Source organism: Vicia villosa, unplaced genomic scaffold, assembly GCF_029867415.1.
Source record: "Vicia villosa cultivar HV-30 ecotype Madison, WI unplaced genomic scaffold, Vvil1.0 ctg.000212F_1_1, whole genome shotgun sequence".
Taxonomy (NCBI): domain Eukaryota; kingdom Viridiplantae; phylum Streptophyta; class Magnoliopsida; order Fabales; family Fabaceae; genus Vicia; species Vicia villosa.
The window spans coordinates 1197946-1270034 of record NW_026705078.1 but is presented as its reverse complement, the minus strand read 5'-3'; the positions used below and the strand labels follow the sequence as shown (position 1 = coordinate 1270034).

The 72089-nt window shown below is 36.9% G+C and overlaps 2 protein-coding genes across 2 annotated transcripts; both read right to left on the bottom strand.

The window, feature by feature from the left end:
* Positions 1 to 34368: 34368 nt before the first annotated feature.
* LOC131625422 (uncharacterized) lies at positions 34369 to 42021 on the bottom strand. The gene is made up of 2 exons (XM_058896284.1): positions 41283 to 42021; positions 34369 to 40781 (listed from the first exon to the last, which is right to left on the bottom strand). The coding sequence occupies exon 2, from the start codon at positions 38149 to 38151 to the stop codon at positions 34393 to 34395; it is 3759 nt and encodes a 1252-aa protein (XP_058752267.1). The 5' UTR covers positions 38152 to 40781; positions 41283 to 42021; the 3' UTR covers positions 34369 to 34392.
* Positions 42022 to 51336: 9315 nt separating this feature from the next.
* On the bottom strand, positions 51337 to 61010 carry LOC131625421 (uncharacterized). The gene is made up of 16 exons (XM_058896282.1): positions 60821 to 61010; positions 60510 to 60587; positions 59647 to 59696; positions 59480 to 59533; positions 59277 to 59329; positions 57553 to 57625; positions 57154 to 57215; positions 56435 to 56503; positions 55394 to 55499; positions 54528 to 54592; positions 54255 to 54355; positions 53358 to 53453; positions 52744 to 52811; positions 52572 to 52617; positions 51901 to 51982; positions 51337 to 51779 (listed from the first exon to the last, which is right to left on the bottom strand). The coding sequence occupies exons 1-15, from the start codon at positions 60935 to 60937 to the stop codon at positions 51905 to 51907; spliced, it is 1116 nt and encodes a 371-aa protein (XP_058752265.1). The 5' UTR covers positions 60938 to 61010; the 3' UTR covers positions 51337 to 51779; positions 51901 to 51904.
* Between the last annotated feature and the right edge of the window lie 11079 nt (positions 61011 to 72089).

Genomic DNA, 72089 nt, shown 5'->3' with positions numbered 1-72089 from the left:
AGAAATCTTTCTCAAACTAGCATGACCTAATCTTCTGTGCCAGACCCATTGCTCCTCAGAAACAGACATAAGACAAGTCACCTTCTGCTTCTCAAGATCAGAAAGATCAATCTTATAAATGTTGTTCTTCCTCTTGCCTGTAAATAGGATTGAGCCATCCTTCTGACTTACAGCCTTGCAAGACTTTTGATTGAAGATTATATCATAAGCATTGTCACTTAATTGACTTATGGACAACAAGTTATGCGTTAATCCTTCAACAAGAAGTACATTAGTTATGGAAGGAGAGTTACCAAGACTTATGGTTCCAGAGCCAATGATTTTGCCCTTCTGATCTCCTCCAAACTTGACTTCTCCACCTGGTTTAAGCACCAGGTCTTGGAATGTAGACCTTCTTCCCGTCATGTGTCGCGAGCATCCAGAGTCCAGGTACCATGACATTTTGCTTTCTGTCCTCTTTGCCCCCAAGGATATCTGCAACAGAAATTATCTTCTCCTTAGGTACCCACAATTTCTTGGGTACTTTCTTGTTAGTTCTCCTCAAGTTCTGATTGAACTTGGGTTTAGCAAAATATTTAACAGGAGGAACAACATGATATTCTTTAGGTTTGTCAGCATGATATTTCTTAGGATGTGTCACAAGCTTCTTGGTGTGAACAGTGTTAAACTTCTGTGCATGTGAAGTGAGCCTAATATCATGTGCATGGCCATATTTGAACTGATCATACAAAGGCTTGTATGTGATCTTCAGATCATCAATAGGTTCAAATTTATGTGAGGTATCACCCTCATAGCCAAAACCAAACCTTCTGTTTCCAGAAACACCATATATCATAGAAGCAAGATGACTTATGCCAATACTTCTAGATAAGAACTTTCTGAAGCTCGAGTCATATTCTTTCAGAATATGATTCATGCTAGGAATGGATTTTTCTGTTTCAGAAGGAGATCCACTATCTTTGGATAGATTTAAAACTTTTTCCTTCAGTTCAGAATTTTCCAATTCCAGCATCTTAGTTTCAAATTCAAACTGCTTTTTCAGCTTTTTGTATTTGATACTAAGATGAGCCTTAAGTTCCAGAAGTTCTGTTAAACTGGAAACTAACTCTTCTCTAGATAGTTCAGAAAATACCTCTTCAGAATCTGATTCTGATGTAGATTCTGATCCATCATCTTCTGTAGCCATCAGCGCGAAGTTGGCCTGCTCTCCTTCAGAGTCTGATTCTGATTCTGATTCAGAATCATCCCATGTTGCCATAAGACCTTTCTTCTTATGAAACTTCTTCTTGGGATTTTCCTTCTGAAGTTTTGGACACTGGTTCTTGTAATGTCCAGGCTCATTGCACTCATAGCAGACAGCCTTCTTCTTGTCAGATCTTCTGTCACCAGAAGATTCTCCACCTTCAAATTTCTTTGAACTTCTGAAGCCTCTGAACATCCTTTGCTTGCTCTTCCAGAGTTGGTTTACCCTTCTGGAGATCATGGACAGTTCATCTTCTTCTTCAGATTCTGATTCTTCAGGATCTTCTTCTCTAGCCTGAAAAGCGTTAGTGCATTTTTTAACATTAGATTTTAATGCAATAGACTTACCTTTCTTCTGAGGCTCGTTTGCATCCAGCTCTATTTCATGGCTTCTCAAGGCACTGATAAGCTCTTCCAAAGAAACTTCATTCAGATTCTTGGCAATCTTGAATGCAGTCACCATTGGACCCCATCTTCTGGGTAAGCTTCTGATGATCTTCTTTACATGATCAGCCTTGGTGTAGCCTTTGTCCAGAACTCTTAATCCAGCATTTAGAGTTTGAAATCTTGAAAACATCTTCTCAATGTCTTCATCATCCTCCATCTTGAAGGCTTCATATTTCTGGATTAGAGCAAGAGCTTTAGTCTCCTTTACTTGAGCATTTCCCTCATGGGTCATTTTCAATGACTCATATATGTCATGGGCCGTTTCCCTGTTAGATATCTTCTCATACTCAGCATGAGAGATAGCATTCAGCAAAACAGTCCTGCATTTGTGATGATTTTTGAAATCTTTCTTTTGATCATCAGTCATTTCGCTTCTCGTGAGCCTTACACCAGTAGCTTTAACAGGATGTTTGTAACCATCCAACAGAAGATCCCATAGATCAGCATCTAGACCAAGAAAGTAACTTTCCAGTTTATTTTTCCAATATTCAAAGTTTTCACCATCGAATATTGGTGGTCTAGTATAACCATTGTTACCATTGTATTGCTCAGCAGAGCCAGATGTAGATGCAGTTGGATTTGATTGAGATTCACCAGCCATCTTTTACTTAAGCGTTTTTCTCTTCCTGAATCTTTTCTAAACACGGTTGAGTGCTTGCACCTTAGAACCGGCGCTCTGATGCCAATTGAAGGATAGAAAAACACTTAGAAAGGGGGGGTTTGAATAAGTGTAGTCTTAAAAACTTGAAAGATAAAAACAATTTGCACAGTTATTTTTATCCTGGTTCGTTGTTAACTAAACTACTCCAGTCCACCCCCACGGAGTGATTTACCTCACCTGAGGATTTAATCCACTAATCGCAACAGATTACAATGGTTTTCCACTTAGCCCACGACTAAGTCTTCTAGAGTATCCTGATCACAACCTGATCACCCTAGGAACAAATGCTTAGACACAAGCTAAGACTTTCTTAGAGTATCCTGACCACCACGTGATCACTCTAATTACAACTGCTTAGACACAAGCTAAGACTTCCTAGAGTATCCTGATCAACACTTGATCACTCTAGTTACTTACAAATTAATGTAATCAATTCTAAGAGTATTACAATGCTTCTGAAAAGCTATAATCACAACAGTGATATTTCTCTTAACGTTTAAGCTTAATCTCACTAATATATTACAGCAGCAATGTAGTGAGCTTTGATGAAGATGAAGTTTCTGAGCTTTTAGTTTGAACAGCGTTTCAGCAAGTTAATTGTTAGCGAAATCGTCAACCTTGCTTCTCATCAGAACTTCATATTTATAGGCGTTTGAGAAGATGACCGTTGGGCGCATTTAATGCTTTGCGTATTCCGTACATCTTTGCATTTAATGTTTCACGCTTTTGTCAACTACCTCGAGCCTTGTTCACGCTGTGTCTACTGACGTTGCCTTTAATAGCTTCCAACGTTCCTTTTGTCAGTCAGCGTAGCCTGCCACCTGTACTTTCTTCTGATCTGATGTTTGTGAATAAGACGTTTGAATATCATCAGAGTCAAACAGCTTGGTGCATAGCATCTTCTTGTCTTCTGACTTTGAAGTGCTTCTGAGCGTGATACCATGAGAGCTTCAGTGCTTCTGCTTCTGATCTCAAGTTCTTCTGATGCTTCCATAGACCCATGTTCTGATTCTGCCTTGACCATCTTCTGATGTCTTGCCAGACCATGTTCTGATGTTGCATGCTGAACCTTCTGAGACAAAGCTTCTGAGCGCTGATTTGTGCATACTCTTTTTATATATTTCCTGAAAGGGAAATTGCAATGTATTAGAGTACCACATTATCTCACACAAAATTCATATCCTTGTTATCATCAAAACTAAGAATATTGATCAGAACAAATCTTGTTCTAACAATATCTCCTTATCATCCCAATCTTCTTCAGCCTTAAGTACATCAGTAACAGTGCCATCTGTACTTACAACTCTAGGAGGATCCCATCTTTCGACAACATTCCTCCAAACCTCGTGACCCAAGGCTTTGAGGTAGGCCTCCATGTGAACCATCCAACACTCGTAGTTGGTTCTATTCAGAATAGATATCATTGTCACTGCACTCCCAACCTTGTCCATTGTACTAGAAAGTAACTCCCTGAATCTCACCCAGAGTTAGAGTAGGATGTTGGCACTGATACCAATTGAAATTCTGGTATCAGATATGAGATGTCAAAGGAGATTTCACGACACAAATATCTATGGACTAAACACTATGGAGCAAAACGATAAACAGTAAGGGACAGTAACAGAAAGTAACAGACACAAGAAAATGTTTACCCAGTTCAGAACAACCTTCCTACTCCGGGGGCTACCAATCCAGGGATAAAATCAATATACGATACTATCAATTTGAAGCTAAACAACCTCCAATTTACAACTTCTCACTTAATCACTACCCTTCCTATGACTTCTACCTAAGACTCACCTAACCAAATAAGGATTCCTAGAACCCTAATAAGGATTCCTAGAACCGTAACAAAAACAAATATAAGTTCCATCCAAAACTAGGTTTAGGCCAGTCTATTTATAGGATTAGTATAGACTGGGTTGGGCTTTAAAAACGCAGCAAAGAGGCTGCACCAAGTCTGCTACTTGTTCTCCAAGAAAATAGGTCTTCAATCCAAACTTTCCTAAATTGTCTCCAATTATAGAGAGCGTAAAAAGCAACATATATCTCTGAATGAATCGATCTTGGATGACACATAAGCTAACTGAATATTTCAAAATATTTTGTAGCTAATAAAACGGCTGATACACATGACACATCAGCTCCTGCAGACACGATGTCCTACCCGCCTTGTTGGAACATCTTTGTTTGACATGTTGAAACCTGTATGTTAGGACATTTTATTCAACATGTTTCTGCTAGGTTGGTTTTACCAAAATGCATGCCAATCTTAGAGAAACTACAAGTGAAATCTCCCGGGGTGTGACTGGACTGGAGTACTCTTGTTTTGAAAGAGGAACCAAGATATATCATTGTGTTCTTTACTTTCTGAACTATAATTTTATGTTATTCATCATTCAAAACAGCCCCTACATCATATTCTAGCAAGTCTAACTATCCTCTCCCCCTCTTAGATTACGCACTATATACCTACAATACTAACCTTCAATTTCCCTAAAGCATCTGTATTGCATCTCTCTTTTAGAGAAAATTTGCAAAAAAATTACTTTGGGTTGTTGAAATTAACAACACTTGTTGTATTGTAGGTTGGATAAATAGAAAGAAGAGTTGGAGTGCACCATTTAGATGATCGTCAATAGGCTAAAAACTTCTCTTTCAAGTGCCTATAAAAATCTAAAAACGCTCGTAAATTGTTTGACGAAATGCTTGAATGAACAACAACTTCTTACAATGCTATGGTCTTTGCTTACATTCGCAATGGTTGTAGTCACCAACATAACTTATGAAAGCAATGGATCACCCGTTACAACTCACAACCCTTAGTTTGTAATTTATGACAACATTGCACTTGTCCATAGTGAAGGATAGAAAAACACTTAGAAAGGGGGGGTTTGAATAAGTGTGACTTTAAAAACTCTTAAGATAAAAACAATTGCACAATGATTTTTATCCTGGTTCGTTGTTAACAAAACTACTCCAGTCCACCCCTTAGAGTGATTTACCTCACCTGAGGATTTAATCCACTAATCAACCTTGATTACAATGGTTTTCCACTTAGATACCTTCTAAGTCTTCTAGAGTATTCTGATCACACCTTGATCACTCTAGGAACCTTTTACAAATTAATGTAAACAAATTCTTACAAGAGTATTACAATGCTTCTTAATAAGCTATAATCACAACTGTGATATTTCTCTTAAGTTTAAGCTTAATCTCACTAAGATATTACAACAGTAATGAAGTGAGGTTGAAGATGAAGTTTTGAGAGCTTTTCACTTTGACAACATTTCTGTATGTTTGCGTAGAGTATTGTATTCAGCTTCTCATCAGAACTTCTATTTATAGGCGTTTTGAGAAGATGACCGTTGGGAGCATTTAATGCGTTGCGTGATCCATACAGCATTGCATTTAATGTTTCACTCTTATGTCAACTACCTCGAGCCTTGCTTTTCCTGCTTTAACTGACTTTGCCTTTAATAGCTTCTAACGTTCCATTTGTCAGTCAGCGTAGCCTGCCATCTTGTACTTGCTTCTGATCTGATCTTTGTAGATACATTGTTTGAATATATCAGAGTCAAACAGCTTGGTGCAGAGCATCTTCTTGTCTTCTGACTTTGAAGTACTTCAAGCGTGATACCATGAGAACTTCAGTGCTTCTGCTTCTGATCTCAAGTTCTTCTGATGCTTCAATAGACCATGTTCTGATTTTGCTTGACCATCTTCTGATGTCTTGCGAGAGCATGTTCTGATGTTGCATGCTGAACCTTCTGAGTCAGTGCTTCTTGCGCTGATTTTGTGCATACTCTTTATATATTTCCTGAAATGGAAATTGCATAGGATTAGAGTACCACATTGTCTTAAGCAAAATTCATATACATTGTTATCATCAAAACTAAGAATATTGATCAGAACAATTCTTGTTCTAACAATCTCCCCATTTTTGATGATGACAAAAACATATATAATTGATATGAATTTGCAATCAGAATCACAGATGACCAAAGACAATTACACAGTTATAGCATAAGCATATAAACATAGTGCGTGAATATGTCTCCCCCTGAGATCAACAATCTCCCCCTGAGATAAATACTGGAAGAATTTAAAAATAAAAGACTTCCCTGAGTATTTTCCATTTCAGTTGAGACGTTCACATTTGCTTAAACTTCAGAACATTTAGAGCTTCTGCTTCTTGCTTCCCTAGGACAGCTTAAGAGCTTTGAATTTCTTTTTGAATCATTGCATGCTTTGATTGTATCAGAACATTCTTGAATGTACCAGAGCATCATCAGAGCATCTTTACATCCTGAAATGTTTCAGAACAAACTATACGACAAAAGTCAGAGCATGAATGAGTCAGAATCATTCTTTTAAGAAGGAACATGTATCAGAGCAACAACTCTGGTACGTTCTTAAAAGAAATATATATCAGAACATATAAGGGATAAGAATGTGTTAGATCAAATTCTGCCACGAGAATATCAGAACATTCTTCCTTCTTGCTTCTGATCTTGAAGCTTCACAGCACCAAGCTTGCTTCAAATTCCATGCTTCTTTACAAAATTGCATTTCCCCATGTATTTGCTTCTCATGTTGAGCTTTTTCAGAATATCTTCAATCCTGCAAAAATCTCAAAGACATAGAACTTGCAAATATTGTTAGGAATGTTGAGACTTACTCCCAGCAACTGATATAATAAATCAAATCAATTATCACGTTTTCTCCCCCTTTTTGTCATAACATCAAAAAGCATAAAAGATTCAGATGAAAAACAAACAATATGAGAGAAGAAGATAATATTTCATTGATTCAACAAAATATCAGAAGATACAGAAGGAGATGCAAGAAACAGATGCAAGAAACAAGAGACAGCTAAGACCAAAGGACTACGACTAACCTAGCTTAGAAACTATCTTGGCCAGAAGGTCTTGAATCTTAGAGGTGCTTTCAGTCTGCTTCTTCATGAAGGTTCTGAGTTCCTCATGCGTTTCCTCATGCTTATCCAACCGAGAAGCTAGAGCATCTTGGTTCTGTTGAAGAGAGATTCTCTAGGATCTGAATGGAATCTTGCACACAGACAAACACTAAATAAAATATCAGGTCTAGAACAGTGAGATATAGAAGAGATCCAATCATACCTCTGTACAACTTCTGATCTACATTCTTACTTACCTCATCCTTACCTAAGATACACGTTGGATGCATAGGAGTCTTTGCTTCTTTGCTTTCAGAAAGATTAAACTTCTTCAGAAGTTCTTTCACATACTTGGTTTGGTGAACGTATGTTCCTTCTGATGTTTGATTGATCTGGATCCCAAGGAAATACTTGAGTTCTCCCATCATGCTCATTTCAAACTCAGCCTGCATAGACTTAGAAAACTCCTTTCCAAGTGTAGAATTAGATGTTCCAAATATAATATCATCAACATAAATTTGGCAAATAAGAAGATCCTTTTTAAAGGTTTTACAAAAGAGAGTAGTATCCACTTTTCCTCTAGTGAAACCATTATCCAGAAGGAAAGAACTTAATCTTTCGTACCAAGCTCTAGGAGCTTGCTTCAATCCGTATAATGATTTCTTTAGTTTAAAAACATGATTTGGAGACTTAGAGTCTTCAAAACCAGGAGGTTGGTGGACATAGACTTCCTCATCTATATAACCATTTAAGAAGGCACTCTTAACATCCATCTGATATAGAGTGATGTTATGTTGAGTGGCAAAAGAAATCAATAAGCGAGTAGATTCTAACCTGGCCACTGGTGCAAAGGTTTCTGTATAGTCTATACTTTCTTGCTGACTATAACCCTGAGTAACCAGTCTGGCTTTGTTTCTTACAACTACTCCCTTTTCGCTTAGCTTGTTTCTGAAGACCCACTTTGTACCAATGATGTTAAATCCTTTTGGTCTAGGAACAAGATCCCATACATCATTCCTTGTAAACTGATTTAGTTCTTCTTACATGGTAATTATCCAGTCTGCATCTTCTAGAGCTTGATCAACAGAAGTTGGCTCGATCAAAGAAACAAGACATAATTGGAATTCTGCATTGTTCTTAAGGAATGCTCTTGTTCTGATAGGATCTTCCTTCTTTCCAAGAATGACATCTTCTGAGTGAGTAGATGTGAGTCTAGAAGATCTTCGACTGTTGGCTCTTCGGAAATTCTGAGATTCTCTAAAGATGCAGTAACTTGATCTTCTGATCCTTTGCTTATGAGATCTTCAGCTTCTGATACTTTGCTTCTTGGTTCTTCAGCTTCTAAAATTGAGATATCTATATCTGCAAAATTCTCAAACTGCTTTGGCTTTTCAAGACCAAGCTTATCATCAAATCTGATATTGATTGATTCTTCTACAACCAATGTTTCAGTATTGTATACTCTGTAGCCTTTAGAGCGTTCAGAATATCCAAGAAGGAAACACTTCTGTGCCTTAGAATCAAACTTACCAAGATGATCTTTAGTATTCAGAATGAAACAAACACATCCAAAAGGATGAAAATATGAAATGTTGGGCTTTCTGTTCTTCCACAATTCATAAGGAGTCTTATTAAGAATAGGTCTTATAGAGATTCTATTCTGAATATAGCATGCAGTGTTTATTGCTTCTGCCCAGAAATGCTTAGCCATATTGGTTTCATTGATCATGGTTCTGGCTATTTCTTGTAGAGTCCTATTCTTTCGCTCTACAACTCCATTTTGCTGTGGAGTTCTAGGGCAAGAGAAATCATGGGCAATACCATTTTCTTTGAAGAACTCCTCAAAGAATCTGTTCTCAAATTCGCCACCATGATCACTTTTGACCATTATGATTTTGCATTCCTTCTCAGATTGAATCTGAGTGCAGAATTCAAAGAACACTGAATGAGACTCATCCTTGTGTTTTAAGAACTTTACCCATGTCCAGCGACTATAATCATCTACGATGACTAATCCATAATTCTTCCCTCTGACAGATGCTGTTTTGACTGGGCCAAGCAAATCAATGTGCAGAAGGTCTAGCGGCCTAGAGGAAGAAACAACATTCTTAGACTTGAATACAGGTTTAGAAAACTTTCCCTTCTGACATGCTTCGCAAAGAGCATCTGATTTATATTTCATATTTGGGAGACCTCTGACCAGATTTAGTTTGTTAATTTGAGAAATCTTTCTCAATCTAGCATGGCCTAATCTTCTGTGCCAGACCCATTGCTCTTCACTAACAGACATAAGACAAGTTACCTTCTGATTCTTAAGATCTTGAAGATCAATCTTGTAAATGTTGTTCTTTCTCTTGCCTGTAAATAGGATTGAGCCATCCTTCTGACTTACAGCCTTGCAAGATTTTTGATTGAAGATTATGTCATAACCATTGTCACTTAATTGACTTATGGACAACAAGTTATGAGCTAATCCATCTACCAGAAGAACATTAGTTATAGAAGGAGAGTTACCAATACTTATGGTTCCTGAGCCAATTATCTTTCCCTTCTGATCTCCTCCAAACTTAACTTCTCCAGCAGATTTAAGCACCATGTCTTGGAACATAGACCTTATTCCCGTCATGTGTTGAGAGCACCCAGAGTCCAGGTACCATGACATGCTTTCCTTTGTCTTCTTTGCAGCCAAGGATATCTGCAACGGGAATAATCTTTTCCTTAGGTACCCACATTTTCTTGGGTCCTTTCTTGTTAGTTCTTCTCAAGTTCTGATTGAACTTGAGTTTAGCATTATAAACAACAGGAGGTACAACATGATATTCCTTATTTTGAGTTACATAATATTTTCTAGGTTGTGTCACATGCTTCTTAGTGTGTGTAATGTGAAAGCTTTTGGCATGTGATGTGAGCCTAATATCATGGGAGTGGCCATACTTGAAATGATCATACAATGGCTTGTATGTGATTTTCATATCATCTACAGGTTCAAGTTTGTATGGGGTATCACCCTCATAACCAATGTCAACTCTCTTGTTTCCAGAAACAGCATATATCATAGAAGCAAGATGACTTCTGCCAATACTTCTAGATAAGAACTTTCTAAAGCTCAAGTCATATTCTTTCAGAATATGGTTCAGACTAGGAATGGACTTTTCTGAGTCAGAAGGAGATCCAATATCTTTGGATAATTTTAAAACTTTTTCCTTCAGTTCAGAATTTTCCACTTCCAGCTTCTTAGTTTCAGAATCAAATAGCTTTTTCAGCTTTTTGTATTTGATAATAAGATGAGCCTTGAGTTCCAGAAGTTCTGTTAAACTGGAAACTAACTCTTCTCTAGATAGTTAAGAAAATACCTCTTCAAAATCTGATTCTGATGTAGATTCTGATCCATCATCAACTGTGGCCATCAGTGCAATGTTTGCCTGCTCGCCTTCAGAGTCTGATTCTGATGAATCTGAATCATCCCACGTTGCCATAAGACCTTTCTTCTTATGAAACTTCTTCTTGGGCTTCTCCTTCTGAAGTTTTGGACACTCACTCTTGTAGTGACCTGGCTCATTGCACTCAAAGCAAGTAACCTTCTTCTTGTCATATCTTCTACTTCCAGAAGATTCTCCTTTTTAAAGCTTCTTAGAACTTTTGAAGTTCTTGAACTTCCTATGCTTGCTCTTCCAGAGTTGGTTTACCCTTCTGGAGATCATGGACAGTTCATCTTCTTCTTCTGATTCTGATTCTTCAGAATCTTCTTCTTCAGCCCGAAAAGCGTTAGTGCATTTTTTATAATTAGATTTTAATGCAATAGACTTACCTTTCTTCTGAGGTTCATTTGCATCCAGCTCTACTTCATGGCTTCTTAAAGCGCTGATCAGCTCTTCCAAAGAGACTTCATTCAGATCCTTTGCTATCTTGAATGCAGTCACCATTGGGCCCCATCTTCTGGGCAAGCTTCTGATGATCTTCTTGACATGATCAACTTTAGTATATCCCTTGTCAAGAACTCTTAATCCAGCAGTTAGCGTTTGAAATCTTGAGAACATTTTCTCAATGTTTTCATCATCCTCCATCTTGAAGGCTTCACATTTCGGGATCAAGGCAAGAGCTTTGGTCTCATTGACTTAGGCATTTCCTTCATGGGTCATTTTCAATGATTCATATATGTCATAGGCAGTTTCCCTGTTAGATATCTTCTCATATTTAGCATGAGAGATAGCATCCAACAAAACAGTCCTACACTTGTGATGATTTTTGAATTCTTTCTTTTGATCATCACTCATTTCTTGTCTTGTCAGCTATACTCCTCTAGCTTTAACTGGATGTTTGTAACCATCCACCAGAAGATCCCATAAGTCATCATCTAAACCAAGAAAGTAACTTTCAAGTTTATCTTTCCAATATTCAAAGTTTTCACCATCGAATACTGGTGGTCTAGTGTAACCATTGTTACCATTTCCATTGTGTTGCTCAGCAGAGCCAGATGTAGATGTAGGTGTTGGAGTCTCACCAGCCATCTTGACTTAGCGTTTTTCTCTTCCTGAATCTTTTCTAAACACGGTTAAGTGCTTGCACCTTAGAACCGACACTCTGATGCCAATTGAAGGATAGAAAAACACTTAGAAAGGGGGGGTTTGAATAAGTGTGACTTTAAAAACTCTTAAGATAAAAACAATTGCACAATGATTTTTATCCTGGTTCGTTGTTAACAAAACTACTCCAGTCCACCCCCTTAGAGTGATTTACCTCACCTGAGGATTTAATCCACTAATCAACCTTGATTACAATGGTTTTCCACTTAGATACCTTCTAAGTCTTCTAGAGTATTCTGATCACACCTTGATCACTCTAGGAACCTTTTACAAATTAATGTAAACAAATTCTTACAAGAGTGTTACAATGCCTCTTAATAAGCTATAATCACAACTGTGATATTTCTCTTAAGTTTAAGCTTAATCTCACTAAGATATTACAACAGAAATGAAGTGAGGTTGAAGATGAAGTTTTGAGAGCTTTTCACTTTGACAGCGTTTCTGTATGTTTGCGTAGAGTATTGTATTCAGCTTCTCATCAGAACTTCTATTTATAGGCGTTTTGAGAAGATGACAGTTGGGAGCATTTAATGCGCTGTGTGATCCGTACAGCATTGCATTTAATGTTTCACTCTTTTGTCAACTACCTCGAGCCTTGCTTTTCCTGCTTTAACTGACTTTGCCTTTAATAGCTTCTAACGTTCCTTTTGTCAGTCAGCGTAGCCTGCCATCTTGTACTTGCTTCTGATCTGATCTTTGTAGATACAACGTTTGAATATATCAGAGTCAAACAGCTTGGTGCAGAGCATCTTCTTGTCTTCTGACTTTGAAGTGCTTCAAGCGTGATACCATGAGAACTTCAGTGCTTCTGCTTCTGATCTCAAGTTCTTCTGATGCTTCAATAGACCATGTTCTGATTTTGCTTGACCATCTTCTGATGTCTTGCGAGAGCATGTTCGGATGTTGCATGCTGAACCTTCTGAGTCAGTGCTTCTTGCGCTGATTTTGTGCATACTCTTTATATATTTCCTGTAATGGAAATTGCATAGGATTAGAGTACCACATTGTCTTAAGCAAAATTCATATACATTGTTATCATCAAAACTAGGAATATTGATCAGAACAATTCTTGTTCTAACACATAGGTGAAACATTTCATCTTCCAACAATATGAAATTTTCCAATATCCTTCAACATCAACATTATTTTGTTTGTTTTTCTTTTTAAACTATAATTGTTGAGATTGCTATAGTCAATTCATTTTGAACAACGTTGATGCTTGTGTACACAATCTTAAATAGTTTGGAATCATAATACTCATATGGAATTTATTAAGTTAGTGATGTTATCAAATACTGTCATTGAATGGCTAACAACAAATTAAGAGTTATTAGAGTATTAAGTGAATATCTTTTAGCTTCATTATTAGTTCATAGTTGAAAAACAGAATGCAAGTTTTTATGAAAAGGATAAATTATTGAGAATGACTTTTTTCTTTTATATATTTGTTTATTTTCACAAAAAGACTTACATTCAGAGGGAAATGAAGGTGGTTTCTGTGACACCATAAATCCCGAAACTTATATATAAAGGATTACTCGATAATTTAAGTTGTCATTAATGACAACCATTCAGACACAACATAAGCATTTAGAAAATATGCAGTGAAATCATAAATCATAGAACGAATGTCATCGCATGCTCACCTTCACTTAGGGTATCATCGGAGCAGAATCACATAAATCATAATAATAAAATATATCAACTTCAATTTTGGCCTCATAATAAAGACTTAACTTTCATAAACTGATTAAAAAGGAGTTGAAATATTCAACTCTCAACCACTTCAAAACAACTTAACATACTAGTTATTAAACTTCAACAAAATAAAGTAGTTAGCTTCAAATATAATAAAAGAGAATATTGTATGCCCCCAGTGTTACAAAATCAGAGCATTAACGACTAAATAAACTATAAGCTAATGAAAATAACTCTAAGATCTATTTCTCAATCACAACAGCAACTCTACTCCTGAGTATCTGCATGATGTCCATGATGGATAACATTAAAGCAAAGGGGGTAAGAATTCACATCAATAATTTAACGACATAATCTACAAGGTAGAATTCAAATATCTACACATTCAACAACAATCATGCGTAATCATTCTCACACCCAATCCATCAACATACAAAAAAAATCACATATTCATCATTTAAAATTATGTAATGAGATTCACAACATCAACCAGACTCATATGCATGTGGTATCATATCATCTACAGTTGGTTGACTCAGGAACCGAGTTCACACCACTCGAACCCCGAGTTCACCCTACACGGATTGCAACCCGCCTCTTTCATAATTAACAACGACATAATGAATGCATGTCACAACACGTCAATGCAACAACAACATAATGTTTAAAGTCCCCTCCTAACTAAATAAAGCATGCATTGACCCAACAATAATAGTTCCCCTCCTGAATAATCATCCCACAACAACATACTCATAATTCAACAACGTACATCATGCTCATACAACAACATATCATCAACACAATTCACCAACAATTAACACAACACCATCATCACATTCATACATATTCCTCATTCATAAATTAATGCATAATACCAATTAAAATTTCATTTAATCATCAACATACACTCAAACAACCAAAAACAGTATTCAACTGTAGCATAACGGTCCCCAAAAGTTAGAGAATTGAAATCTGCACCTTAATACAAGCAAACTGACCAAATTACGCATGTTTTAGGTGCATGACGGGTTACCCATCATAGGCATGGCTCCCACCACCATCATCCAAAACTCTAAAACTTCACACACGTCACAACTATGATGACCAACTCTACAACTGAGCCTAGGCCCATGGCGGGTTACCGGTCATGGCCATGGCACCCACCATGGACCTGCAGAAGGAAGAATTTCGTTTTTTACATGGAGTTTAATTCCGAACTCTGATTTTTCGTTTCAGGTCCTCGAATTCGACTCCAAAACATATCATACATATTATATAACACCCATATCAGATTAATTTATCAATTTAACATATTAACACTAATGATTTCATAATTTCACATTATCTCCAAAATCTTCAAAATATGAACAATGGTGAAAACATATCAACACATAAAAACATAAATTATTACCAATCAAAGTGCACAAATTTCATCAAGAATCACAACTTATATCAGCAAATCAATATTAATTTACATAATTAAAGCAAAACCCAATGTCCTATTGGAGGTTAAGGACTCCTCAATTCTACCCCTCATGCATTATATCCATTATGGAATTAATTCTCCCATATTACCTGGTTATCCTAGCAGCAGTGCAAATTCTAGTTTTTGATTCTCTAATCTCTTCCAAATTCTAAGCCTTCTTTTGCACTTTCTCTAGTCTACTCCTCTATTCTCCAATTATGTTTCTACATACTGATGAAAAACTCCCTAAACAATGTTAGGTTCTTAATTTTTGTCATTAGGGTAATCTTCTAATAATTATAATTCTAACCCCAAACTTCTATCCCTCTTGATCCTTCCTCCCTTCCACTTCTCATGATTCTTAATTTAGCCCCCAACTCTTTATTTTTTAATTAATTAAATAAATTTAATAAAATATTATTATTATTTTATTTATTAAAATAAACTCTAATAATTTAATCTAACTCTACCAACCTCTAATTACTCTCCACACTCTCACCTCAAGGTTACACACTCCCATCACCCATTTTATTTAATTAATATTACCCCATAACTAAATACATACACAAAAAATCATAATAAATTAAATAATTTGAGTAAATAAAAAAACTGGGGTGTTATGGTGTGTAGAGTGCGGAAAATATCTCATATGATCTATGGTGGACCTATGCTTAATAAATGGTTTAAAACTCCAACTGCTGGTAACACTCCTAATAACTAGAAACTCATAGTATTAATCTCCCCCATGATTGAGATGGTGAACCAATTGATGCAGATTCCATTTGACATAAATAAAATAGTGTCTATCTTAATTGGAAGGACATGAAGGACCCTGAACTTCTATTTCTCAAACTACAAAGAAAGATGAAGAGGAACACAAGGGGAAACATATGCATTGATAGAGAGCTAAAGCATAAATATAACAATGATGTAAATATTTATTAAAGAGAATTTAATAGCTTCTCGGCACAATTTAGCATGGCTATAACATGCTATCATTGTGCCCCATGTAACTTCATTCCTTTGAGGCATTTCATCAAACAATTTACATGCACAATCAATCTGAAAAGGCATTCCTTTATCGTATGATAAAATCAATATAAGTTTTTCATCATCATTTTTCAAAACCTTGAACGCTTACACTTAGCAAGAATCCCTTGTGGGAATTGATTAAGATCATTGCAGTAGTTATATATCATGAAGTATTTATGAACCCATCTCAATATTCCTATACCATACTGTAGCAACCTGCCCTAAAAATAAAGGTTTTAGAGTCGCCACCTATTCTACCAGGGTGAATAGGAAACCCTACGCAGTTAAGAGATCGGGGTAAGATTATTATAATCAGGTCAAGGGAAGGTGTTAGGCACCCTTAACCCTTTCCTAAGGTTTGTATCTAAGGTAAAGGCTTATGGCTAAAATATTCAGGTTAATAGCTAAAGAAGTGAAAAGGGTGAACGGAAAGATTTTAAGATGAATTGAATTTTTAGGGAGGGGGGCTCGCCTTGGTTATCCAAGTGCCTACGTATCTCCTTAGGGAGAATCAGAGTCAACGTAGTTCGGGCACAGGGTTGTACGCCTTTGAATTTGATATGATATGGTTTGAAGGCTTTTTGAATGGCCTATCGTAGTTTTGAGTTTGTGATTTGAAAGGCATTTTGAGTTGCCTGGTTGAAAGTGATGAAAATCCGCAGTTTGATTTGAAGTGTTTTGAGATTTGGGCGTACAACCCTTGTTTGATGTTTTTTCGTTAGGTGCGATGATCAATAGATTTGATCATTATAATTAACGAATTAGATAATGTATTGCTGGTTATTCTGACCGATAGATTCAGTCGTCACGAGCAGCAAATAAAGTATATTTTAATTTTTGTGTAATTAAATTTCGAGTTTTATCATTATCTCTCGTAACCAATAGGTTTGGTTATTACATGATAACGAATTTCATATTTATGTTTATTATTTTATCTCTCTCCAATGCGACTAATAGCTTTAGTCGGATCGAGGAGAGAATTAGCCATGAATCAATTAAATTAGTATTAATAGATAAATTAATTCGATTAAATTTATTTCTCGCCAATGCAACTAATAGGTATAGTCGGATCGAGGAGAAAATTATCTTAATCAAGAGTCGATTGAATAGGAGTTAATGTTTTGCCAAATGGCAGTGGGATCGGGCAAACCCTAATGCATTGGATAAACTTTCCTAGGGTTTTTGTGATTTATAAATAAATTAATTAAATATATTAGATCGATATAATCGAAATAATTGGAAAAAAAACATTCTAATCCTAGTCATTAGCCTAACCCTAATTTATACTAATCCTAATTTAAATATATCATTAATTTAATTTTAAACCAAATTATATCTATACAAAATATTTATTTTAATTATATAATCATATACATAATATACAAAATAAATAAATAAAATAATGATAAAACTTGGGCAGGATCCCGTGTGATGCATTGAGAGACGAGCATGGTAGTCCTTAAATCCTGATACGTTGGATCTGATCCTGATGCAATCCGGTGGTGATGATTGAAGGGTATATGGTGGGTGTACGTTGCTGCGCAGCACTGGATTGTACAGAAGGAAAATATTCAAAACAATCCTTAAATCCTGATACGTTGGATCTGATCCTGATGCAATCCGGTGGTGATGATTGAAGGGTATATGGTGGGTGTACGTTGCTGCGCAGCACTGGATTGTACAGAAGGAAAATATTCAAAACAAATGGTGAGGCTACAGGGATCGAACCCAGTCCTCATAGGTTTCGCCTTGTATAACCAAACCACCTGCGCTGCGTTTGTCAATTGTTTACAAAAAGGGATGAAAGCAATATATAAGAAAATAAGCGTTACATATTTTGAAACAAAAATTCGCGCCTGCACAGTATCATCTTCCCCGTGTTTTTTCCTAAAAAATACCACACCTATGGCTACGGTTTCCGCCTGTGGCCATATACCTCCGCCATTAAATCTGCACATCAACACCAAACCAAAACCAATTGACAGCCCAGATCCACCGAACAGCATCTCCCGAATCCAATGAGCACACTAATTTACTCTGTAATTGCTTCTAACCCGAAATCCCTCTTTTGAGAGGTATGAACCCTAACAATGGCATACGGCCATATCTGGATCAAAAATCAAATTAAGGCTATCAAACATGTTACAAACATCATGAATAACAATAATATGCAAACGAAAACATGTAAGGGTGTGAGAATCGAAGAACACGATTCTTGAAAGAATAAGGTAAAACTGTGACTTAATGTACGAATTTTATGAAGCTTCAGGCCTGCATAAGCATTGAGGAATGACCAATGATACTTCAGGAGTGCACTTGAATCCTCAAAACGCCCTGAATCGATCCCTATCCTCCATCACGAATTTGATTTTTCTTGGAAATTTATGGACTCGGTTTTGGTCCTTGGAGGCCAGAATTCTCCTCCCCTTGTGTCTGCAATTCTTTCTAGTTTATATATGATTGAATTAGGTCATTTAGTTTGTACAAAATCCCTTTGAATCAAGAAATTGAACTTGATTGCAAATCACCATCTAAACTTTCCAATTTTGGCTAAAACTTGCTCTTCTTCTCCTCAATCCCCTTGTCACGAAATTGGTATGAAAAAATGATATATTTGATGATTTATTAGGATTAGAAGTTAAGACTAAATCATATCTTTCATATTTTCTTGATTTATTTGATTTAAACTATATTTTTAATAAATAAAAATTCACTAAAAATATAATAAAAGTCAAATAATCGTGGGCTTGAGTTTGGAGCTTATTAATACTCTTATAAGCAAGTTTGGGTCATAAAAGACTGGGCCCATTTGGAAAAAAATCAAGTTTAACCCTTATTTGCTTCACCTTTTCCATCAAAAATCGACTAACTTTGACGAAGCATATCTCCCTCAATTTTTAAGATATGAGAGAGTTCTAGAACTTTTTGGAAACCTCAAGATGTCCTCTACAAGCCACTTTAGAACATATTTTTCATTTGGAGATTTTATCTTGAAGATATGCCTTTTGACAAAAAACTGCTTTCGGTTGACCTTTGAAAAGGACCTATAATCTTTTGTACCATATCTCTCAAATGGTCCATTTCTGGCCTTGGTTTGGAGAGGAAAAGTTGTAGAGGATGCAATTTCCTTCAAAATAGGCTTTGAGTGAGAAATTTCTGATACTCCATGTGGAAGTTATGACCAGTCAAAGTTGAGTTGACTTTTCCTATAAAAAACCCTTAATTTGAACCTTTTGACTTTGTTCATTTCTGAGTCTTTATTAACGGATCATGATCAATCTTTGATCAAATGATGGATATGGCCTCAAATACTTGATGTTTCCCAAAAGTCAGGAGTTTTGACTGTATTTTGACTATAGTTGACTTTTAGGTCAAACTAGTCGATTATTGATCATCTGAACCATTGAGTGAGCAATCCTTGGAATAGAAGCTTGACTTTTGACATGGAAATGCTTTGATACATATGTGACACCTTGAGATCCATTTGAGATGAATAGAGGAGGGAAAATTTTGGGGTATGACACATACACATCAAGCTCATTGCTTTGCAATGTAGAATCAAAGAATGAGTTGGAAGAGAGTCGCTTTGAAATTGCAATAGTAAGTTGTAAAGGGTACTTTGGACCAATTCATTAACATTGTCGGTTCTGCTTTGGAAATGGAACACCAAAAAATCCATCATTCTTGAACAATCTTATGGGAATGTTGTCAACTAAGAATTTGCAGTTAGTAATATGAATTTATTAGTTTATGTTTGAAAAACTTATTTTAGATGTTTATACAAACTATACATGAATTGATTGCTTACATAATGGGTTATGTATAAAGATACTTACGTAGTAAGCACTGATAGTTCCAATAGAGTTTATAGCAACAAGTTTGGGTTGAATTTCAATTCTACATGCTAACATGTTTTTAAAGGGGTTATTCCCGAATACATGATTACTTCATCAATCACTATGTGATTATACTCACCAATCACTGCATAATTATTCTCATCAATCTGTTTACGGTGATTTCCGGTAAACAACCGCTAGTCTTCCAAACTATAATAAATATGATTTGGTTACTCGCAGGATCGACTAGATTGATCCTAGGACATAGTCAAACAAAAGGTTTATTGATGTGATTTGGTTCATACCTGTTTGTTTTGATTTCGATAAATTTATGTTCAAATGACTAATCATTCGAGATAATGCTGGTTATATGAGTTAGTGTAACTTAGATGCATAAATCGTAATAAGAAAGCATGTAAATTGCGAGAATGTAAATTGCAAGAAAATTAACATGCAAGAATATAAGTCGCAAGAAAATAAATTGCAGGAAAGTAATGTGCATAAAATTAAATGACTTCGAAAGTAAAAGTTAAACAAAGAAAGTAAATTGCAGGAAACGAAAAGATATTTGATAAAAGTAAATACACATGTATTCAAATTGGTGGTGTCATACGTACATTTCTCAGCGAACTCTTTCTCTTAACACTTAATACTTGAGCGATATGTGAGTGATTTGTACAAAATGAACACACGAAATCCTATCATTAAGACTCCTATTTATACTAAATTTGACCCTAACGGTCATACAATAATCTAATGCCACGTTATCCATGAGAACTCTGGGGATGCCATCTGTCTATGTGCAGTTTATAGAAACCGTTTCGCAATTCAAACCTTCCCGCTCAAGTCCTTTTCGACATGTGGCTATATAGTTATATTCGAAAATGTTACGGAAACACATTAAGCTTCAGTACTTTATGTAATTTTCCGCGAAATGTCTAAGTCTTGGCAAAGGTATCTTCCGTGTTAGCTTCGATATTTCTCTCCTTCGTTTCAACTTAGACTTTTTCTTAAAGCATAGCCATCAGTAGCCATTTTTTAAATCTTCGAAGATGGTCATCAGAAACCATCATTCTTCGAACTTAAAACCTTCGAAGATCAACTTCTTAAACGAAATCTCCAGCTAACAAATTGCCCCCAATAAATGCCTGTTTCGACAAACGAGAGAAATGGGCGTTTCTTGCCATGATGGGATTTCGTTTTGCTTTCTTAGAGTCCCGAGACTAATAATTGACGTCATAATCAATTATGACTCTATTTCCAAAACGTCTTGTCGCTTTTTAAAAACGTCTCCTCAACAGTTACATTCCCACGTCTTGACCTTACTTTATGATCATTACTCCTATATCTTAGGAATAGAGCTGGTGACTATTCGACCTCCGTTGGATTAAATCAATGTTTGCCGCGTGTCCTTTAGTTTTTACCCAAAAGATTTAAAAGGGTTTCCGTTAAACCTTTAAATACTTAGTCTTTTCCTCTCTTTTCCCATTCAGTTCTATTCCTTCAAACTTTTTTCAGAAAAGACCGTACTTAGTTGCCTCCAAACTTCTTCCTCAAACCAAACATCTTTCAATGGCGTCTTCTTCAAATGCTCTCCAACCAGTTCTGAAGCTTCAGAAACCTATGCAAATGGGGAACCAAGAATACATACCAAATCCGAATACTGCGGAGGAACGCGCCATTTACGCTTCTCAGGTAATCATCCCTTTTGAACTTTCTGGAAAAACTTATGCTTTCATGGGCCCGTTACCAGGAGAAAATAGTTCATCAAATAAATTCTTTCCTGCGTATTATAAGACTAGGCCTTTGGTTAGCAAGATTAAAATAGACGATGAAGGTAATCCAATCTCAGAGGATTCTAACCTTGCAGAAGGGGTTTCGACTGCGCCTCCCGTAGCCTTAGAGAAAATTAGGTTAGATTACGTAACCAATTTTGTGAAGGTTTTTAGGTCAATCCCTTTAGCAAAAGATCCTGAACTGTACTATTCTTGGTTAGCCAAAGTGGAGAAACAAAAGGCTTCTTTCTGGCAAGAGTTAGGGATTTACGACCTAATTCAATTGTCCAAGACTGGTTTAGAGTATAACCAAACTATGTTAGTAGCATCAGTCCATTTCTGGGACGCTTCTCACAATACCTTTCACCTTCCATGTGGAATGATCACTCCAACCCTTTTTGATGTAGCTGCCATCACAGGGCTTCGACCGACTGGCGAAACCTTTGATCCTAATGTCTTGGATGTTGATACTATCAACTTCAACGAAGCTACAGTTACTTATACTGCTTTTATCCAGCAATATCATGATCAGGCAAATGCCGCAGTCTCTGACGTAGAACATATTGCTTTCCTGGCATTATGGCTTTCGAGGTGTGTTTTCTGCTCCAGGTCCATACAAGTAGCGAAAAGATATCTTTGCATGGCTAATCAGTTACATGATGGTAAGAAACTGAACCTGAGTCAATTGATTCTAGGATTTCTTTACGAAAACCTTGGTGAAGCTGTAGATCTTGTAAATAATTACACCACAGGATCTCTCCTTTTTGCTGGTCCCTTCTGGTTATTACAACTGTGGCTTAATGCCACCTTCGAAGCTCACCTCCCATTCCGGGGCGTCGTCAACGAAGAAGTTCCAGAAATCAAAAATCGATCTGTCGAAGGGACTAGATTGGCCTTGTTAACCCCGAAAGAAGAAACTGGGAAACTTCGTGAACATTTCTTAGCATACGTAATGATGTTTGCTAAACGTTACCAGTTCAGTTCTTCAATGGCTCCATTTGTACGAAGAGCTGTAGGTCCTAAATGGTTTACTCGAGAGTTCCCTGCAACATCTCCGGACCATCAAAATGAATCTTTGGCTATTTGGGAAGCTTTTCTTACCCCGAGGTTATTCTATCACCGCCTCCGACCTTCCAAAGGTCAATGTATCCTCGTTTGCTATCAGCCAAATCTTGTGTCGAGACAGTTTGGGTTGGTCCAAGTGAAGCCCAAGTGTCTGTATGACAAAAGGAACCACATGTGCTTCCGTACTTTATACCTAACTGAAGATGAATGTGATACGAAGATAGCCAGATATACTGATGTTTTCACCCTTTCTCCTATCTCTTTCGTACCTGCTTTCTATTCCACTCCAGATTTTCAATAATGGTGGTCAGATTATTATACCACACAGATCTATGATGTCGAAGGCCTTACTCGAGAACTAACTGAAGCTTTTACTGCTGTGCAGGATAAATTCCACAAAGGTACCTCCACTCACATTAAAGAAATCCAAGCTTTTCAAAAGTTCTTTGAAACTATTTACAGGCCTGATGATCTTAGTCGGACCGTTCGCGAAGCTGCTGTTATTTTACGTGAAAAGTTTTCTGCAAAACTGGATAAGTTGAAATTGCCCCCGCCTGTTCGACCAGAACTACGTTATGAAGTGGCATTTAAACTTAATCCTCCAAAATTCCCTCCACTACCAAGTGCTGATTTTGGTGTGGCTTTAAGTCCTCCTTTCCCAGACTGGTTCGTGTGTGGGAATGCTCTTAAAATTCTTCAAGAGAGTACCAAAAAACGCGCTGAACGAGTGGTCCCGACTAAGCATACCCTGTATACTTTCAAAGGGCATCTCCATATAGATCTTGAACACGTTCGTGTCTTGACTCCAATACCCGAAGGTTTGGGTCTAGTTAATCTTTAGACTGACTCTTCTTTCTCTTATCGAGATAATAATTCCAATCTTTGTTACAGCTGTTGCTCACAAGAGAAAGGTTAAAGCAACTGCTGCGCAAAAAGATTCTGAGGCCTCGAAGAGCAATAAGCCAAGTGGGAGCGATTCTATTACGACTGACGCGAAACCCACGGTACACACACATTTCATATTCCAACTTGCATGTCTTACGAATAACGCTTATTTTTCTCCTTTTCATTTTTCAGAGTTCGAAGCCTCCAATGCCTTTGAAGCGAAAAGTTCTTCCAACTACTACTCCAGACGTTGCTTCGGATGAGGAAGACAAGTCTCCCCCTCGTACCAGGCAAGGGCATAAAAAGAGACAAAAGGGCACCACACCTGTGGGCAAAGGGAAAGGACCTAGGTCTTCGAAGATCACTTCTTCGAGTGATAAGGTGTCTTCTGAAGAATCGCCTTTAAAAACCACTAGTAATGCTCTCGTGATGGAAAGCCACAATTCAAGTCCAGCCACTAATACAGCTAAGGTATCTAGGTTTTACAACATGATCATTTCTATAAATTTTATTTCGAATGATTAAGTTAACGTCACCTTATGATTGCAGGATGATATTGGAACAGCTACTTCTGATTTCAACTCCTTCAACGCTGCCATTCACCTTGGTAATCTTCAAGGTGAGCAAAAGAAGTCTTTTGCTTATGTCGAATGACTTTCTTGCAACTCTTACATCACAATTAACCATATTTGTTCATTTTTGCAAATGTCACTCAACACACCTCTCATATACTTTCACCAGTCCTTGAAGATGCTCCCCCTCTTGCCACTACCAATATTGTATCCTCTGTTGAAGGAAGCCATTCGACTGATGATTCTCCTCCTACTCGCAAAGACGCAAACATGGGTGAGGAGGACCAATTCTCAGGCGAAGATAATGCAGCTGTACCATCGACTGGGAGCGAGGACACCGTATCTAATCAAGGCGTCGTGGAAGAAACCTCCAAATTGATCGAAACTGACCTCTGTGGAAATTCAAATTTCGAAACTATCGTTATTCCTGAAACTACTCCAATGCCTGCCCCAGCCATACCTACTTCTTCAGAATTGGAGCAACTTAGGCAAACTGATCCTCTCAGTTTTCTTAAAACCATGATGAACATTGATAGTACTTCATCTCTTGCGTCTGAAGCTTCTCCAACTGTTCAGACCAAGTCTGGAGACAAAGAGGACACCCCCGGCCTCCTTCATCAAATAAAGGATAATTTCTTCGAAACGAACCTCGTCGAAATCTTAAGTAAGGATTCCACGAGATGTCATGGCTTGAAGCAACTCTTGAAGAAAGTGGATTTACTTCTGGTTTCGAAAGAGGTCTCAGATGTAATTGTACTTCTGGGCTCTTTAATCGACCAACTTCAATCTAACATTCTTCAACAAAACGATGTTAATGAGCAGCTTGCTGCAAAAATGGCTTCTCATAGTTCTTCATGGAAAGCTGCCACTGAGGCAACCAACAAGGGTGATGCTCTTAGGTTAGAACGTTTGAAGAACCAAGAAGAATATGATAAGTGTGAGGAAAATATACAATCTTGGAAGCAAGAGATTAAGAAACTCGAAGAGAAGATACAGAAAGCTGAATCTCGCCAAGCAACCATTCGACAAACCAATGATCAAGAAATAGCTGAAGTAGCGCGACTAGGTATCCAACACTTCGAAGCTGCGCAGAAATTGGTGCCAGAGATCGAAGAGTTAAAGAAGCAACGAGCATTGCTTGAGCTTCGTATGTCTTCGTGGGAGGCTCAGTATTCGAAGATCAAAGATAGCCTTCCTAGGGATTTCAGTTAATTTTCTTCGAACTTTGTATAACTTTTTGTGGCGTAAATCCCTTTGTTTGTAATCGCTCAATTTCAGAATATATGTATGCAGAACTCGTCTTTTCACATTTCGCTCTGAGCTGACCAATGGTAATGTTTGGCAATACTTCAAAATATTATCAATATATTTCTTTTTATGCCACAGTAACCTTAATGAATGCCTCACGTGGCTCGATTGCCCTTCGCAGCCCTAGACTTGACGTTTCTTCTCCCCTTAGCCGTAATCATCATTATTTTGCTGACGTCATTTCCTCTCAAACGTCTCTTTAAGACGTGCGTGCATCAGTTTTATGATTACGCTCCAACTTCCAAGGGCGGGAAACGGCGGTGACCATAACTTCTCTCTGGAAACACCAAACGCAGTCTAATCAATCATTAAAACTGAAACGTTTCCTTATCGCTCCTTTTGACTATATAAAGGGTTAGTGTTCCATTCTTTTCTTCACGCTTTTTTCAAACCTTCACTTCAGAACTCTTTTCTTCCCTCTCGTGCTCTTTTTCAACCACAATCTGTTTCAACCTTTAGCATGGCACTCAACAGCAACCTAACCTACGCTAACATTAGAACTCTTATTAAAAAAGAGTTCAAACCCTGCCCAGAAGAATTCAGCAGGCATCACATCAGCCTTCGTGCTCTTTTCCACAATCAGGGGATGGGATTTTACCCAACAATCTTGGAAGGGAATGTTTATCCTAAAATGCTTGCTGATTTCTGGATGTTTGCGTACCTACGCATTCATCCTGAAGGAAGAACTACTATAGTTTCTGAAGTTCGAGGGGCTGAAGTTTCTATCACGCCCTCCACCATCTCTGACTTGTTGCGCTGCAGCAACACTGGAGCAACCTTTGACGATAACAGTTTCACCATGACCACTTCTGTCTTACTGAAGGGTCTCATGAAGAATGATCCCTATAGCGCCAAAGTCATCAGGATTTGGCATCAACTTCTAGTGGGTAACTTTTACCCACGAAGCTGTGATGAGAACAGCATTATGGTGGAGGACTTGGAATTCATCTCTTGTGCTTTGCGAGGGGTGAAGATCAACTTTCCTTTGTTGATCTTCAAACGACTCGTGGAAACTGTTGCTTTAACTTCCTCTTGAGAGGGTTCGGTAAGTTGCCTTCCTTTTGGGAGGTTTTTATCCTACTTGTTCCTCAAGAGAGGTGTAGTGCGAAGGATGCGAGATTTGGGGCGCATGAACATGTTCGAAGCAGAGGGTCTTCATATGCTGTCTTTGGAAGACTTAGAACAAAGGGTCAACTAAAGGGTAGATCCTTTTTAGGTTTTTACTGCTTCGTTTTTTGTAATTTTTGCTGCTCCATATGGACCAAAGTCACTTGTACCTCCCTTTAAAATTAATGAAGATCTTCTGCCGTATTTTTATTTATGCATGTTTTCTGGTCACAGAGCCATTTTGGTGCGAATCTAACCATTTTGGCTTACGTAGTATTACTCAAATGTCTACGTTTTTGCAATCTTTACTTCATGCATGCTTGGTTTGTATCTCTTTAGATATTTCCCATTTACTCTTAAGATCCTACGATCTTCTGCTAATTCTTCTATCTCGTAAGCATTATTTGAGAATACTTTCAAGATTCGAAAGGGACCTTCCCAGTGTGGGGACCATTTCCCCAAAGCTTGGTTCTTTCGATCTATAGGTAAAATAAATTTCCAAACTAGATCATTATTAATAAACGTTTTACCTTTCACCTTTTTATTGTATGCTCTGGACACCCTTTCTTTCTGTCTCTTTATCATCTCCAAAGCTCGAAGTCTGTCTTCGTCCAAGTCAACTAATTCATTCATCATCAGTTCCCAGTACATGTTAGGGGGAATTTCTGCTTGTCTTTGTATCCGGACTGATTGCAAGTATATTTCAACTGGGAGTACCGCATCGTGTCCAAATGTCAGTTGAAAAGGGGTAGTGTTCGTAGCTTCTTTCGGAGATGTTCGACAAGCCCAAAGTGCTTGGTCCAAAGTTCTGTGCCAACTTTTAGGTCTTTTCCCTACATGCTTCTTTATGAGACCAATTATTATTTTGTTCGCTGCTTCGACTTGTCCATTTGCCTGAGCATAATAAGGTGTAGAAGTAAACAATTTGAAGCCTATCTCTTTGGCGAAATCTTGCATTTTTCGCCCAGTGAACACTGATCCTTGATCTGTAGTTATACTTTCTGGGATCCCGAATCTGTATATAATATGTTTTTGAATGAACTCGATCACAGCTTCTTGATCAACGTTCGCGAGTGGTATAGCTTCGACCCATTTTGTAAAATAGTCGATTCCCACTAAAATATACCTCTGGCCTCTAGATGACTTGGGGTGAATTTCTCCAATTAGGTCCAACGCCCATCCTCTAAAGGGCCAAGGCTTTATTATTGAACTTAGTTCATTTGCGGGAGCATGTTGAATACCTGCATGTTCTTGACATTCTTGACACCCTTTGTCAAATTCTATGCAGTCTTTTAACATGGAAGGCCAATACATTCCGTATCGAAATAGAAGCCATTTCATTTTGTGCCCCGCTTGGTGGGCACCACATGCTCCGCTATGCATGTTCGAGAGAGCTAAGTAAGCTTCCGCTTCACCCAAACATTTTAGCAATACTCCTTCAGGAGTCTTTTTGAACAACTCATTTCCCATCAGAAAGTATGATAAGGCTCGATATTTTACCTTTATATCCGTGTCTGACGAAGGATCCTTCAAATAATTCACAATTGGACTTCTCCAGTCTGTGTCTGCCAGCGAGTCTATGTTCAAAACTTCGAATTCTTCTTTGTTAGCAAACCCTATTTGTGAGTTTTCCAGATCACTTGGAGAAAGTTTCGTAGCCATTGCTCTGCCTCTTACTTGGATCAATTCTTCGAATTTGCTTTTCGATACCCTGTACCCTGAGGCTAGTTGTGCCAAATCGTTTGCTTCCTGATTCTGCAATCTTGGGACATGGTTCAGATCCACATATTCGAATTTTTTAAGCAACCTATTTGCTATAACAAAGTACATGATCAAATTTTCTTTGATGCACTTGTACTCTTTTGTTAGTTGTTTAATCACCAATTCGGAGTCTCCTTTAATTTCGACTCTGGTTGCCCCCAATTCTAACAAAGCTTCAAGTCCGGCTATCAATGCTTCGTACTCAGCTTCATTATTGGAACATAGAGGGCCTTCGATTCTATACTTGAGCTTTGTTGGAATTCCTTCAGGAGAAATTAGCAATATTCCAACGCCAGTTCCTTCTTTGTGAGTTGAACCGTCAAAGTATAACTTCCAAGGTGGCAGTTCCACGTATTGCTGAGAATTTTCTTCTACTGCATGATCAACAATGAAGTCTGCCACAATTTTCCCCTTCATTGCCTTAAGGGGTTGAAATGTTAAAGAGTACTCAGTTAAGGCCAAAGCCCATTTGCCAATTCGACTATGTAATATTGGCTTCGATAACATATGTTTAATAACATCACAATGGGACGAAACATAAACATCAACTGGCTTTATATAATACTTGAGTTTAATACATGAGAAATATAAACAAAGGCAGAGTTTTTCTATTGCACTATACCTAGTCTCTGCATCATTGAGTACTCTACTTAGGTAATAGATGGCTCTTTCGATGCCATTTTCATCCTCCTGAGCTAACATGCTACCTATTGTTTTATCCGAGGCTGAAATATACAAGCGCATGTGCTTCTTTCCATTCGGAGGAGCCAATATTGGAGGATGCATCAAGTATTGCTTGATCTTTTCGAAAGCTTCTTGATGTTCAGCTAGCCATTCAAACTTGCCTTGCTTGAGTCGAAGCAAAGGTGAGAAGGCTTGTGTGCGTCCACTTAAATTGGAGATGAATCTTCTCAAAAAGTTTATCTTCCCCAATAAGGACTGCAGTTGCTTCTTCGTGGAGGGAGGCTTCGCTTCCATAATGGCCTTTGTTTTATTCTGGTTAATTTCTATCCCCTTCTTGTGAACTAAAAAACCCAGGAAGTCTCCCGCCTGCACAAAGAAAGCACATTTAAGGGGATTCATCTTCAAGCCATGTTTTCGCATTCTCTCGAATGATTGGCTCAGATGATCTAGATGATTGGAATCTGATACAGATTTTACCACAATATCATTGTCATACCCCAAAATTTGCCCATGCTATTTTTCATACATAAAACCAAATCAAAAGACAAAGCTCCAAAACACACTCTCCTGTACAAAAGCTCTGAACTAGGGTTTGATTAACTCAATGGAAAATCATTAAATCAATGGCTCAAGATGGTTCCATAGGGTCACCAACATCCCAAAGAATCTTCATGTAAAGTTGCAAGTCAATCAGAGCAAATTTAGTCCCTCAAATCCTGATTAGGTCAACAGTCGACTCTCAAGGGCAAAACAGTCATTTCAAGTCAATATACAGTTAAAGTTCAAGATATTTGGTCAACAACATCCTCATAACCCTAAAATCATCATTTGATCAAAGATTGATCATGATGATGCAAGGAAAGATCAGAAAAGTCAAAAGTCAAAAGTTACTATTTTGGGCATGAACTGAAGAAGTCAATCAAACTTTGAAAATTCACCAAATATTCATATTTCATCAGAAAAATTCCCACTAAAGCTCCTTTTAAAGGGAATTCATTCCTCTATCCAAAAAGTCCAAGAACATGGAAAAATGTTAAAGTACAAAGAGAGATATTGCCCAAAATGCACTTTTTTCTAAATGGGCTCGAATTCTTTTTATCTAATCTTGATCCTAAGCCTATCCACGACCCACATGATTAATATATTATTTTTATCATTATTATTTATTTTATTTTGGATTTTATTCTCTTAAAATTCAATTTAAATCAAATAAATGGTGAGAAAAATAAAAGATCACATTTGGCTTATTTTAAAACCATATCATGGGAATATATTTAGATATAATCTCATCAAATTTCATGCAAGAAGATTGGAAAGAAATTGAGCTTAAAATAGAAATTTCATATATTTCTCTAAATCAAATTTCGATCTTTTTATAAACCTAATTTCCAATCAATCTTTTACCCTATTTTCTGATCAATATAAATAGGTAAGGCTGAGCATTATAGGGGAACGAAAAAAATAGGAGAGGAGGAACCAAAGAACTAGGTTTAAACAAGTTGCAAAAATATCACAAACTAGGGCATGATCACAAACGAAGTTCAGGGAATTCTAATCAGTTCTAGCCGTCCCATTACATTCCTGAGATTCCCAGGGACTCGTCCCCATTCTCAAAACATGAACAAGCATCCTCGAAGCATCACTATTTAGCTTCACCGGAGATAAGGTATGGAAATTTCGAATCCGTGAATTTTGGCCTTACTAATGGATTTCGTGCATATACTTGTGTTCAGGATCATAATTGAGACAGGTTTAACGAAGAGCATGTAAGTTTTAAGCCACGGATCCATAGATGCCATGGTTATGACGCCAAGACTTTTCGCCTTCGTTTTCATGGTTGCAGTGCGTTTCAGGTCTTGAAACCATCACCATTGAACTCGCAGCATGGAATTTAGTAGATCTGGGTGGTTTCTTCCCGTTTTCCGATCGTCGTCGCAGGTGTAGATGTCGATGACCATTGGAGAAGACAACCGGACGTACTGTTCCGGTGACTTCGTCTTCCGACGCCGGTCAACTGATGCACGTGGCTCGAGCATCCATTCTTATTGGTTGGTCAGCCTATCTAGGTTCTCTCTCCAGTTCCTATTGGCTCATGATAACGTCTTAGGGCCCACGTTTGACTTCTCTTTCTGAATCCCATTAACCAATATATTCCCTATTTATTATTTTGAATGAACATTACTGACAAAACAATGTGCGCAGCTGAATGGCCGTAGGTGACATAGCAATCCCCACGTCCTGGGTTCAAACCCAATTGAAGACATTGTTTTTATGTTTTATTTGATTCACAGATCCGGTGCAGCGTGCCAGCATAGACTCATGGCGCATCCTCAATCCAGCACCGTTGGATCTCGCTTGACCTTAATCTGACGGACCATATGGCGCAGCTCCATGGTACTCCCTCACTGGAACACCACACCCAATCAAAGCTAAGTACTTCTAATTTTTTTTTTTCTATTTAATTGCATAAACTTTCTTTTATTTATTTCCTTTCCTCTTTTTTCAAATATTTTTATAAAATCTTTTTAGTATTTACTAAAATTGTTTCTTATAATGTTGTTTGTTATAATTTTAATCGAATGTCCGATTTTTTACAAAACAACTTTTAATTGTTATTTAAACATTAAAATTGTTTGTTTTACATAATTTTTTTCCAATTATTTTATATTAGGATTTAGATTTTTACCGATTAATTTTTGGTATAATTTTAAATCTTATTCCGTAGGTTTTAACCTTTGGGTTCCTTTGACCTTTGCCCCTGACTCTAAGCCTTACAAACCTTTTGGGTCACAATAGGTTTTCTTAAATAACCCTTTAGGGTTTATAAACTCTTTTTAAGGGTTTGTAATTAATTAGGGTTTGGATCAGTAATGCACTAACGCTTCTCTTCTTCATGTCAATTCTTTAGGGTTACTCAGAAATCTTCCGACAACGCGCCTTACCAACTAAAAAGCTAAGTTTTCTAACTCTTTTTCATATATTTATTTTTATTTTTAATTCCTCTTTTATTTAGTATCAATGTCTGCCACAAAAAGTTTTCTACCTTTCTCTTCTTCATTTTTCAGGGTTAGCCAAGATCCTCCGACTACGCACCATCAGAGCTAAGTTTCCAATCCTTTTATTTTATATAAATATTATTTTACTTTTTGCCTTTTGCCCAAAATAGGGTTTGCCTTGAATAACCAATACACTCACCCATGTTATTTTTCTTTTAATTTTCAGGGTCGATCAAGGGTTCGAGGAAGATCAAGGTTCAAGATCAAGATGATAAAATTAATTATTGATTCCTCTTATTCTTCTGTCTTTTAATTTCCCCCATCCCCGCAGGTGTTTATTGTAATAGCGTAGCAAATTTTTATTTCTGCCTTTATTTTATTTTAACTGCGTGGTTAGTAATCCTAGGGAGTGCAAGCCTTGAACTGAACATTAGATCACTAACAATACAAGATTAAATATTCGAATTGAATCACGTGATTGTTGCACCCACACACCTTTAGGGTAATCCCTCTGGTTGCCTCGTTGCCTTATACTGTTGCCTTATTGTTGCCTGTTACCTCTAAATGTATTAATAGTCAAAGTCCCTCGATTCCGAGGATACCTAAAGCAATGTTGCCTGTCGCCTTCAAAGTTATTGAAACTCCCTCGATGTTGCCTTATAAAATAATTGTCCCAAATTGCTAAGGTATCCTCGCCTGTTGTCTAAAGTAAATGACTATTATATCCTTCCCATAGACTACCTGCCCTCTTTATGGCATGGGACAGTCTTACGGCGAACGATAGCTCGATGACCCTTCAAATCCAATTGAAAGACTTCCTGCCCTCTCATGGTATGGATAGATCCTTTCGCCCGAAAGACTAAAAGAACAATTTTTCTAACTTAGGGTAGTTGCTACTAATTGCTTGCTCTAAAAAATCAAATTACTTTTCACACCTCTCCTTTCAAATACTTTCAAAACAAGGCTACGCTTATTTACAAGCTAAAGTCCTTAAACGAAGTTTTCCTATTCGCGCACTGCTTTTCAAACAATTCAAACAAACAAAGTGAGCTAAGCAATTAAGAGCCCATGGAAAACCATGGATGCAAAGGATGCTTTTTAAACCTTCCCTTTGTATAACTTACCCCCCGAACTCAAGATCTTTTTAAAAGGTATTTTCCTGTTCTTTTAGCCTTTCCATAAATTGGATAAAATAAAAGTCGGTGGCGACTCTTGCTATCCACAACATTTCGATTATAAAAAAGTCAGTTCACCGTATAACAATCATCTATGTATACCTGCATAAATGTTTCTATAAAGTCATGAAATATAGAATTCATTGCTCTCTGATATGTTGCCCCAGCATTCTTTAGGCCGAAAGGCATTACTACCCATTCGTATGTACCTATTGCCCCTGGGCAACGAAAAGCTGTTTAGATACATCTTCTTCTGCAATGAAAATCTGGTTATATCCAGAGTATCCATCTAACATACTCAGATACTCGAAACCTGCGGCTGAATCTACCAGCATTTCTGCCACAGGCATAGGATATTCATCCTTAGGTGTTGCTGCGTTTAGATCACGAAAATCTATGCATACTCCTAAAGAACCATTCTTTTTAATAACCGGCACAATATTAGCAATCCATTCAACATACCTCGTGGTCTGGATGAACTTGCAGCGCAGGATTCATTCTACCTCTGCCTTGATCTTCGAATGGATCTCGGGTGCAAACCTCCTTGGAGTTTGCTTAATCGGCTTTTTCCCTTCTTTGATTGGCAACTTTAGTTCGACCAAGTCTCGTGCCAAACCAGGCATTTCGTCGTAATCCCACGCAAAACAATCTTTGTTTTCTTTCAGCAACGTAATGACTTTAGATTTTAGAGTTGGTTCCAGTTTTGCACTAACATACGTTATCCTCTTCCGATCTCCTTCCCCGAGATTTACTTCTTCAAGTGGATCTTGGGCTAACATTTTAATATTCGAGGCCATAGGGTCTTTCTCGAATCCCAGAGGCTCTTCGTCGTAGATTGCGTCCAGTTTTTGGGTAAGTTCTTCCTCTGTGGTGTTTACCATTCGAACTGGATCTTCAAAAGATTGAGAGGACGCATGTAACCTTGAATTTGATATCTCCTTATTTTCCGAAACCGAATTTACCGTCATGTTTGATAACTCGGCTTCGAGAGCCGTGTTTCTTTTGTTCTCGGCTATATAAGCCGAAATCTTCTCAAAGAAGGAGGACTCAGACATCATCAACATCGTCGTCCCAGCCTGTTGGCCGTATTGTTGGATAATTCTCATTTGATGCGACATCCTCTGGACCGTCCATTATCTCTCTATTCCACTGGAAACCATTTGGGTGTAAAGATAGATAGTATCATGCGTTCTTGTTTGGAGTGTATATATCTTCCGCAGCATGGCAAGGTCCTATATTTCCCAGATTCCTGTCGAAGCTAGTTTTGTTGACTTGATTAACTTCAGCCATATAATAACTCTGGTCTCCCTCGATGTTCTCCACTATGCCATCTTGTCTCCAAATGGTTAGTCTTTGGTGCATAGTTGAAGGCACCGCAGCAACTCCGTGGATCCATTCCCTTCCTAACAAGAGGTTATAATTTGCTTTTGCTGGTATTACCATGAACATAGTTGGTCTGGTAACAGAACCCACAGTTAAATTTACTTGAACAACTCCCAGAGTCTGCCCAATTTTGCCTTCGTAGTTTGACAAAACCATGTTATGAGGCCTTATATCTGTGTCAAACATACCAATTTTCTTCAACATGTATTGGGGCATTAGATTCACTGCCGCCCCTCCATCTACCAGAACTTTGTTAATGCCAACGTTCTCAATCTTAGCCCTTATGTAGAGTGGTTTCAGATGATTTCGCATGCCTTCGTCAGGCCTTTCGAAGAAAGCATTCTGCTCCTCAACTGCTCTGTTGTTTAGCACGTAGTAACACACAGGTCTGTGTTTTGTCATCTCTTCGACGTCAGTTTCTTCACACTCCTCAACTTCAGTTTCTTGATTGAATTCGTGAGGGAGGACTGACACCACGTTGCATATCAAGTTGAGAGATGATACTCTATCCGAATCGAAATCATTTGTCATTCTATCTTCTTCCTTCCAAGAATTGGAACGCATCTTTTCTTCTTCTTCTAAAATATTTTCAGCTTCGAAGAGTCTGCGTTCTACCGGAGGTTTGCTTGCCTTTGCCCCCTGGTGTTGGACTTGGTTGCTGCTAGACTCTCCAATCTCCCTTGGCTTGTATTCTCTTTGGGCCTTCTTCATTCTTTGGTGCCGTCTCCATTGGGATCTGGACATAGGATTTCTACCTTTGTAATTCTCAAGCCTATACATCTCTCGATTTGAGGTCTGGAATTGCTTCCTATAGGCCATCGCAGTTCTTCCTCCTTGGTCCCAACTTCTCCACTTATTGGTTCTTGCGCCAGCTTGCACCCATCTGTCCTTAGGTGTATCTGCAGGGACTCTGAATGTGACCCCTCGTGCCTTAGGGTGAGGACTGTCAGGCCTCTTATATGAAGTTCGATTGTCGAACGTATATATATCAGGATGGAGACCTTGGGTTTCTCGATTCATGATAAAATAACTCCTTTCGAGGGAACGCGCTAGGAGTTCATCATACACTGCTCCGCACCTGGGACATAACACCACTTCTGTATTTGCTTTGTGGCATCTGACCAAGAAACTCACCAAACTTTCCGCAGTTCTTGGGTATATCTTTAGCAGTAGGTTTCCGCCTCTCCAAGGCTGCTCCAATCTCTCTCTCAGGGTGCTCTCGAAGTTAGCTTGGATTCTTCGATTCAGCATTATAGAGCATCTTGGGCACATCAGCATTTTTCCTCCATTCTTCTCGTGGCAATTCCAAAGGTAATCTTTCAAAGTTTCGCCCTTTGGTGGAATGTCCACATTTCCCTGTTGCCTTGCCAGCCATTTCTCCAGCTCTTCAATTTCAGACAAAGGTCGTCTAGCATTTACCATGTTGACAACTGCTGGAGGGGCTTCAGAAATTTGTATCTGCTGAAGTTTCATCCTGAGGTCTTCAGTGGCCTCGCTAGTTTTTTCTTCCAGATTGTCGGTCATTTCTGGGTCGAGGGATCCTTCAACATCAGTATTGAAGACCGCATCATCATTTAGGCTTTCAGTAACCTGCTTTCCCTTTGACATCATTTCTGGTTCAGCAAATTCGACTTCAGACACTTCCACCATGTTGATGTCACATGGCTCACACAGGTTGGTGTCAGCAATGTTCAGGGGGTTGGTATCGACCCTCATATGACTTTTGGTCTTGTCAGCGAATTTCAAACGACCATCCTTGATAGCATTCTGAATTAGATCCCTAAAAAGAAAACATTGTGAGGTTTTATGGCCTAAAAAACCATGATATTTACAAAAGCCTCGCTTCTTCCGTTGTTCTAACGGAGGAATTTTAGAGTTAGGAGGCACTATCATTTGGCCATCTTTTACTAATAAATCAAATATTTCGTCACATTTGGTGACATCGAATGTATAGGTTTTCTTAGGAAATCTATCGCTTTTATCATTTTCTACTGGATTTTTCCCGTTGGCAGGGGTAAGTAATTTGCAAGCATAAGGCGGCGCTTCTTTTAATACAGCTAGATCTATTTCGACCTCCTCTATGCTATATGAGTCATCGAAGGTTTCGCTATCAGTGTCTTCGACTTCAACATAAGATATTCTTTCTTTCTTGTAACTCTTGTTTACTTTAGCCTTTTCTGCTTTCAGCCGTTCGACCTGTCGAACCCTATCTGCCAATTGGGCCATGTCTCTTAAATATTGGGTATCTAATTTCTTTCTAATCGAATAGTCTAAACCACCAGCGGCTATTTCGACTAATTCGTGCTCTGGGATGACTGTGAAACATCTTGATTTCAACAAACGGAACCTGTTTAGGTAATCATCAATAGGCTCTGTGAACTTCCTTTTAATGCTAGTCAATTCCTTCAAACTTATCTTTGTTTGATCCATGTAAAATTGTTCGTGGAACAATCTTTCCAATTGTGTCCATGTATCTATGGAGTTTGGGGGTAAAGTAGTAAACCAAATGAAGGCATTTTTCGTTAATGAACTAGGAAAATACTTGATCCTTAGATCTTCGTTCCCTGCTAACGTTCCTGCCTCTGTTAAATATCTGGCTATATGTTCCACCGTTGATTCGCTAGTATCCCCTGCAAATTTGGTAAACTTGGGTACCTTAATACCTCTTGGCAAATCACTTTGCATGATGTATTCAGGTATGGGAGATGTGTAATTTGGACGTCGAAATCCAGTATTAAAGCCGTTATTAGCCATTATTCTTTCTATCATGGCAGTAAGATTATTTTCTGTTGCCAGATCATTTCTCCTGACTCTGTGGACAACTTCGTCAGGATGTTCGTCTCTCCCTACCATAACTAGTCTGGGCTGCTGTCGGGGAATAGCTTGTTGGCCAGTCTCAGTCGTTTCGATTTGAGTTCCCAGTTCGACCGCTGGATTCTGTGCGACTGGATTTGGCCTTGGTGGGGGTACTATGTTTCGGATTTGTTCGATAATTGGGTCCTCTTCTTGGTAGGTTGACTGGTTGTTCCTTCGTCTATTTTGTGGGACTCCTAAAAAATCTGCCATTCGTCCCAATTGCGATGATAATCTTTGGTATGTTTCTGCACTATCCTGGCTAGACCTAGTAATGCTTGCTACTATTGGATTAAAGATTGTTCCTAATTCTCTAGCAAGGAGTCCTACCATATCCTGGTTACTTGCATCCATTTCTTGTCGAAATGCTGCTTGAGTACTAGTGGTCATAGGGGGAATCTGAGCCGACAAACCAGTATTGTGTGCGCTTCGACCTACTGAACCCATGTTTGGTGAAAACGCCATTGTGTTGGCTGCAGTGTATGTAGGCCCTGTTCCTCGTAATCCTGCCATGTACGAATATGGCATCCCGTATGGCATATTTTGTCTCGAACCATCTACAGCGAATGATGGTCCTGGGGTAGATAAATAATTTGCAGCGTTCGTCGATACGGGTGGTATCTCGCTTGTGCTTGCAAACGGAGGAGCGGTAGTCGATACTGAAATTGGGATGGTCCCAGTTGATGTGGAAGTATTTTCAATCATGGCTTGCGAACTAGCCGCTGGTTCAGATCTTGTCGCAACCGGTATGGCCTGCGCTCCTTGAGTGGAAGTCGAAACATTCGTCGCGTTTGGCGCTACTGTTCCTGATCCTTGTAGGGGGATTTTCTTCGCCCCCTGCACTGGCCGCTACGACCATTTTCTTGTTGTACCTTCGTTTAGGAACTGGATTTGCACTATTGGTTAATTTACCGTTCCTAAGGTTCATACAAGGTCTTGACAATTTCTAGACAAAACAAAACAATCAATTAATAACACTTAGTTTGACACGGTCCCACTGGGCGTGCCAATTTGTTTACGGTGATTTCCGGTAAACAACCGCTAGTCTTCCAAACTATAATAAATATGATTTGGTTACTCGCAGGATCGACTAGATTGATCCTAGGACATAGTCAAACAAAAGGTTTATTGATGTGATTTGGTTCATACCTGTTTGTTTTGATTTCGAGAAATTTATGTTCAAATGACTAATCATTCGAGATAACGCTGGTTATATGAGTTAGTGTAACTTCGACGCATAAATCGTAATAAGAAAGCATGTAAATTGCGAGAATGTAAATTGCAAGAAAATTAACATGCAAGAATATAAGTCGCAAGAAAATAAATTGCAGGAAAGTAATGTGCATAAAATTAAATGACTTCGAAAGTAAAAGTTAAACAAAGAAAGTAAATTACAGGAAACGAAAAGATATTTGATAAAAGTAAATACACATGTATTCAAATTGGTGGTGTCATACGTACATTTCTCAGCGAACTCTTTCTCTTAACACTTGATACTTAAGCGATATGTGAGTGATTTGTACAAAATGAACACACGAAATCCTATCATTAAGACTCCTATTTATACTAAATTTGACCCTAACGGTCATACAATAATCTAATGCCACGTTATCCATGAGAACTCTGGGGATGCCATCTGTCTATGTGCAGTTTATAGAAACCGTTTCGCAATTCAAACCTTCCCGCTCAAGTCCTTTTCGACATGTGGCTATATAGTTATATTCGAAAATGTTACGGAAACACATTAAGCTTCAGTACTTTATGTAATTTTCCGCGAAATGTCTAAGTCTTGGCAAAGGTATCTTCCGTGTTAGCTTCGATATTTCTCTCCTTCGTTTCAACTTAGACTTTTTCTTAAAGCATAGCCATCAGTAGCCATTTTTTAAATCTTCGAAGATGGTCATCAGAAACCATCATTCTTCGAACTTAAAACCTTCGAAGATCAACTTTTTAAACGAAATCTCCAGCTAACACAATCACTACATGATTATACTCATCAATCACTACATGATTATTCTCATCAATCACATTATCATAATATATTTCCATACAAAGCCAATTAACTCGCAACTAGACTATCATCCATCATCCATGCCATTCGAACACTCTCGTAGATGGAACAGTTCATCTCAAATGACTACTCGTTCATGGGTACACACCGAGGTACATTTAATAATCGAGCATCACAACCTCTGATATCCAATATAACCTAAGGTTACTCACATTCATTCACCAAACCAACTAGGGTTTCTCTATCACAGCCGAATCAATTAAGATACTAGGATGATCATCACCCAATTAGAGTTTTCACAATGATTTGACCAATTATGTTTTAATAAGTGTTCATAATACATGTTTAATATGACATCTCTCATACTATTAAACAACTCTACACTAAGTAACCCTAGAAGGAATTCACATGATAATTTAGTCATCTTAAACCATGAATAAAATATTCAAGCATGTTGTTACACCATCTATCATACAACTAGGCTTCATAAAATTAAAAGCTTACTACTATAACTAAGATTTACAAGCATGATTTTACTTCACCATATGGTAGAACATTGAATTAGCCTTCCAACGCATCCGACCACGTCCCAAACAGAGTTATGAAACCCATTTTAGGGTGAATTTTAGGTGTCAATTGATTTACATTGAGGGTAAATCAATTTACTCCTTCTCTACCGTAGGAAATGAGAAACTTTAGGCAGGTAAATCGATTTCCTTGAGGGGTAAATTGATTTCCCTCTATAACTTTTTTAGAAAACTCATTTCTAACTTCAAATTACCAACATCCAACATCTTTCAACTCATTCCATCATCATATAACACACCAAAACACTTCATTCCATCATCATAACATATATGGTAACCTCGATCTTGTGAAACTTAAATGAATCTACAAACACAACTTCTAAGCACAACAACACAACATCATATCATCAACATATAACATAACTTCATGCAACAACAACAACATAACACCAACACAACATTAAAACAACATCACCTTATGCACAAACAACATCAAACATCATGAATTCACAATAGGTATGCAAAACAACAAGGTGTTCATATATCAACCATCAATTTCACAACAAAGCAAGAAATCTCTAAAATCGTAAAATCCAAATTCATTAAATTTTCCTCCAAAACTATAACTAACTAAGAATCCACCTTATGAGATGAAGAAGATGATGAATTGAGATGAGATGATGTGAGATGTTGTTTTCCAAATTTTGCTCCAAGCACTTCTTCTTCCTCCATGAGTTTCTTCTTCTACTTATACTCTTCTCTACTTTCTCTTCCCTCCCTCTCCTTTTTCTTACTAACTTTGGCACAAAATGAGAAATATAAAGGAAAAGGAAAATGAGAAAACAGGTAGTAAACTTGTTTATCTTTTAGTGAAACCAAATTGGACAATTAGCATTCTAGCCTTGTCAATTCCTTAAAATATCCAAAATGCCACTCTTTACTAATTAGCAAGGATTAGAGAATTGACTAAGGTTTAATCTCTTCTTAGCACACTAATTATTCAATTTGTTCCACGTAATAAAAAAATTAGCATTTAAGAGAATATGGAATATTACATCATTTATACATTTCAGAAAGCAAGAACATATTCTATATATATTCTACGTGTTTGTATTGTCGAACGACTTTGGCAAGATCATAGGTGCAGGGAAAGAAACAAGATCATAAAGGGGTGGGTCGAAGATCTTTAAGCTCGTCTCATATAATCTTTAGGTTAGTGAAATACTGGGATAGAGATCTGTCTCCCTGTTTGATAGAATGTAAATTGCAAAGGATATCAGAAAAGCGAAAATGATTACCTTTGGGGAATCTCTCGTGAAGGACTTCCTAGAGTTCAAAAGCGGAATAGAAACAAATAGTGCTTTGAACTATGTGCGGTGATAGGGTTCGGTTAATCCAAGAAAGAACCATGTTGTTGGCAGGATCTCAGCACTCAAAATTGGGATCGAATGAATGCGATGATAGAGATGAATTTGGATTTTGGTCTACTCATAACATATAGAAGAAAAAGGCCCATTGGACTCTTGAACATTGGAAAATTAATAATACAAAAATAGAGTGTCAATATGGTATTTATACACACATGAAAAGTTAACTGGCTTCCTTCTTGTTTTAAGGACTCTGTTATTATAGATTGGAAGAAGAATGAAAAAACCAGCTTGCGTGATTGTGAAGTTCAAGGTGAATTTGAATACTGTAAACCACAACTATCCAACGATTCTATGTCTATCATTCTAGGTCACAAATAGAAACAAAACTAGCTATAATATTATAAAATAACAACATAATTCACATTTAGTATCCCAAATTTCTAAAATAAAACTATCTCACTAACTATTGAAAACCAAAAAAACCTAACAATAAAAAAGCAATATATATTATATATATCATATATAAACAAAATTTCGCTTCGCCCTTCTAAAAAATAGAGCCCAATTAAGTCGAACAGGTAGAAGAATATCTCAAAGCCGCCGCCATAGCATTGTCGTCTTCTTCTTCCATAACTCTTCAAATTAACCTCAAATACAAAAACCTAATCAGAAACAGTATGGTTGTGCCAACAGAGAAGCATAGCTACACATCTTCCGAAGATATAGAATCTCCCTCTTTGTTGCTTCGCCACTGAAAAACACCGTTTTGTAAAGCTTGTTTTCTTGCGTGGTTGCGATTTGGAAGCTACACGAGAGAAAGACATGATTTGGAATTGTGAGGTGTAGAAATCGAAACACAATTGAACACGTTTGAGTTTGTTACTTATATATACTTTTTTTTACGCAACTTGTACGCGTTAAATCGTTATGCATTTATTCCATTTGATTTGTTTTGTTTTGTTTTTTACACGTATATATGCCAAAAAAAAAGGAGTTTAGTTAGCTACAAATATATTTATGTTAAATTGTTTAAAATATATTTAACAGTAAAATTAGCTTCTAGTTTTCTATTATTTGTCTATATTCAATTCATATTAATCTAAAAGGAATAATTTTCCGAATAAGAACAAATAAATTTGGTCAAAAGAAAGGGGCACAAGTGTAAATTTCTTAGAGAGAAAGAACGAAAAGTTGCATTACATGGATACTTCGTTCTATGGATATTTCCATAACCAATTAATTTCGGTAGCGTATATATCTAAAAAAGGGGGAAAGTGTAATCTGTGAGGTGTAAGTATACCCTTTCTATGAAGCTTCCATCTACACGTGGAACTATTGTCCTTATCCAATCACGTTTCTTTTTGTTGCAAATAAAGAAAGAACAATATGTAGCAAAACTGAATTTTGTGACCAATAAGTTGGGTGTGTGATTTGGCCGCCATTAACTAAGATTTTTATAAATTTTCTTTAATATAATTTTTTTTGAAATATTTTCTCTATTCTTCGCTATTAATATAAATAAAAAATTAAATAACTTATGTCTCTGTACGTAGAGCTGTCAAAATGAACTAGTCTATATGGACTGGTCTGTCAGATTTGAAAAATCATAAAATTTGCGTCTAAAAATTAGAGTTCATATTTTTCAGAATTTTTTTAGTCCAATTCTGAAAAGTCCGCTATCCATTAGGTTAGCCCGGATAGGTCGTGGATAGTCCATTAAACCCACATAATTTTAAATTTTTAAAAATATATATTAATAATAGTATTGTCTTACTCCAAAATAGCATATTGTTTTTCCATCACTAGATTTTATCTCTATTCTATTTAATCTTTCTCTTTTAAATATTATACATTAATATAATCAACATTCTCTCATTATATTATATTAGTTTTTCTCTTATTTTAGATATTCAAGTATTTTTTAATTAAATCTAAATATATGTTGTATTTATAAACACATTATAGTATTTATAAGAGATAATATAGAACTTAAAAATGTATTATGTTTAAAATAATATAATTTTTAATTTTATTTATAATAAATATTATGAAATTTTAATTTTAATTTTTTTAAATAAAAAAGTTCGTTTAGGGTCGAGTAGCCCGAAGTCCATCTAGGCCCGGGCTCAGGTAGTAATTTTAGAGTCTATATTATACAAGACCTTTTTGACTCAACCCTAAAAAGTTCAGGGTCTGTCAGAGCCGGCCCATTTAGGATCGGGTAGCCCATTTTGACAACCCTATCTCTAAGTCTCTCTTAAACACGTTCACAATTCTATAAAATTTTAAATTAGTATTTGTTATATTTTTAACTAGCTTCATCGTTACTCAAAATAATTTAACGATGCTAACAATCCTGCTATATATTTACTGATATTTTTAATAGATAAATTACGAGCTTTCGTTTATTTAAGGATAATTTAGGAAAAAGTTTGAGAAAATCTCTTCGTACTCAATAACTTAGTGTGTGAATGTACAACAACTGGATTGGAATTTCAAGAAGTAAATTATAAAATAAAGGATAAAATAAATGAAAGAAATTGATAAAAGCAATCGAGTAAAATACTTAAATTAAAAGTAGGATGCAGATACATACATTTCTCACAAATTCAGTATTTCTGTAACTTGGATATTTGAATTCTATAGAGAACAACAATGAAAAATGTGAATCCTTGCCATAGAGACGAAAAATACTTATATACTATGTACATCAATAATCGTCGACAACGGTCAATTCTCTAGTACCCGACGTATACACTATTACATAAGCCTTTGTCTTTTGGTTTGCTTCCATATGTTTTCAGTTCTTGACCTGTTGCAGAACCGTTACTTCTGTTGAAAAACATCTTCAAGTCTTCCAACTTCCTCTGTCGAGAATCAATTTGTTTCCTGTCGACTACTTGTGATTTTGATGTCAAAAACATGATTTAACTATCTGTGTTTTCGCCTGTGTATTTATCTCATACCCCCACTCCTGTCGAATATGCTTGAGGAGAATATCACAGGCAAATAGATACCAGCCAAAAATTCCACTTTCGATCATGCTTGTAATATGGAAGAAAGGTGAAGTTTTTAGTAAACTCTCGACACAGTTCAAGGCAATATGCTCGTGTCATAGTCATCATGATCAGTACCACCTAACGGTCACGTCAGTTTATGTAACACCCGTATATTTTAATTTTTAATTTAATTGGAATTTAAATTAATAATTAGAATTATTTTGGGTTTTGTGGAAATTAATTGGAAAAGAATGGTTGATGGCATTGGGCCATGTGTGATATTAGTAAGGAGGAGGGGGTGTTATGTTAGTAAAGCCCTTTACTAATTAAAATGTTATTTTTCATAAAATAATAAGGAAATTGGAAAAGAATATAGAACGTGAAAAGAACTGAGAAGTTGGAAACTCGAAGAACATGAAAGAGGAACAGAAAAGGAAGAGACCAATCAAGAACTTTTGGCTAGGTAAGGGGGGACTCTCCGGTTAGCATCTCTTATCGTATTATAGATGATAATGTTGATTAGGGGTGTTGTTTAGGTCAATTGATTATATGATTAGATTTGGGGTTTAGGGTAATTTTTTAATAGATATAATTGATGTTATCTATGTTGATTTCTCTGTATAGTTGTGTGAATTGATGTTATGGTATGAATATGGAGTTTGTTGATGTGTTGTTGTGTTCATCCATGAAACTGAGTCTGTGAATATGAATCCTTAACTAATTGAGTAGAACTTAGGTTTTTAATGTGTAAAATTGATATAGGATGATAGAATGTTGAAGTTAGATGAATCCTATATGTTTTAGTGTGCAAGAATTACGTTTCTGACCCAAAATCACAGAATGTAAACGGTGAAAACGAAAGGAAGACGAACTGGTGCAGTTGCAGGTTTTTGGTGGAGCTTCTGGCGTTTTGCGTATGATACGCGTACGATACGCGTATGAGGGACGTTCCCAAGGGCCATACGCGTATGATACGCTGCCATATCCTGTCCACAACGCAACCTCTTCCTGTACGCGTATGAGAAGGTGCTGATACGCGTATGATGATGTGATACACATATGGGGAGTTTTTGTGTGGAAATCAGCCTCTGCTGATACGTGTATGGTACGCGTATGACCAGTGTGAGTGCAGAATTTTTCTGTTTTGTGATTTTTGAAAGTTTGATGATGCGTAACTTTTGAACCGTTGGCCTGTTTTGAGTGTCGTTTCGAGTATGATGAACCTTATGAAATATTCTTTATGTTGGATGATGATTTGATTGTATTTGAATGATGCTAATGTATATAGACATTCTTTGATGATGATGATGATGATGATGGTTTGAGTATGAGATGATGTTGCTCATAGATTCGATGATGGTATAAGTATGTTGTGTATATGTTTGCATTCATTCAAAATCATTTGTTGAGGGCTGTATCCAGATGATGTGTTGGATCAGTGAAGGGCATAATTCCCACTGTGTGGAATTTGTGCTGGCAAGGCCGTATCTTGACGATGTTTGATCGGTCGGTGGGTTATTCCCATTGATGATGTTGGTACCACATGCATAGTGCCAGTTCATTCATATGCATGATTTTCATAACATGATTGAATGTGTTTCAGTGTTATGAATTGATGATGTGTTTATTGTATGATGGTGATTGTCTGAATATAATACAATTGGGTGAATAATATAACTATGATGTGTTATTGTTTATGATGCAATAATATTTGTTAATTGTGATGAGACTCACCCTTACATGTTGTCACTTTCAGATTGAGGATAGCGGCTTTCGACCTTGGTGAGGATTAGCTCATAAGTCAGTGTGTTTAGTTAGCGTCAGGTGTAATGCTCTGATATTGTAACACAGGGGAACGCGAGTTTTGAGCTTATAATTTTGTGACTCTATTTGTTTTGTTTTGATGTTAGATGTGGGATATAGTATCAAAGATGTTGAATTTATCCGTATGATTTATTTCCGCTGTGTTAACATGAGATGTTATGAATTATGATGAATTTCCTCAATGAATGCATGACAGTGACATATGATGTTTGTTTTTTTAAATTGAATTGTGGCACCCTTGTTTCATGTTACTCTGAAATATTTATTTAATTGTCACGGGGCTTAGAAGAGTGTTACAATAGTGGTATCAAAGCATAGTCGGTCGTTGTGACCAGAGTCTTAGTGTCAGTTTTCCCTGTGTATGCGACTAGTACGAGTTAACTTGTCGATACTTTTGTTCTGACTAAATTGTTTGTGATTTTAGCAGAGCAATGGCTGGAAGAGGTGGAAGAAATGATGATGCAATTGTTGAGGCTTTGGGGATGATTGCTGGCGTACTGGGAGGAAATGCCAATGGTGTTGGGATTGGTGCGAACGGACAATTGGCAGAATTTCAAAGGAACAACCCTCCGTTGTTCAAAGGCACTCACGACCCTGAAGGAGCTCAAAAGCGGCTGAAGGAAATCGAGAGGATTTTCAGAGTAATTGACTGTGCTGAAAACTTGAAGATGAGGTATGGTACTCACATGTTATCTGAGGAAGCTGACGACTGGTGGATTGCTACCAAGACAGAGCTAGATACTGATGGAATAGCAATCATTTGGGCTGTGTTTAAGAGGGAATTTCTGAGGAAATACTTCCATGAGGATGTTCGGGGGAGAAAGGAGATTGAGTTTATGAAGCTGAAGCAAGACAATATGACAGTTCCAGAGCATGCTGCCAAGTTTGTAGAGTTGGCAAAGTATTACACTCACTACATCAATGATGAAGCTGGTGAATTTTTGAAATGCATCAAATTCGAGAATGGCCTCCGTGATGAAATCAAGCAGGGTATCAGGTATCAGAGGATTCGACGGTTTGCTGATTTGGTTGACTGTAGCAGGATATTTGAAGAAGATATTATCAAGATGAAGTCATCTCACTCTCGCGAGTTGGTTGACAGAAAAGGTGAGAAGCATATGGATAGAGGTAAGCCATATGGTAGAGGTAAAGCTGTTGATGGGAAGAAGCCTAGTGGGGGAGACTCCAGTGCGTTTGTCAGATGTTACAACTATGGCAAGATTGGACACTGTAAGAATGAATGCAAGCTTGATCAAAAGATTCGATTTCCTTCTTGCCACGAACATCCTCCGGAAAGTACTTCCTCAAAAACTCCCTACGGAACACAACCCAAGTGATCTCCTCACCATTAGCCTCCAACCTCTGACGAGACTCTAGCCACCAGTCATCAGCCTCGACTGCTAGCATATGAGTCTAATACTGAACCTTCTGATCTGGAGTGCAATCCATCACACAGAAGATTCTCTCAATCTCCTTTAGCCATGTCAATGCGCCATCAGGATCATGAGTTCCCTTGAAGACAAGTGGATTCTCTCTTTGGAAGGTAGCCAAATTACGAGACGCAGCATTCTCACCAACATTCGGCTGATGTTCCAAAGCCTGAGCCATTGCTTCCAAAGCAGTAGCAATTGCAACATCATTCCTTCCAGCCATCTCAACTCGTCACTACAACACAAAAGAAATCAGAGCAAAATAACAATACATGATTGTTAGACCACACTACGACATGACACTTGGCCGGACGGGCTGACCTGCTTTGATACCACTAATGTAACACCCCAAATATACCCCGCTATTTAATAAGAAATTAGAGTGCAAAATCTCAAAATCAACAACACATTTGAGGCGTCACATTTTCAACTTAAAAAAAATCTCATGCAAGCTCATTATTAAAGATACATAACACAATCAATGGAGGAATCATAATCCAATAGTAATTCAAAATTAAAACAATTGTTAAACATCGCAGCGGAATTCACAAAACTTATAGACTTCAAGTTATAACATCATGGCCAACATGCCAACAATAAATCTCTATAAAACAACATCAAATTAAATCATGACATATCAACATAAGCAAAGACAAGCAAACATCCCCCGAGTGCTACATATCATAGCATAAACACCGACTCAAGCTACAAAAGGTAAACGACTACTCCTCGTCGTTACCTGCACGTTACCAACAAAGGGTAACATTCAAACAAAAGGGGTGAGATATCAAACAGTATAAAGGAACATATGATAATATTCATAGCAAGGAAAAGATCATACATCGTTCACCACTTCTCTTCACAAAACAACTTTTAAACGAAAACAAGGTTATTAACCAATTATGATAACATAATCGAATTCACAAGTATATTATCAACATGTCACAACAAACATCTCACCATTTCAACAATTCAAATGCAATTCATATGTAATTCATATGTGACTCAACTTATGCAAATGCATGTGGTACCATTTGGAGTAAAACTCCTATCGTCTCAAAAGTTGCCATTGGGCACATCGTTGCTTTTGCCATTATAAGGCCATCGTGGCATTTGCCATTTTTAGGCCATCATCTCTTTATGCAATGGATGTGACTCAAAGATGCAACATCCACACAAACACAACATCCACAACATGTCACTACAACTAAACATCATCAATTTAATATTGAAATTCAATGACAACAACATAATCATCACTATCCATAGTAATGCATCACTTCCCAATCATGTCGCTATGTTGTATCACCATACAACAATATCTCACTCCACAACATCAATCACAATATCTAACAATCCATTTCAAGAAAAACTTTCAAAAGGTCTCCAAATGTTTTTCAAACCATTTTCATTAGATAGACATTGATTAAAGCTTCACAGAGGTTCAAACGACGCTTAAAAAGGAGTTACGAATCAAAAGATACATCCAATAGAAGTTTCAAAAAGTTGTCAACAACAATGTTCGCTTAGCGGCTTCAAGCGCGCTTCTCATCACTAAATCCAATAGCGAACTATTTTCGCGTCTCCGCTTAGCGAGCTCGCGAATTTTCAAATTTGTTCCCAGGTTTTGCTTAGCGAGCCAGGGGCCGCTTAGCGGACGCCCGATTATGCAAAAAAACAACAGCGATAACAGACATGCGTAACCACACTTCCACCACCCAAAACCATTCCTAAACAGCAATTTAAGGCACATATAACCTGTATCTAACATCATTCATTAACAATCTTCATCAAAAACATGATCTCAAGCACAATTTTATGAAAATCCAACATAAACCCTAAGATTCTACAACATACAACCAAGGTTACTACTCATACAATCAAAACCCACCATAACCATCATCATACACTCCCTTATCATGAAAGAATCCCATCCTTACCTTGGGTTTTGGATTGAAGATGACTCTATCTTCAATTTGGGAACCTTGACCTAGTTTCTCCTTTTCTCTTCTCTCTTTCTCTTCTTTCTCCAAATGAGCTTCTAATTCTCTATTTTCCCCAATTTCCTTGTTTTGTTAAACCCTTACTAACTTGTCATATTGCTAATGGGCTCTAATTAGCACCTCTCAATTACTAATTCTATCTTAGGCCCAATAACTAATAGACTTATTAACTCACGTTATTTACTAATAATTCCCAATAAAATAACACAAAACCAATTAATCATATAATTAACACATAATTAGCACAATCAACAATTAATTCACATAGCACACAATAGCATAAGTAATTAAAGAAAACGGTCGTTACAACCGTCTTCTCACTCTTTTGATTCTCTTGATTTAGATTGTCATCACAAGAAACACCATCGCCATCGCCCGTCAACCCCAACCCCTTCCCCAAGTCATTGGACATCTACCTCCTCGATAGATTCTCTATATATAGATCATCATAACAAGAAACATCCTCCTCATCATCCATCAACCCCAACTCCATCGCCTGTTCAATCACCTTCTTCCTTCACTATTGATTCTCTTGTTCTAGATTGTCATCGCAAGAAACATCATCGCCATTACTCATCATCCCCAACCCCTTCCCCAAGTCATTGGACATTTACCTCCTCCATTGATTCTCTAAATCTAGATAATCATCACAAGAAACATCATCACAAGAAACATCATCGCCATCACCCATCAACCCTTACTCCTTCCCCAGGTCATTGGACACCTACCTCCTCGATTGATTCATTAGGTCTAGATCATCATCACAAAAAACACCATTCCCATCATCCATCAACCTCGACCCCTTCATCAAGTCATTGAACATCTATTTCCTCGATTGATTCTCTTGATTTGGATCGTGATCACTAAAAATCTAAGAAACATCATTATCATCCATCAACTCCAACCCCTTCCCCAATTTAATCTCCATCTACTAAATTTAATAGAGACATTAAAGATGATATAAAGAATAAGTTTTTTTATTCTATACCTAATTTGTGTAAGAAAAACATATCAACAAAATCATGTTTAATGGGTTTACTCACCTTTTATTTTATTCCTCTTGATCCATATAGTTTCGAATCATATAAGTCGTTATTCAATAATGTAAAATTTTATATGTTTGGTAATCTGTTGTCATTAGTTGATGATATTTCTTTTGCATGTATATTAATTTATTCATACATATGTTTAAGAATATATCCAAAAAAAAATTATCTATATTATTTTATATAAGTTCCTCCTTAACCATATGTTCAAACAGAATTCTTCCATTCTGTGTATTAGAACATAAAAATTCACAAACTATAATGCATATTGTGTTTTAGCCGAAAAATATACCAATTCATATAGTTAATTCATAAGTTAGAGTAATAACAAATTTAGACACCAAATATCTTTAAAATATTTCAATCCACACAATCTTTTAAAAAATAAAATATTTTTTAATACCCAGTAATTATTAAGAACATTAACTAAATTATTATACCTTTTTTTCATAACCGATTAGGATGGTTGTAAGGACATTTTATAGGGAATCTCACTCTTCTTTTTTTAACATACTTCTAGCATGCTTGAATCTGACTTTTAGAAGACTCAAAATCAATTTTAGAGGTGTAGAATTAATTTTATGTGATTTTGAAGTATTTGATTTATCAAAAATAGAATTGATTCTGTTTCCATAATTGATTCTACTTGTAGCTAGAATTTGTAACTCCTGCCTCTAGAATTGATTCATGGTGATTTCTATGCTGAAATATATTGTTCGACTTACTTTTACATAAATGTATCTAAACATAAATCAATTATGCTCAACTCAATTTTGTTAAAATCAATTCTACCGAACTTAATTATGCTAAAATCAATTTTATTCACCGCCAATCCAAACATACACTTCATAAACTACAGAGTTGGATGGTAACTTCCGTTCCATTACATAGATGTAACAATTTAACATCTAATGAAACTAATTTTAATGGGCTTTCTTGGCCTTCAAGCTTTATTTTTATTCGACGTGAGTTACAAGAATTTTTATTTTCTATTTCTTATCCTATTGCCATGACACTTCTGCACAGCTTCATTTTACTTCCATGAATTAACAGTTAGTTAGCATGGGCCATGTCTCCAGCCAATCACTTCTACGGTGAAAAGGTCAGAGTAACACCTTAGACCCTGCAAATTAAAATGAGTTAAAAGAACACTGAAAAAATGAAACAGATAAATATGAAAACCAATGAAAAAAAATATATACGGTTTTTGATTAACAGTCAACATAAGTGACTAAGGTGCATACATTACTATTTTTTGTCGTAATATTTGCCAAGCACCATCTCAGAATACTCTCCGTAAGTAAGGGAAGCATTTGATGGAATAAGCTGGAAAAATAAAAGCATAAAAATAAAAAATCAACCCCATATTGACTAGAAATGTAGATATCTATATAATAATAGAAAAATGACTTTTTGCAATCAAATTTACACAACTATCTCAAATAAGTGGTTGATTACATGCATCGATGGTTAATAGATTAATCAGATGTCAAAACTCAATAACCACCAACATAACTATAATAACTACAACTTTGGATGTGGTTATCTACAATTTCCCGTGTTCATCAACTACATGTAAATTTGAGATTTGAACGCATGAAAATTGTGGTTAATAACGTCTAAGTTAGTGGTTAATGAAATTATGCTGATTGTTAATGAGTTTTGACACTGGTATATCTATTAAAAGCGTCTACTAATCGTAATTAACCATCTATTTGTCTAATTTTTATAGCTCAAATTGTATAAAGAAATTTAGTGTCTTACATGTACTTCTATGGAAATCATATTTATTCCGTACAAATAAAAAAAAAGTTGCAAAGTCTCTTTCTTTTACTAATTTTTACTGTCATCTTTTATCCATAATCTGTAATGGCTGAGTGTGAAGAACAATAATAACTTGCAGGAATATACATACCTCTTTATGAATCGGAACTTCCTCAGGAAAACTTAGTTTTTCATCCCTGAAAAGCAAAATCATCAACGCACAATTATAAATTGAGCTCATATGCATCATAAACCTCATGCGAACTTGTAATTTAAACAACATTTAAGCTACCGTACAGCTTAGTCGCTCTCATAGAACATACCAGTCAGGTTGCATGAATAATGCAAATGTTGAACGCTCAACACCAGAAGACTCCTTCCCTTTTGGAGCCTAAGAGTACCATAGCGTCCAAATTTTATATCAAAAAATGTGAACCGAACATGATATGAAACATTGTAAAGTGTGAAAGAAAATTCATTAGCAGTATCTAGACAAGGTAAAACTATGATCTGAGTGACAAATAGAGAACTCAGGCTAACATTTGAACCGTTGAGGTTAAAGCAACAAATTGTCATTTTAGAGAAATGGCCAACAAATTGATTCATAAAGGTATATTTAGAAAGCAACAAATTGTAGTTTTAGAGAAATGACCAACAATAGTGTGTCAAAGATCAGAAAATATATAGTGCGTAATTTGCATTCCTGTTGTATTAAGCAAGAACGCTATAAACCACTAGAAGAAAATAAACTAAGATATAATTGTGACATCAATAAAAGCATAGCGGAGTACAAGATACCTACGATGTAGAGTAGAAAATAAGAAGGAATATATAAACACTGACTATTTGATTCAACAGGATGACAATAAAAAAAAATGCTACAAGTCTACCACAAAAATATAGAGAAAAATTCCCTTTTTGGAATTTTTTGAATTACCTGAACACAATGAGGTGTTGCACGAAGAATACCACCAGAAAGTATTTCGGCAGTTTCACCAATTTGATAAGCTATATCATCTACTCCATAAACAACCTATAAGAGAAAATACAATGAGCAAATGCATTGTATCACAAAAATTCTAAGTATCATATTTCACACCATTTAGGAATAATGTATCAGATTTTACAATTTTAAACCCTCCAAATGCCTGTATCCTTACAATTTTTTGTAAAAGGAAAAAAATGGTTCATAAAATGTATTCATTGTTTGAGGTCAAGTATTATTTCTCACAGCTGCTGTGTTATATAGAACTTATTCATCCCCAGACATAGGAAAGGAGCTAAAATGCAATCCTAAAATTCCATAATCAAACATTTGGCCCTAATGGATACTAACATAAACGAGATTCATTCAATAAGTACTAGTTCTATGATGACATTGCAGTCATTTGAATTGGCATATTAATTGACCAAGAAAATAGCATACTTCCATTGATCTACAGTAATCATTCAAACCAGATAGATATATAATGCACCAATAAGTAATAAATAATCACCAGTCACCACTTCATAAAAAAATTACAGTTCAAATTATTATATAGAATATAGGTTAGACCTAACTTAACCCTACAACACCAGCTTTGTAAGGTGAGGGATGTCTCCCACTTGAATAAAAACATATTCAGCCCATATCTGATCTAAAGTGAAACTCTCAATACTGAAAAGAACGGAGACAGTTTACCATTATAAAATATCTGCTTAATATAAGATTATTGAAAGAGAGAGAAGGATTCTTCTAGTTGAAAGAAAGATGAACCAAGAAAACATTTAATGTTGCAGTTATCTACATTTATTTTACCCAGTTTACTTGCAATTCCAAAAGAACTATGTGTACCTTGACAATTTGATCATTTCTTGTTCGAATATAGAGGCCAGCAGCACTATCAGGACAAGGTATTTCTTCACCGTCTCTTGTAAATATAGCACAAGTCAGACCTACATATTAATACTCTCATTAACAGTGTATGTTTTTAATATCCATGGGGTTGGTTTTCTAACCAACGTGACTTGAGGAATATAGAGTCTAAGAAGTAAACGTTATACAGAATGAAAGTGTACAGAAAGCAGAACCCATAATATTGTATATAAATAAGCATATGTTAATAACCTGTCAGTGAACCATTGTCTGTATGCCATCCACACCAAGAAGACATGGAGTTGTCACCTGGGATTCTGTAAAAAGTCATACGTAACTTAATAATACACCGGATAGTGAACTTGAAAGCTACAATATAAATTTAACAACATTTGAAATAAACTGAAATATTTACAGTTCAAGACTTTAACTAAGTCTAGAAGTGAAAGTATTGATGAAATCAAACATTTTTATTGTGCAAGTAATATTTTGCATTTAACCCTCTAGCAAGAATCAGTATTTCAAAATAGAATACTGGATATCTTTGACAGCTTATGTGAAACAAAATTTTAAAGTAGCAACCAAGTTTGTAGCTCAATTGCTACTGGCCTAAGTCTTCTAAAACTTGGGTGTGGTTCAGAATTTAGAGGTTCAATCCTGCACTAAGACACCGGATACACATACAAAGAAAATATTATCCTGAAACCGTAGTCAAATTATAAAATCAAAAGTAAAGGTCTAACACATAATTCTCAATTCATTTTTTGAAAATAGAACGGAATACTATTTTATGAAATTAAAAATAACAAACTCACATGTTAAGGTATTTAAATGCAAAGGAAGGTTAAACTTAATTACAGGTCCCCATTATCCAGGGTTAGAATTTTCTAGTTATCATCAACAAAACAAACAAGAGGAAAATTGATAGTACCTAGAAAACGTCAAAAGGAAAAGACAGATCAAAATAAACTTAATCAATAAAGTCCCATCTACAATATGAACATTCATTTTGGTGGACAATTTTCATAAGTAAATCAACAAACATAAGCTTGATGGTTACATCAGATATCAATATAAAAGCATTCTAATAAGAAAAGAGACATTGTAAAGAAAACTACCCCTGTTGTGCAGGAAAATAATATAGCAAACGTCCCTTGTGACAGCGGGAGCGTTTAAGTATTGATTCCAGACCGTCATCCTTATGAACTTCTATTCCTTTGGATACTAACAAGTTTTGAATGCGACAACTGATCAGAACAGCGTTATGAATGAGGGAAAAGAAATAGGTATAGAAACATGTTTATGAACAAGGCAGAGAGCAAAAAGCTATCATCCTACCCAAGATTTTGTACACTGCCAGTTATATCAGGTACATCAGACCTTAACTTTGCCAACTTTAAAAAACTAAAAGATGGCTCCTAGCTTAGTGAGCAATGAAAAATGGGTAAAAAGGGGGAATAAAAATTCGTTGAGGTGCCTTATTAAACTAAATGTTGGTTTGCTTACCATTTTTATTTTCATGAGATGATTTGGGGTAAAAATAAGTAAGAGCTATTTTCTCGTGCAAACTCTCATTCCTAATCCACCTAAAACTATTTAGAACATTAACAGTATAAGAAACGTGATGGAACTCTAAAATCCATTGTAAGAAATGAAGTAAGAAAATATATCAACAATGTAAAATATTCAATAGATTGAGAAAGAAAACAATATAGAAAGGAATGACTTCCAGTCTACCCTAGGGCCTAGAGCAAAACTCATGAGAGGAGATAAATCTCTCTGCCTAACCATAACGGTTCGTTCAATATTCTAAAATGATGCATACAATTCACTAATTATACTGCTAAGGCATAACTAACCTGCAACTAAGAATTCTAACTCATTCTTTATTTATCATATATCCTTCCCACACTCACTATTACATAATACTTCTTTTTTCCTTATGACCCTTATTTAGTCTCTATCAAAACACCACTTCAATTTGCAAAGAATTGTATTAGATTTCAAAATTCAAATAGGACAGGAAATTACCGTCTCTACGGAAAAATAATTGGTGCAGTTCCAACAAGTTAAAGCGTGTATAAAATAAAAAGCTAGAGAAACACTACAGTTAAAGATGCCTTTGTCTAAAGCCAAACAAATATCACTAGCTGGCTTACCATATTGATCGCAGTGATATGCCACCATCAATCCAACATCAAATATCAGCTTCCCAAGTGCTTTGAAAGCTACACGCCAGAAACAAAAGAACAGTATACATGTAACTAGTCTTGTTACCATTCAGAAAACATTAAGATCAAATGATTTGGGACAATTTATTACTGTTATCTAAATTTAAAATGATATGGAAGTTGTATAAATATCATGCTCTTAAGCTTGTAAATTGAAGTTCAAAATCCAGAAATCAAGGAAACGACAGAGCTGAAACATTGCTTCAGCTCAATTTTTTTTTTTTAAAAAAATTAACACCTAACAGCCATTTATCCATACAAGATTCAGAATCATAGAGCAAATATTTTAAGTTTAGACTGTTTAGTAACACTCAACTTGAACTGATTAATGATAATCAAAGTGGTTAATAATAAGCAAGCCCTTATTAACTAAAGTTACTTATCAATTAATTTTTTGTAATTTTCACAAAAGTATAATCTGCAAAGGTGCCATTTTCACAAAAGCATACAGAATGGCTTGATTACTGCTAAAAACCCAAGGCATAGCACCACGTGAAAAACAAAGTGAGACCTACAATCAGCATCTTCATGATTGTTCATGAAAAACCCGAGGAGAGAAAACAGATGAAAAATACAGAAATCTATATCCCCAAAAATCAGAAAAACAAACGTTGCAAATGCAAATTCAATTTTGGCATCAGGCATACCCAACTCAAGTTCTGGTAATGTGCTTCTGGGCCATACATTTGATCCGCAATATGATGGGTATCTACAGGCACACAAAATCCAAGGAATTGAATATGACCAAAGATACAGAATCACAAACACTAAATTATGCTAAAAAATTAAGCAACATGCATAAATGGCAATAAAAAGTCAAACATAAATCTAAATGGGTATGGATAACCCAGTATTATACAGTGACAACTTGCATGAAAATCACTATAATTCTGTGACATGTTGCATGAAAGTCGTATATTTAAAAGAATAATGGTTGAATCATGATATAGCAAGAATTGTGTAATATATCCATATAAGATAAGGAACGCCTAAAGCACAAACAACAAAAATTTTCATAGCAAGTCGTGTCTTCTCATTCACATTACCGTTGTATCAAAGATTTATCTGTTGTAGGCGTATCAAGTATGGGATTGGCATAGAAAGATCCTTTTAATAAATCTGCACTCAAAGAAGAAAAGAGTAGATAAATAAAACCGACTTTACTTAATAATGTAGACAACCAACTGATTTTCCTAAATGCATACATGCAATAAAGTAATACCATTTCCAAATTAACAGATAAAAATTAAATATAATTTAAGAAATATGATATAGTTGAAATTACTTTTTTGTATTACAGTTCAGGTTTACTGCTATGAAGAACTTTATCAGAAAGTCACATTACCATCTCAAATTACACTTATTTTTTCTCCTATACTCATAAATCATAATCGAATAATCTTCAATGACCCAGTGTCCTTAACTCAGAGTAATTAAGAAAATGTCTCCAGTGGGTACAATAGCTATATCAATAGCAAGATCGAAGGAAATTTGACTGGATTCACATTCAAAGAATCTGATTTACAATGAAGAAGCTAGATCTCCATGTGAAGCCTTGCACTGCAAACCAAAGCACAAGGGCACAACACCATACCATCAACCAGAGTTATTTGCCTATTATATTATACATCTAAGTTCAACATAACACTGGCCGGGGTTTCATATTCCTCTACATCTAGTTGTTTGACTCCTCTCCATCTGATCTACTCTCCTTACAACAGAACTTACAGGTCTTCTCTCTACATGCTCAACCACTTAAGCCTATTTTCCACCATCTTTTCTACTATAAGTGTTACCTGAACACTCTCTAATATTGTTATTTCTAATCTTATTCTTATCATGTCTAGTCTTACAACACGTCTAATACAACATCCTCATCTTTGCTACACTTACTTTATTCTCGTATTGCTACACTTACTTTTGTGTCACATGAAACCCCTGAGGCCTTCCTCTATTTCAGCCACCCATCTTGAATTTGATGGTTTACAACCCCTTCTATATCTCTATCATTTTGTATTACGGACCCAAAATATTTAAACCACATGACTTGTGGGTGGGTGTTGTGTATATACTCAAACAAGTTATGTAGCCCCAACACTTCTGATGGAAGGTGCAACCAATGACAGACTTGTGTCGGTCTTCGATACCAACAAATGAGATTCATTCAATTAATTCATTTTCTCAAATTCTTATCCGTGTTGGCATATAAGTGTTAGTGTCGTGTCCGTGCTTCAATCATAGCATAGAAGAAATTATCATTTCTTTGCTATCAGCCCATCACATATTTCTTCTAAGAAAATTGAAATCATTTCTTATTCATTATTATATATCATTGTTTTACAAGGTTCTGTCACACCTTTGACTTGAACACTAATTCATTTTCATCAAAGATTATCCTAGAAGACCTCTTCTTCACAAATCATTTTGAAACACAATACATAAACTAGTTAAAACTTCAAGTACTAGAAGATATTTTTCCTGTGTAGACAGAAAACCAATTTTTATTGAAGAGAGAAGAAAGAAAGTTCAATAATGGGCAAGGTAAGAAATTCTATAAACGCAAATTATCAAAATACAATGTAAAAGGCACTTTGAAGTTAAAAATGCAGAAAATTTTAAAATAAATATGAATATTTAAAATGGAAACAGCCAATGGATACAAACAAAAGAGAAAGACCAGCAATAAGCAAAATCTAATGATAAGCTAATTAAGGCTACTCAGAGGGACACAACCAAAGTATTCATTATATGCAATAGATGAGAGAATTACCAAGCTTGCCAGATTCAAGTTTTTCTTTCCCATGACTCCACCCAAAATTATATCTACAAATTCATGGAGGATAGAAAAAGAAGTCATTTGCTGCTGTAAAACGCTACAATTAATGGCCTTTGGCTATTGGGAAAAGAAAACTGAATATTTTGATGATGGAATGCAGTGGAAGTGAAAATTCAGTAATAAATAAGATAAGTTACCTGCTGTTAGGATCTTCAAGATCATCCTTCACTTCTTTAGGAAGATTAGCCAATCTGAGATAAGTATAGGAAAAATGGTATTATCATTAACAACTTGTGTTCCCATTTAACGTTTTAAAACTAATGCACTATGACTATAAGTAGAAATAGCATCTCAAAACACATACCTTGGTGCAAGATGCAAAAGATTTCTTCGCAAGGAAGAGTATCCTGGGACCTATAACTAATTCAAATTAGTAAATATAAAAATACAAATTGTAATACAGCCAGAAAATAAACACGTGAATTTCCAATTCTAAAGCTTTATAACATATCTGGAGGTTAGAGTAGACAACATTAGTAGTATTTAGGCCCGCGCCCTCTAATATGTCTATCCCGCCCCACATTTTTTCCAAGTTTTTGTGGGCGCAAACATTAATATAAATTCTTTCAATTTTAGGTGCAGAGCCCGCGGGTCTGCCCCGCCCTCATTTTTTTACGGGGCAGGCCAAAGTTTTAGGTTTGTCCCGTTTCTTTAGTGCTTTTGCAGTGCGGAGCATGTCCATTTGCCACTCCTCCCTGAAACCAATCGCATTACAATTTTAACTCTCACGTTATGCAGCACGGACACCCTAAAAACAACCCCGACACTAACACGGTGACACCGGTGATAATTTGAAAAAATGAATAAGTTAAATGTAATCACAAGGGTCGGTATGGTGTAGGTATCCGACATGGACACAGACACGAAAACGCCTTTCGCCTTTTTTCAGAGGTGTCAGTGCTACATAACTTCCATATAACTTGGTTTTTGGGCTAATGGGCTAATTGTAACGTGTGTACTCCCCTAGTTTGATTAAGGTTCACAGACTTCGTTAAACTTTACATGCAAACACCAAATAACAAACAAAATTAAAAATTAAATTGATCCAACATCAAATTATCCAATAAATGAATTAAATCATCCCTCCATTAAATAGAAAAAAAAAATTGCAAGTGTTATTCATCAGTAATAATTCTAACAATAACAGAAAATGATAGATGCACATACATCAGTGACAGATAGAATCCCCAAACCATTAGGTCCAAACCCTTGTTCGATCTTCAAGGACAAATCATAGTTCTTATCCTGTCACAATAAGATTCATAACAATACAATCAATAATCAAAAACTATATATTCACACGCACAATACAAAGCCATGTTGAAATTCAAACAAAGTATCAGTTATTATATTAATCAAAACAAACAAAGGATCAAACACAAATGATGGTAATTTTTCGTTTAAAGATGAAATCAACTCGAGAGTAGATTAAACTCGGAAAAATGTTTACAGAAAAAGGAGTGAGAAAGAGAAAGTACTTGGAGGTGAGAGAAGGGAATGGATACGGTGGAGAGAGACATTGTGATTGTAGTATGGCGGGGAACGACTGCGTTTTGACGAACAGGGGGCGGGAATGGAGAGAAGGTCGTCAGCATGTGAACGAATGCCCAAATTGTTTGAAGCAAACAAAGGTCGTCATGTTTGAATTTCAAGACGGCACGACAAATCAAAATAGAAATATTTTTCATTAATAATATAAATGTAGGTTGAAATGAAATGGAGATCTTTTAAATTATTTCAAACAAAATTTGTCAACATTTTTAATTCCAATCTACAAAAATTATTTAAATTAAAATTTGTCAACATTTTTTTTTACTCAAAAATTTTGTCAACTTAAAAATAGAAATAAACAATAAACAATTTAAATAAATGTAATGATAACATTACCTAAAATGTCTTTTAGAAAATTCAATGTTATTCATTAAAAACGTTACAAATAAAAAATATAATAAATATAAATAGAGAAAGTACAAATATTTGTAAAATCAAATATAATAGTAAGATATAAGAGAAATTGGGTGATGCACTGACAGTATAAAATAGTTTTGCACTGTCAATCAATTACAATAATGTATCCAATTAAATCCCTCAATTATTTAAAAAAAAAAATTAATGACATAGCAGATTTGTGATTTTCTATTGGATGGCAGTGTAAAACCCATTAAACCTATAAATAATTGTCTCAAGTGGTTTCACTTAAAATATGTGTTAGAGTCTTTTTGATTCAAATGAAATGATGAAGAATTTATAATATAAAAAGATTAATGGCTTTGGAAAAGCCATATATGCCCCTTGTTTGTTTGTTATCACCATATTAATTTTGGGATAAATATTATCTAAATAATATTTTTTTCCAACTAATGAGATAACTTGGTTCTATGTGAACTAAATGTTTTTTTGTCCTAACACTACGCCAAATTAGGTTTTAGCAGCACAGCTACGAAAGCGCTTTTAGGAAAAAGCGCTGCTATAGGTTTCGCCTAAAACAAAACTAAAAAACAAGGGAAAAAAGCGCTGGTATAGGTGATCCTACGAAAGCGCTTTTGAAAAGCGCTGCTATAGGCTACCTTAAGAAAGCGCTTTTATAAAAGCGCTGCTATAGATAAGTTATGAAAGCGCTTTTAAAAGCGCTGCTATAAGGGTAGGATACGAAAGCGCTTTTATTCTAAAAAGCGCTGGTATAGGCTGGTTACAAAGGCGCTTTTGAAAAGCGCTCTCGTAGCTAATTTAAAATTAAAATTTTTAAAACAAAATTAGTTAACTAACAGAATAAAAATAATAATAATAAAAAGAAGAATAAATAGGAAAAGGGATTAGGGTTTGTGTTGGTCAAAACACGTTCTTTTCTTTTCCTCCTCAACACAAGAACGGCGCCCTTCATCTTCAACAAAACTGTAGCGGCTTCTCTCTTCCTCTGATCGTCTTCCTCTTCTTCTCCGATCAATCACCGGTGACTCAAACCCTTTTCGATTCCGTTCTCTTTCTCTGACGTGAATCTCCGTTCGTCCTCCTCTTCTCTCTGATTCGAAGCTTTCTCCGAATTCGTGGAGATGATGTTGCTGGGTTTGAAAGCTGAACGTCGATAATGAAACTGTTGCGCGGGTTGAAGATTGTTGTTGTGATGTTGAACATTTGTGGTTTCTGCGTTTTTGTCCGATGATTTTACGGTGAGATCTTTCTGGTTTTTTGTTCGTTGCAATACATTCATTCATAGAAAATTGCATTTTCTTGAAATACTTGAAATAAGGAAATCGTAGATAGTTTTACATGATCAGAAAGGGATTTTTTTTATTATTATTTGTCAAGTGTGTTCATGACTGAAGCAGGGAGGAAGAAGAACCTTTCTTTCCTTGCCTTAATGTTGCCTCTGACAATATTTTGCTTAATGATGGACAGGACGGTGCTTCTGAAAATGAAAAGTTTAAATCTAAAATTGAAGAGGCCTATATGTTAGTGGAGAAATTGATGGCAGAAAATGCTGAACTTGTTGACGAGGTAAATATGCAGGGTTCTTGATGATTTTGTTAATGACTTACTGTTAGCTGAAGATTTCGTTTGGGAAGAATATCTTTCGAAGTTTGAAATTCCAAGGAAGATGGTTACTGATGACCATTTGTTGGGATAAAAAATGGCTACTGATGGCCATGTTCGAAAATGTTGGTTTAAGTTGGAATGGAGATAGTTCGTATTGAAGCTAAGTTCGAAAAGAATTATCTTTGGGGACTTAAACGTTTCACGAGATATGCAAAGTACTGAAGCTTAGCGTATTTTCATGGTATTATTGATTCTGATTACTTTGCCACGCGTCGAAAGAGGATTCAGGCGGGATGATTTGAATTTCGAAGTAGTTTTATGTAACCGCACGAAGACAAATGGCATCTCTGGATTTTCTGCGGGCAACGTGGCATTAGATTAGTGTAGGACCGTTAGGGTCGAAACTAGTATAAATAAGGATCTTAATGTTAGGATTCCGTGTGTTCATTTTGTACAAATCACTCACATATTGCTCAAGTATCAAGTGTTAAGAGAACGAGTTTCGCTGAGAAATGTACGTATGACACCACCATCAATTTAAATACATTTGTATTTTCCTTTATTCAAGTATCTTTTGATATTATTGCATTTCGTTTACTTCCTGCCATTTACATTCCTGCACTCTTTATTTTCGTCCTATTTAGTTTCGAATCATTTAAGTTTCTGTACTTTAAGATTCTTGCACTTTACAGTTTTGTCTTATATTTTATCTTTATTTTTTCTTTCGCTGATGTGGTATTTACGTGTATAACAAGGTGATTGTTAATCTTTATTTCTTTGATTAAGCATTTCTTATTTCGAGACAAGCCAACCATAGACATGATTCGAACTATCATGAATAACAACCTTTTTGACTATGTCCTAGGATCAATCTAGTCGATCCTGCGAGTAACCAAATCATATTTATTATAGTTTGGAAGACTAGCGGTTGTTTACCGGAAATCACCGTAAACAAATTGGCACGCCCAGTGGGACAGTGTCAAACAGATTGTTATTAATTGATTGCTTTGTTTTGTCTAGAAAATATCAAGACCTTGTATGAACCTTAGGAACGGTGGTAAGAAGAAACGAACATCCTGATGAAGTGGTGCATAGGGTTAGGAGAGACAATTTGGCACTAGAGAACAACCTCACTGCCATGATAGAAAGAATAATGGCTAACAACGGCCTTAATACCGGGCTTCGACGCCCAAACTATACATCCCAAATAGCAGAATATATTATGCAAACGGAATTGCCAAGGGGTACCAAAGTACCAAAATTTACTAAGTTTTCAGGGGACACCAATGAATCTACCGTGGAGCACATAGCCAGATATCTGACGGAAGCAGGGGATCTAGCAGGGAACGAAGACTTAAGGATTAAATACTTCCCTAGTTCGCTAACAAAGAATGCTTTTGTTTGGTTCACTACGTTGCCCCCAAATTCCATAGATGCATGGGCACACTTGGAGAGATTATTCCATGAACAATTCTACATGGTTCAAACCAAGATAAGCTTGAAAGAATTGGCTAGCATCAAGAGGAAGTTCATGGAATCTATAGACGATTACTTAAATAGGTTCCGTTTGTTGAAATCAAGATGCTTCACGACCGTCCCAGAACATGAATTAGTTGAAATGGCTGCAGGTGGCCTAGATTATTCAATTCGAAAGAAACTGGATACTCAATACCTGAGAGATATGGCCCAATTGGCAGACAGGGTTCGACAGGTCGAACGGTTAAAAGCAGAAAAGGCCAGAGCAAGTAAGAGTTATAAGAAGGAGAGAGTAGCATACGTCGAAGCAGACGACGGTGATGGCGAACCTTTCGAAGATTCATACGACATGGAAGAGGTCGAAATAGATCTTGCTGAGTTAAAAGAAGTGCCACCTTATTCTTGCAAACTGCTTACCCATTCTAATGGAAAGAATCCAGTAGAGAATGACAAAAAGCGATAGATTTCCTAAGAAAACTTATACATTTGATGTCACTAAATGTGACGAAATTTTTGATTTATTAGTAAAAGATGGCCAGATGATAGTACCTCCCAATTCAAAAATTCCTCCGTTAGAACAACGGAAGAAGCGAGGTTTTTGCAAGTATCACGGTTTTTTAGGCCATAAAACTTCACAATGTTTTCTTTTCAGGGATCTAATTCAGAATGCTATCAAGGACGGACGTCTGAAATTCGCTGACAAAACCAAGAACCTTATGAAGGTTGACGCAGACCCCTTGAATGTGGCTGACACTAACTTGTGTGAACCACTTGACGTCAACATGGTGGAAGTATCTGAAATCGATGTTGCCAAGTCGGAGATGATTTCAGGGGGAAAGCATGCTACTGAAAGCCTAAATGCCAATTCGATCTTCAATACTGATGTTGAAGGATCCTTTGATGCTGAAATGACTGAAGATCTGAAAGGAAAAACAAGTGAGGCCACTGAAGACCTCACAGTAAAGCTTCAGCAGATACGAATTTCTGAGGTTCCTCCGGCAGGTGTTAACATGGTCAATGTTAGACGCCCTTTATCTGAAATAGAAGAACTAGAAAAATGGCTGATAAGGGAGAAAGGAAACATTGAAATCCCGCCAAGGGGAAACAGTCTGAAGGATTATCTCTGGGATTGCCATGTGAAAAATGGTGGAAAAAGGCTGATGTGCCCAAGATGTTCAGTTATGACAAATCGAAGGGTTCAAACCAATTTCGAGAGGGCCCTGCGAGAAAGAATGGAGCAACCTTGGAGAGGAGGAAACTTGCTGCTGAAAGTATACCCAAGGTCTGAAGAAAGCTTGGTTGGTTTCTTGGTTAGGTGTCACAACGAAAACTCTGAAGTTGCACTGTGCCCTAGATGTGGTGCAGTCTATGACGAACTGCTAGCAGGATCATTCGAAAGGGTGTATCTTTATATGGGTCGGGAGACTCAGGGACTTCGTCCTAACTTGTATGGGTTCGACAACCGGACCCCATCAAGGAGGCCTGACAGCCCACACCCTAGAGCTCGAAGGGTCACATTCAAAGTTCCTGCAGACATACCCAGGGATAGATGGATGCAAGCTGGTACCAGAACCAACAAATGGTGAAGTTGGGACCAAAGAGGAAGAACTGCAATGGCATATAGGAAGCAATTCCAGACTTCCAATCGAGAGATGTACAGGTTGGAAAACTACAAAGGCAAAAATCCTATGTCCAGATCCCAATGGAGAAGGCACCAGTGGATGAAGAAAGCCCAAAGGGAGTACAAACCAAGGGAGACTGGAGAATCAAGTAGCAATCAGATCCCAATGCAGGGGGCAAGGACAAGTAAACCTCCAGTGGAACGTAAGTTGTTCGATTCTGAAAATGAGAAAGAAGAAGAAAAGATGCATTCCAGCCCTTGGAAGGAAGACGATAGGCTGACGAATAACTTCGAATCAGACGGAGTATCGTCTATAAATCTCAATTGCAATGTTGTGTCAGTACTCCCTCATGAGTATAACCAAGAAACAGAAGTCGAAGATTGTGAGGAAGCTGATGAGGAAGAGATGGCAAGACACAGACCTGTGTGTTACTATGTGTTGAACAATGGGGCAGTCGAAGAGCAGAACGCTTTCTTCGAAAGGCCTGATAAAGGTATGAGGAATCATTTGAAACCACTCTACATAAGAGCCAAGATTGAGAATGTTGGCATTAACAAAGTCTTAGTGGATGGAGGAGCAGCGGTGAACCTAATGCCCCAATATATGCTGAAGAGAATTGGTATGTTCGATACTGATATAAGACCACATAATATGGTTATGTCCAACTATGAAGGCAAGATAGGGCAAAATTTAGGAGTAATTCAAGTGAATTTAACTGTGGGTTCTGTCACCAGGCCAACGATGTTCATGGTGATACCAGCAAAAGCTAATTACAATCTTTTGCTTGGAAGAGAGTGGATCCATGGAGTGGCGGTTGTGCCTTCGACGATGCATCAAAGACTAACCATTTGGAGAGAAGATGGCATAGTAGAGAACATCGAAGGATATCAAAGTTACTACATGGCTGAAGTCAATCAGGTCAATAAAACTAGTTTCGACAGGAATCTGGCGAACATAGGACCTTGTCATGCTGCTGAAGACATATACACTCCAAATAGAAATGCTTTGTACTATTTTTATTTACATCCTAATGGATTCCAATGGAATAGAGAGATAATGGATGGTCCAGAAGATATCCCACCAACGGAGCATTCACCAACAATACGGCCAACAGGCTGGGACGACAACGTTGATCATGTCTGAAGCATCCTTTTTCGAAAAGATTTCGGCTTATATAGCCGAGAATAAAAGAAACACGGCTCTCGAAGCCGAGTTATCACACATGACAATAAGTACGGTTCAAAGAGAAGCAGAAACGAGGGATTCTGGAAGACACCCTATCCCCCAATCCCTCGAAGATCCAGTTCAAGCCAAAGAGATCTCAGGGGAAGAGATAAGTCAAAGACTGGATGCAATCTACGACGAAGAGCCTTTGGGATTCGAGAAAGACCCAATGGGGGAAAATATCAAAATGTTAGCCCAAGATCCACTCGAAGAAGTAAATCTCGGAGATGGAGATCAGAAGAGGGTAACATACATCAGTGCGAAACTGGCGCCAACGCTGAAGGCAAAAGTCATTGCATTGTTGAAGGAGAACAAAGATTGTTTTGCATGGGACTACGACGAGATGCCTGGTTTGGGGCGAGATTTGGTCGAATTAAAGCTGCCCATAAAGGAAGGAAAAAAGCCCATCAAGCAAACTCCTAGGAGATTCGCACCAGAAATTCATTCGAAGATCAAAGCCGAGGTCGAAAGACTTCTACGATGCAAGTTCATCAGAACCATGAGGTATGTCGAATGGATTGCTAATATTGTACCGATTATTAAAAAGAACGGTTCATTAAGAGTATGTATAGATTTTCGTGATTTTAACGCAGCAACGCCTAAAGATGAATATCCCATGCCTGTGGCAGAAATGTTAGTGGATTCAGCCGCAGGCTTCGAGTATCTAAGCATGTTGGATGGATATTCTGGGTATAACCAAATCTTCATTGCAGAAGAAGATGTGTCTAAAACAGCTTTTCGCTGCCCAGGGGCCATAGGCACCTATGAATGGGTTGTAATGCCTTTTGGTCTAAAAAATGCTGAGGCAACTTATCAAAGAGCAAGGAATTCTATATTCCATGATTTCATAGAAACTTTTATGAAAGTATACATAGATGACATTGTGGTGAAATCTATTTCGGATAACAGTCATCTTGACCATCTGAGCCAATCGTTCGAAAGAATGAGAAAACATGGCTTGAAGATGAGCCCCCTTAAATGTGCTTTCTTTGTGCAGGATGGAGATTTCCTAGGTTTCGTGGTCCACAAAAAGGGAATAGAAATTAATCAAAATAAAACAAAGGCTATTATGGAAACAAAGCCTCCATCCACGAAGAAAGAATTACAGTCTTTACTGGGGAAGATAAACTTCTTGAGAAGATTCATTTCCAACTTGAGTGGACGCACGCAAGCATTCTCTCCCCTACTTCGAATGAAGCAAGGAAAGTTCGAATGGAGTGCTGAACATCAAGAAGCTTTTGAGAAGATAAAGCAATACTTAATGCATCCACCAATCTTATCTCCCCCAAATGGGAAGAAACACATGCGCCTGTATATTTCAGCGTCAGATAATACAATAGGTAGCATGTTAGCTCAAGAAGATGATAATGGCATCAAAAGAGCCATTTATTACTTAAGTAGGGTACTCAATGATGCAGAGACTAGGTATAGTGCAATAGAAAAACTCTGTCTTTGTCTATATTTCTCTTGTATCAAACTAAAGTATTATATAAAGCCAGTTGATGTTTATGTTTCGTCTCATTGTGATGTGATTAAACACATGCTATCAAAGCCTATATTGCATAGTCGAATTGGCAAATGGGCGTTGGCCCTTACTGAGTACTCTTTGATATTTCAACCCCTTAAAGCAATGAAAGGTCAAATCGTATCGGATTTCATTGTTGACCATGCAGTGGTTGAAAGCCCTCAACAATACGTAGAATTGAAGCCTTGGAAGCTATACTTCGATGGTTCAACCCATAAAGAAGGAACTGGCGTTGGAATACTAATAATTTCTCCTGATGGAATTCCAACAAAGCTCAAGTATAAGATCGAAGGTCCCTTATGCTCCAACAACGAAGCTGAATACGAAGCACTGATTGCTGGACTTGAGGCTTTGTTAGAATTGGGGGCAACTAGAGTCGAAATTAAAGGAGACTCTGAACTAGTAATTAAGCAGTTGAAGAAAGAATACAAGTGTATCAAAGAAAATCTGATCATGTATTTTGTCATATCAAATAGGCTGCTCAAAAAATTCGAGTACGTGGATCTAAATCACGTTTCCAGGTTGAAAAATCAAGAAGCGAATGATTTGGCATAGTTAGCTTCAGGATACAGGGTATCAAAAGAGAAACTAGAAGAACTGATCGAAGTAAGAGGCAAGGCAATGGCTACCAGGCTCTCCCCAAGTGACTTGGAGAACTCACAATTAGGTTTTGCCAACAAACAAGAGTTTGAAGTTTTGAATGTAGACTCCTTGGCAGAAACAGACTGGAGAAGTCCAATTGTGAATTATTTGAAAGATCCTTCGACAGATACGGATAGAAAGGTAAAATATCGAGCCTTATCATACTTCTTAATGGGAAATGAATTGTTTAAGAAAACCCCCGAAAGAGTTTTATTAAAATGTCTGGGCGAAGCGGAAGCGTATTTGGCTCTTTCAAATGTGCATAGCGGTGCATGTGGTGCACACCAAGCAGGGCACAAAATGAAATGGCTTTTATTTCGTTATGGAATGTATTGGCCCTCTATGTTGAAAGATTGCATAGAGTTTGCAAAAGGTTGTCAAGAATGTCAAAAGCATGCAGGTATTCAACATGCCCCTGCAAATGAGTTAAGTTCAATAATAAAACCATGGCCTTTCAGAGGTTGGGCATTAGACTTAATTGGAGAAATTCACCCCAAGTCTTCTAGAGGTCAAAGGTACATTTTGGTAGGAATAGACTACTTCACAAAATGGGTCGAAGCGATACCACTTGCGAATGTGGATCAGGAGGCTGTAATTGAGTTTATTCAAAAACACATCATATACAGATTCGGAATCCCAGAAAGTATAACCACAGATCAAGGATCAGTGTTCACTGGGCGAAAGATGCAAGACTTCGCCAAAGAAATGGGGTTCAAATTATTTACCTCTACACCTTACTATGCTCAGGCAAATGGACAAGTCGAAGCAGCAAATAAAATAATAATTGGTCTCATAAAGAAACATGTAGGGAAAAAACCCAAGAACTGGCATAAGACTTTGGACCAAGCGCTTTGGGCTTGTCGAACATCGCCAAAAGAAGCTACAAACACAACGCCTTTCCAATTGACGTTTGGACATGATGTAGTACTCCCAGTCGAAATATACTTGCAATCAGTCAGAATCCAAAGGCAAGCAGAAATTCCTCCAAACACTTACTGGGAATTGATGATGAATGAATTAGTAGATTTGGACGAAGACAGACTTCGAGCATTGGAGATGATAAAAAGACAAAAAGAAAGAGTGTCCAGAGCATACAATAAAAAGGTGAAAGGTAAAACGTTTATTAGTAATGACTTAGTTTGGAAAGCTATTTTACCTATAGATCGAAAGAATCAAGCACTTGGTAAATGGTCCCCACATTGGGAGGGACCCTTTCGAATCTTGAAAGTGTTTTCAAATAACGCTTATGAAATAGAAGAATTGGCAGAAGATCGTAGGATTTTAAGGGTAAATGGGAAGTATCTGAAAAGATACAAACCAAGCATGCATGAAGTAAAGATTCTTGCAAAAATGTAGATATTCGAAGTACGTAACGTAGGCCAAAATGGTGGAACTAACAACAAAATGGTTGTATGTTCAAACAAACATGCATGGTAAGTACAGTGAGAAGACTAAAGAAACGTCAAAATATTTTTTCATTAATACCAAAGGAATACACGCGTTACAGAGAAGTTGGTTCCCAAAAACATTGAAGATTACAAAATGCAAAACATAAAGCCTAAAACAACCCAACTCCTAGTTGATCCTTTGATCTAAACCCTCTAGAGACAACAGGGGCAAGCTTTCCGCCTCGAACATGTCCAAAGATCCAGAGGTGCGCATCCTTCTCACTATCCCTTTTTTAAGGAGCATGTAAGATAAGAGTCTTCCATATGGAAGGCATGTTACTACGCCTTGTCGAGCAGCAGCCATGGAAACTGCTTCAACAAGTCCTTTAAAGATCATTAGAGGAAAGTTAATCTTCTTCCCACGGAGGGCACAGAGTATAAACTCCAAATCCTCCACCATGATGCTATTTTGATCATGGTTTTATGGACGAAAGTTGCCCACGAGGAGTTGGTGCCAAACCCTGATGACCTTGGCGCTGAAAGGATCATTATCCATAAGAGTCCTCAACATAAGATGAGTGGTCATGTTGAAGGGATTGTCGTCAAAAGTCTCCCCAGAATTGTTGCATCTCAGCAGGTTGGAGATGGTGGAAGGAGTGATAGTGATATGGGCCCTTCGAACCTCAGAGACGATAGTGGTTCTGCCTTCCGGATCTATGCGCAGAGACGCAAACATCCAAAAGTCCGCTAACATATTAGGATAAACAGATCCCTCCAGCATTTCATAGTAAGACTCAAGATCTTGGTTAGCAAAGAGAGCACTAAGACTTATGAAGTTTTCATCAAGCTCTTCTTCAGAAAGTTTGAATTCTTTCTTGATGCAAGCTCTGATGTTAGCATGAGTTAAGGGTAGTGCCATTTGGAGAAGAAGAGTTGGAAAAGGTTTTGTCTAGTTCTGTGTTTGAGAGAATGCAAGGAGGAACGAAGTTTTGGGGCAAAGAGTTTGAAGAAAGTGTGAAGGAAGAAGTGGAATGCCAACCCTTTATATAGAATAAGTTGGCAGTAGAGGAACGGTTTGTTTTAATGATTGATTGGACTGCGTTTGGTATTCCAAAGAGAAGTTATGGCTTCCGCTGTTTCCCGCCCTTGGAAGTTGAAATATAATCATGATGAGAACTGATGCACGCACGTCTCAAATTGATGTTTTGGAAAAGGTGACGTCAACTTTCAATGATGGTTACGGCTAAGGGTAATAGAAACGTCAAGTCTAGGCTCAAAGGGCTGCGAAGGATAATCATGTCACGTGGTTACATTTATTAAAATTACTGTGACAGTG

Bases quoted from the DNA above. Each gene is read 5' to 3' on its own strand.
- LOC131625422 (XM_058896284.1), bottom strand. From the start codon at position 38,151: ATGATTGAAAATACTTCCACATCAACTGGGACCATCCCAATTTCAGTA.
- LOC131625421 (XM_058896282.1), bottom strand. From the start codon at position 60,937: ATGCTGACGACCTTCTCTCCATTCCCGCCCCCTGTTCGTCAAAACGCA. The intron at 60,588-60,820 runs GTACTTTCTCTT...TTATTGTGACAG, and splicing joins TTCCCTTCTCTCACCTCCAA to GATAAGAACTATGATTTGTC. The intron at 57,626-59,276 runs GTAATTCTCTCA...CTTTGAGTGCAG, and splicing joins ACTTGAATCTGGCAAGCTTG to ATTTATTAAAAGGATCTTTC.